The sequence below is a fragment of the Limanda limanda genome, chromosome 13 (assembly GCF_963576545.1).
Source record: "Limanda limanda chromosome 13, fLimLim1.1, whole genome shotgun sequence".
NCBI classification, from domain to species: domain Eukaryota; kingdom Metazoa; phylum Chordata; class Actinopteri; order Pleuronectiformes; family Pleuronectidae; genus Limanda; species Limanda limanda.
Window position 1 is genome coordinate 4,862,733 of NC_083648.1, and position 72,089 is coordinate 4,934,821.

Consider the following 72,089-nt stretch of genomic DNA (forward strand, 5'->3'; position numbering starts at 1 on the left):
GTTGAGGCAATCCTCAAAAAAATGAAATCCTGTACCTGTACTCTGGACCCGATTCCCACTGCTCTGCTCAAGGCACATATCCCCACTCTCAGTCCTTTCATCACCAAGGTTGTTAACCTTTCCCTTCAGTCTGGCTGTGTCCCACCTACTCTCAAGGTTGCTGTCATCCGTCCCCTTCTCAAGAAACCCACCCTGGACCCGGAGGTTCTAGCCAATTACAGGCCTATCTCCAACCTTGCCTTCCTGTCCAAGGTGTTAGAGAAGGTAGTCGCTTCTCAACTTCAGGACCACCTCAAACATAACAGCTTGTTTGAAAAGTTTCAGTCAGGATTTCGTTCAGCCCACAGCACTGAAACGGCTTTGCTCAAGGTTACAAATGACCTGCTGATGACAGCCGATGCAGGATCACCCTCACTCCTCATCCTCCTTGACCTGACAGCTGCATTTGACACAGTGGATCACACTCTCCTCCTAGAGCGCCTCTACAACGCTGTTGGACTATCAGACTCTGCACTCAAGTGGTTTCAGTCCTACCTCTCTGGCAGAACTGAATATGTCTCACTGGGAAGATGCAAGTCCAGACTGCTCCCTGTCTCCTGTGGTGTTCCGCAAGGGTCGGTCCTCGGCCCCATCCTCTTCATTATTTACATGCTCCCCCTCGGTCATGTCATCAGCAAACATAGGATGTCCTTCCACTGTTATGCTGACGACACACAGCTTTACATCAAAACTGCCCCAAACCCCTCTGCAGCCATTTCATGTCTCACCGCCTGTCTTGGGGAGATTAAGACATGGATGAGCAGCAACTTTCTCAAGTTAAACAGTAGCAAAACTGAAGCCCTCCTTGTTGGAACTCCACACCAGGTTCAGTCATCCTCCATAACTCAGCTCACCTTCGACGGTCAGGTCATACCCCTCTCCTCCACAGTCACTAATCTGGGAGTTAGGTTTGATTCTCACCTGACCTTTAATGACCATATAAAAAACCTGTGCAAAACCTCCTTCTACCATCTCAAAAACATCTCCAAACTCCGCCCCACTTTAACCCTGTCAGATGCAGAGAAGCTCGTCCACGCATTCATCTCTTCTAGACTGGACTACTGCAATTCCCTTTTCACTGGGATCACTGGCAAGAACATCCAAAAACTGCAATTCATTCAAAACAGCGCTGCCAGGATCCTGATGAGAGTCCGTAAATATGAGCACATAACACCAATTCTCCACTCACTCCACTGGCTCCCTGTCTCAACCCGGATTGAATACAAAGTCCTACTCCTCACCTATAACTGCACAAATGGACATGCACCTCCCTACCTACAAGAACTCATCACTCCCCAAACCTCCACCCGCACCCTCAGATCTACAAGTAGCTCGCTCCTTCGGGTTCCCAACACCAAGCTCCGCACCATGGGCGACCGGGCCTTTTGCTCAGCAGCGCCCCGCCTATGGAATGGTCTCCCTGACCACCTGAGGGCAACACAGACCCTGGACTCTTTTAAGACTGGCTTAAAACCTTTTTATTCAAGAAGGCGTTTTTAATTTGAGTTGAGTTTTTTAGGACTTTGATTTTAACTATGTACTTGTGGCACTCTGAGATCCTCGGATGAAGAGTGCCTTACAAATAAAATGAATTATTATTATTATAAACGGTAGCTACTGTTACACAAGGTTGAGAGAAATGATCACTTGTAGTTTCTGTGGCAAGTCGCTTCACACATTAAAGGGTTATGTACTCCATTGTAAGCTTCACAGAAATGAACCGCGGTGCTTATTTAAGTGCATTGGAGACGGCTGCAAGCAGACATTTTGTCGCTGTGGAGCGTTTAAGGCCCATTTTTACCGGAGGCATAATGTATCTGTTCCTGCCGGAGCTGCTTCTGTTACCGTCAACGTTACCCCCTACAAATGCGGAATAGCGCTGTGTGAATGCCAGTTTCAAAATAATAAAGATTTAATTGCTCATTTGAAGTTGCATTTTGTGGAGGGACGTGCTGTGACATGTCTAGTGACAGGATGCGCAACTATTTTCAAAGTGAAATCTTCATTTACTGCCCACATGTCATGGAAACACAATTTTTTTTCCGACAGCACCATCAGTAATTTAAATACAGAGTCTCAGTCATCAGTCATGAATCGGATGACCTTTGCCCTCAAGTATATGAGGCAGGTTCAGACATGGGCACAGATATTTGTTATATGGATGTGTCAGAAAATTTCAGTGATCTCTTTCTTAGAAACGTCAGTTTATTCTACTTGAAATTGCAGGGGCAGTTTCTATTACCTGCTTCCACCATACAGAACATTGTTGAGGAGATGCAAAACATCCATGAGTTGGGTCAGGGATATATTTTGAGAACTTACTTCACTGCTAAAAAATGACACATTGTTATCAGATGAAGACAACACTAAAGTTTGTGAGTTCTGTCAGGGGTTCTGGTCTTTTCTCTGCTTGTCATAAAGGGCCAATGAGGACGATATACTCACGTGCCCAGTCTTTAAAAAAGAAATTCAACTTTGTGGAGCCTGAGAAAATGTTTTTAGGAAGAGATGAGAACAGAACAGATAGGTTTGCCTATTTTGTGCCTGTGAGAGAAACTTTGAAATGTTTGCTAGAATCTGATCTGTGCCAGATATGTTTATCAGGAAAGCCCTCAAGTGAGCCTTCCTCAGATGTTCTAGGTGACATCAGTAATATTTGATCGCCTCCAGACTGAAGATACACCAATTGTAGAAGGAGTAAAGTTCAACTCAGTGTTCAATTCTTTAAAATACTTTAACATCTGTCAGCCAGGTTTGCCACCTTGTCTAGGACATGACATTTGTTTTTGTCAGGCTGATCTTTTTTATTAGATCAAACATTTTGATTGAAGACCAACCTTTATAATTCTGAAATGGCAACTACTTAAAAATGTTCCATTACATTGAGGAAAGTTTCCTACATGTACTTTTGGATTTTTTTTTTGCCAAAAGCAAGTTTCAAGAGGTAACGGTTCCTACTGTGTTTTAATAAGTAGGGTTGGTTTGTTTCTTTTAAAGTAATGTAAACTGGTGTATCGCACATTTTATTGGAATGAATAACTCCTAATTATTACTTTAACAATATGGTCTGGGCAACAACAGTGTTTATATTTGTTTTTTACAGGCTGTTCTTTTGTTTTTTTTTCCAAATACTTTTTGTGGAAGACAGGCTTATTAGATGATTCTGAAAAGATTCTAAGATTTTATTATTATAATTTATATATATATATATATATATATTTATATTTTTTTATATTTTGCCAAAAGCAGTTTTTCAGGGTATTCTGTCAATCCAGTCAAGTTAATAATACTGTGAAGAACATCTAAGCCTTTGTTTGAGTGCTTTTGAGACACTTCACAGCAGGTGAAGGGCTACTGAAATTGTACAGTTCCTTGGATCTTCTTTGAGGTAAGTAATCTTAACTACTTAACATATGAAGAGTAAATTCTTTTAATAATTTGTACCCACTGACCTTGTAAAAATTGTCCTCATGTCAAAGATATTAAGAGTTTCACTCCTGCCACCTTTCAGACATTCCTGAGCGGTGGGAGGGAACAACATGCTGGCTTTTGGGACACCAAGGGAATGGTGAGTTTCCGAAATGAAAATTGGGGAGGATGTGCAGCAAACGACCCAAGTTAGTATGTGTTCCTCCATATATTACTATTATATGTCCTTACTTTCTTTCAGGTCGTATTGACTACCAGTGGTTCTACTTCATTTGGACATAAGCAACCTCTGAGCTGTCCCACCAGTCCACGCCTCTGATCAAATACCAGTATTGTCAAGAATAAACAGTGGTAAGTGATTGTACAGTTCAGTGTATGTTCATTTAAAGATTCAGTGTATTCGTTTTTTCACTAGTGTGTTTCATCTTAATTGTAAGATTTTTTTTCTTTACTCTAGAATGTACCCTTTATATCAGACTATTTTATATCGAAATACTCTATATTTACATCGAGAGTGGGTACTCTCTTCAGAGGCAGCCATGTTTTTTACAATAGCCTGGACTGGACAAACTAAACACGCTTTGAGTTTTTGTGAAAAGTGAAGTTTACCACAGGTTCTCTTTCATGTTTGGAAGGAGATGGTGAGGTGAGGGGTATTCCGCTACAACATGCAACTTTACCACTAGATGTCACTACATTTTAAATACTGAACTTTTAACAAAAGAAGACTTTACATTTACCTATTTTTGTAAGCACAGTGTTGCCATTTCATGTTCAACAGGTTAGTTAAACCACCTTGGTTCTGTTGCTTTTACTGCTTGATTTCTCAGTAGATTTGAACATTTATGGCCTTCTTTGTTTACTTTAATGTTTCGTATAAACTTAGCCACTGTTTAAATACTATCCAAATTGTTGTATTATTAGTGTTGATATAACTATTATTGTTTGTTTGTCATCCACAGTGATGATGAAAAGACTTACTAAAATGTTTCCTGAACCTCATACCTTGTCTGTATGTGACTGTCCAACCTGCTGTCAAGTCTGGATCCGATGACAAGGACACCAGTCTTATCGAGCCTAATTAGAGGTAAGCAGTGGTATAGTTTATGGCTGCATGTTAAATATAACTATATTTCCAGTTGTTTACTGTTTTAAATCTGAGTAGTCAAAATTCTGTTTGTGGATGTGAGTCTATAGGTTGTCTATATGTAAGCATCATGCTTAAGCACTGAATCAATCTAACATTGGCTTTGCTTGTTTTCTGTCGGCAGAGAGGATAGTGCCAGTCTACAGTGAACACCTGATGGACAACATGTCAATCATCAAGCAGAACTGGTGACAACACATACTTCAAGTTCCAACATCTTGGACACGTGTCTGTGTGACACTCTATCCCATGTTCAGCCCCCTCTTCAGTCAGGCCTGGACTCAGTGAATCATTACTCCTGATTTAACCAAGGGCAAGTGACAATTTTTTCATAATGTTTATTCAGCCCACCATGGATTGTCGTTCATGTATATGGGCACACATGCTTTTTCAAGATCAGCAAAAACATCAACTCTTCTTTGAGAATTTAATGAACAAGTTATTGAATAAGTTACATCTGTTTTTCAAAGAGAATATGTAAATGCACAGTTTCTGTCCATTGGTTTACAGTGGCGCTGTATTTGTAATGCAATTTGTACGGTGAATAAATGGCAACCACAGCTGCCGGTATTTTACCGTAAAATGTAACATTTGAATAAAATACTATTATTTACCTACAGTTGTACTGTGTTTATCACTGAGACTGTAATTTGGTTCACAGTAGTTTTTACTATTAAAGAAAATGATCGTAAACATGTTTATGGGACAACTGTTGTTTTTAAAGAAAATTACCGTTCAGAGGTTTATATTACTACTATTGTTTTTAAAGTAAATTACCGTAAACAGGTTTATCTTACAATTGTTGTTTTTAAAGAAAATTACCGTAAACAGGATTACAGATTATTGTTTTTTTTCCTGGTAAATTACTGTAAAGCACAACAGTTCTCGACTGTGAAATTTACGGTCCTAAAAAGGCTTACTGTAATGTTGTATACATTTTCAGTGTATTTTTTACGGTGAATAAATGGCAACCACAGCTGCCAGTATTTTACTGTAAAATGTACAGATTTTTTTTAACAGTGTGGATTCGGTGCTTGTGAGAATTTTCTTTCACGTTCTTTAACATGGTGAGATACTTTGTGTCTTCTGAAATATATTCATCCTCATTTAGAGGCAGAATTATTATTATGATCTAAATAAAAAGCTTGTAGTCGTTGCTTTTCTTTCTCAGACCTAATTGCACACAGTGAGCAAAACTAATAAATAATGTTCCTGCTGTGATGTTATTATTAGTAATTGATTTGTAACATATCGGTTCTAGCAACATATATTAATCTGATTAATTAAAATTGTATTGACCGATCTTCACAAAAATCCATACACAAGTGTATCATGACCCATCAAACAAACAGGTCAGAGGTGCAATTGGAAAAACGCAAAAGGAAGCCTGCTATTTTGCATTTAGTGGCCATTTTGGCCATATTCCACATTTTTACTTCATATTAATATTCTCTTTGAACTTTCAGTATTTAATTATATTTATATTACCTTTGACAATCCTTGTTATAATTATAATAATTATAATAATAATTATATTTCTACAGCACCTTTCAAAACCAGATTGCCTCACAACATTTTTTCAATTAAAAATATAGAATATCATGCACATGAGTTGTTAACCTCTTTTTAAACTAATGCACTTTAAACAGAATTTTGTTTCTAGTCCTAATTTCATTTGAATAGGGCCAGATCATACTATACATTATCTCAAGCCACTTAACATAATACATTCTGTACCAGCAAATGCTTTTTACTGGAGCATCACACAGCCAGTTAGTCACTGTGTTTACATAAATGCAGGAAATCAGTTTACTGAGAAACAAAGAAATCCGGTTAAGGCAGAGAATCAGCGATCACCTTAACATTACATGTATCACAATAACCTGCTTACTGTCTAATTAGGGCCCGAGCACCATACAGACAGTGAGACAGTGAGGCCCTATTGAAATTGTAAGGATTATTATTATTATTATTTTCAGGCAAATGAATTTTGATCAATTGCTTTTATGCTTAAAAAAAAACACCTGATCCATCACTCTGATATTCAAAGCTGAAGCCCAGCCTTATGGAAGGACCCCCAAAGCCGTTTGCCCCCACCATTGATGCTTCAGGCAGCACCAAAAAAGAAAAAAGAAGATGCAGTAAATGAAATAAAATAGACTTCTACACTGTCTCAGTCAAACTAAAGGTGTATGAAGGCCCTACCTCTGCAGGTGAGGCCCACATCCTCACTGTGGTCACAGTTGTGAATGCCCCAGCCCTGACTTCCACACTGGCTGAGGTCTGCTTCATGTCCTTTGCAGTGCACCTCGTCCAGCGCTATGAGCCCCAAGCCTGGTCCAAATCCGGAGCTGATCTCCACGGCCACTCCGCAGTCCAGCTGCCTACACACCACGTTAGCGTTCACCACGTCCCATCGGTCATCACACACTGTGCCCCGTACGCCGGAGGAGAGCACCTCCACTCTGCCCTCACACCTGTTGCTTCCATTCGCCAGTTGCACTTTGAAGACACAAGCAGGCAAAATCTGTCAGTGCCTCTCTCTTTCTGATTCATTTTGATCAACAAAACTGCAATTTCTCTCTTCCAGTGAGGTGAGGAGGATCAGGTTGTGTGGTTAAGATCTTTGGCATTTTAACCAGAAAATGACAGACTAGTAAGCTCTAATGTAATGATAGCAAATAGCAAGAAATACATCCCTCTGAAATTAGTCTATTCCTACCAGTTAAAAAAGCCCCAGGCACTGATCTACCTCCTGTTCTCTCTTTCACTGACACACAGCCTGCTACTGATCCTTGCTGTGACCTGGATGCAGACATGTTTGCAACTGATCGCACGTGTCTGGGCAGCGGGAGTTTTTCCTATAGAGCTCGTTCTTACCTTGAAACGGTCTCTTCGCTGAGGTTTGCACGCCATTGGTTGGATCCAGAGGGAGGAGGGGATATGGGAGAGAGAGAGAGAGAGAGAGAGAGAGAGAGAGAGAGAGAGAGAGAGAGAGAGAGAGAGAGAGAGAGAGAGAGAGAGAGAGAGTATGGCCAGATTATTTGTTGAAAGGAGGATCTTGGCCTTCTATAGTTACTCTATATCTGCTTGATCTTTTTTTTCCTGCAACACTAGACACAGAGCGAAGCCACAAAATAATACAATTATTTATTAAAAATAATAAGATCATTTATTAAAAAACTATAAAGTTATCAATTAAGAATAATGAAATTATTAATGAAAAACAGTACAATTATCAATTAAGAATAAAACAATTTTTAATTATAATTTATAAAAGACAGGACACCACCCTGGTATCAGGGACCAACAATCAAATGTAAAGATCAGTCTCATTTAGATCTAGTTCAATTCCAAATCTCAATATTTACTATTAAAGATTATATAATGACCAGGAAGATTGTGGAGTTCTTGACAGTGTAAAGGTTGGCAAAATTAATTTATGCAACATTAATGAAAGAAAATTTGTGAACGAAAAACATTAATTATGAATACAATATAAAGTATAAAAACACAAATAAATAATGCAGGAAGAGAGGCTGGCAGCCTTCCTCCTTGGAGGGCTTGAAGAAAGAGGGGGAGAAGTGACCTTATATTGGCCTGGGACCTCACAGGTCATGGGGTCCAGAGTGACAAATAGGAGTTGACCCTTGTGGCTTTTCACACCTCTGTGTGAAGTTGAGGAATCCTGGGAGACTGAGTTCCCTTTGCTCTGGCTTTCTCCGGAACAAAGAACATGTAGTTTCAGGCTTTGACTACCATGTAGGCCGAAGAGGAGACCTTTGGTTTCACAAAAACACTGTCCCACCAGTATTGACCATTGACTACTTGTCTTCAGTGGAACCTGATGAATGTGGGGAGTGATGTGAACATTTCACTTATAACCAAATTTAGCTCTTTGAATTCATAATCAAGCTTCTGTGAAAAGATACGTTTCTGGAACTAAAGCAAAACGTGTGAAAAGAGGAAGTGACTCAGCAACAGAAGACTTTCCTCAACAGCTATTTTTCAGCCCTCCTCAGATTGACCTGCTACTCCCTCCTCCACGAGACACGAGCGCCCGGATTTTTAGCTTTCCATTACCTCTGTAGAATATGGCTACTGGAGACGAAGATACAATCTTGCAACCATATAGTTTTGAACCAGAGTAAGGCGGGCCGAAGCCTGGCTGCGACAGCCCCAGCGCAGCCCCCCAGTGGGAGCAGTGGGCGCCGCCTCGAACAGCCCAGATTCCCCCGTCGCTTTTGCCGCGTGTTAACTCGCTGCTTACCTCGCATGTGCACTCCCTTGTTGCATTGGCATGTGGCCTTCTTGGTGTGTGAGTATACCACCACGTAGGGATATAAACTGAATGCCAGATTGGCAGACTGCAGAAAACATATCAATGAACATCGGCCAATGCCATCGGAGAAAGTCAAGTTTATTACCGACGCGCCCATGGCAGTAAACGAGGCGAATATCGGCCGCTACCGATGTACGGCCGATACATCGGTGCACTACTACTTATTATATATTTTATAATGAATTCAAGCGTAGAACTTAACCTGAAAAGCCACAGATATATGCAAGGAAGTTTTACTGAGTGTATCGTCAATCAACAAGTCGTAATTTGAATATAGTTATCATTTTAATATTTATAGAATAATGAAATAAAAAATTATTAACAACAACAAAATTCTAAACAAGGTACATTGCTGAAACAGTCACACAGTGCAACAAGAACAGAGCAATACAACTATATTTGAAGAAGAAATTTGATAAAAAATTGAGTGTTTACCTCGGGCTTCATATGATTGAAGCAGAGAAATGACAAAGAGAAGAACGATGGGATGCATTCTGTCAAATGTGTCGCACGAGGAAGTGGATCAGAGTTCAGACCTCAATCAGCCCAGCAGCAGTCAGGGTGCTCGTCTCTCATCCACACGTCTCAGTGAAATCTAACTGCATCAAGGAAATACCTCTGGTTTATTAACATCTGCAGTGAGGAGGTGTGAACTCTGTGGGCGTGGCCTATCGTCAGAGTGTCATCCATCTGAACCACAACATGACAATAGATGAATAACAATGATTGTCTCCTAACAAGAGAACATATGGAGGTCTGTTAGTAAACACATCGATCTTGTGACCTGGTTGCTATGGCTACAGATAACTGAGAAGGCTTCGGACAGGTAGACACGGAGGGAGGAGCCAGAGGTCGTGACCTTTGACCTCCCAGGTGTTCACATCTAAAAGTGCTGTTGATGTGATGGGAGTCCTGTGTGCTGCAGGTCACTGTGAGGTCACAGGAGTCGGAGCTCGAGGAGAGTAAAGGCTCCATTATGCTTCTACGTATCCGTTTCGCGGAGAGGGACGCACGGAGACCAGGGAGTCTTTTTGATTTTTGCTTCTCCGAAGACCGTCCGTTTGAAAACAGTTCACCGCCAAACAGTAGTTGGCGCAAGGGAAGGCAAGCTTGGAGAAGCCTACTTCACGAGTAATTAGAAGAAGTCCACGCTGTTTATTTACCTACTCCCCACTTTCCTCACACACAGTGTAGCTACGATGGCAACTAAATAAAATAAAGTGACACCCAGCAGGTCAAAATGCTGATGTAATCGTTTCTTAGCGCAGCAGTTCCCCGATCTTGTTTCCGAACTGTGTTGCTAATTCCACAGCTTGAAGCTCCATGTAGCTTGAAAGTACACGGAGCTAGCTAGCTTCCCCCCCAGCTTCCACACACAGTCAGCAGGGACTCCCGACACTAACTACTACCCAGTGTTATTGTAGAAATTTGACACAGTATTGTAGAAACAGTGTCATGATAGAAGTGGAATTAAAGTCGTGACAGCGGGTTTTTGCACTGTTACCACCGCAGTTAGCATGGTTGCTAGCGTAGCCCGCTAGCATCGTTTTGAAAGCTCGTTATAACCATATGTGACCGTGCACACATGCCGTCAGTGCTCTAACGAGCCACCGTCAGCCGGACAACTCCGCTGGCTTAACACACACATCACATTAATCGTAGAATCGTATTTGTGTTTGGGTTTGTTGTGACAGGGAAGGAAGCAGGAAGTTTGAGGTCCGGAAATGTGAAATACGGAAATGACGTTGTACGGAAATGACGTTGTACGGGAATGACGTTGTACGGAAATGATGTCGTTCGCGGACCAATCACAGCCAAGGGCTGTCTGTAGGCTATCCGAAATAAACACTGACAGTTAGAAAAATCTGAGGTGCCAAAAAAGCTCGGAGAGGCGCTCGGAGAGGGCGTTCCACGGCGGAGAGGGCGGCCCTATCTGTACGTATCCGAAAAAACGCAGAGGCATGAAGGAGCCTTTAGTCCACTGTCCCATTAACCAGAGACACTGGATCTGAGGGGGAGGGACACAGGCATTAATGGGTTTAGAAGTTGGGCAGCTGCTGTGTGTCCATATTTAAAATCTGAAGAAACCTACCTTGAACTGTGACGCTGTATTTACCCACAAAATAAATGTTTTCCCCAAAAACGGCTGCAGTGTAACGTCCACTGTCGGCTTGTTGCACATTCTTCAAAAGCAAAGAGTGATTTTGCGGAAAAATCTCGACCCTTCCATGATAGGGGTCAATTATTTTTGTTTCATTATCATCAAATAATCTTATAATGTTTGAATAATTCAATTTCCATGTAAATATATTCCTTTTAACTAATTTAACAGGAAACGTGACATTTAGAAGCAGATCCTTCCCCTTCTGCACAAATACAGGAGTCCCAGTGTCGGAGCCTGTAGAAACAACACAGCATAACTTTATTAGAAAGAAAACACTTTGATTTAAACTGTAGTTTTTGTCCAGATTCAGGATTTATTTTGTGAGATAAGGCTGTTTTTTATATTTTCCATGATTTCCAAGTGAATGAAATCAGGCATATTGAGGGGGACTGAGACTTCTGATCACTTTAGTGCAGCTTGACTGAATTTAAGAACTTCTGGACCTCGGCGGAGGTCAATTGACATTCTAGTGTCTACATATCTATTTTATTTGTCTTGTTTTTCTCTTTGAACTTATTTCTACGTTTTTATACAGATTTATCCTTTTTTTTCTTTCACTTCTTTTATTCTACTCTTTTTATTCTTTTATTTGGCTTGTAAATTGTAAATAAAAGTGCCCTGCCTTGCCCGTCAGCAGGATTATTCCAAACCTACTAAACTGATTTCCTTTCAATTCTGACGTTGATTCGGTGCATGCAAGAATTCTCTTTCACATTCTTTAACATGGTGAAATACTTTGTGTCTTCTGAAATATATTCATCCTCATTTAGGGGCAGAATTATTATTATGAGCTAAATATAAAGCTTGTAATCGTTGCTTTTCTTTCTCAGACATAATTCCACACAATGAGCAAAACTACTTGCATTTAATAAATAATATTCCTGCTGTGATGTTATTATTAGTTGTTTTTTTGTAACATATCGGTTCTAGCAACATAGATTCATCTGATTAATTGAAATGTTTTTCAGTAGAGAATGAAAAGAGAGAAGTTTTGGTTCATGACGAGCTCGTACGTGTAGATGTGGTTTGAGTCACAGTATGGACCCTTGACTACGTGCTTTTAGCGGAACCTGATGAATGTGGAGTGATGTGAACGTTAATCACACTTATAACCAAATTTAGCTCTTTGAATTTATAATCAAGCTTCTGTGAAAAGATAACAGTTCCTGGAACTTAAACAAAGCGTGTGAAAGAGGAAGTGACTGTGGATGTTGGTTTTACAAGCTTTTAAAAAGTTTCTCCACGTCTGTTGTCACTTATTATATATTTTATAACGAATTCAAGCGTAGAATTTAACAAACCATAGATTTATGGAACGAGTTTTACTGAGTGAATCTTCAATCAACGAGTCATAATCTAGATATAGTTATCATTTTGATATCTATAGAATAAAGAAATAAAGATGTGTTAACAAAAACAACAAATTCTAAACAAGCTTCATTGCTGAAACAGTCACATAGTGCAACAAGAACAGAACAATAAACTATATTCGAAGAAGAAATGTGATAAAAGTCGGGCTACATATGCTTATAGGAGAGAAATGACAAAGAGAAGAATGATGGGACACATTCTATCAAATGTGTCGTACGAGGAAGTGGATCAGAGTTCAGACCTCACGCCGGGTTCATAACGGAAGCACCCCCCCGCGCCAAGGCTGTCTAGCACCCTGCAGCAATGGTTTCGGCGTTGAGTCTATTTTTTCCCTCTCGCCACGAGCGTATCGCGGCAGGAAACACACTGAAAAATGATTTTAAACGATATTGATGACATATTTTATATTATATAAATGATAAAATATGCATCCCATACTTTGTATTCCCCTTCTGTTGTCCTGGAGTTTTAATTTTACCAATTTTACCAATCACATTATTATATGTCCCCCTCTGAAGAGAATACGTAATTTAACCTCCACATCCGACATTGAACGGAGCAAACAGCGGAGAAGTTCTTGAAGATGGTTAACATTAAATTAATAATTGAACTGGGCTCGAACAGTGGAGGCTCTCAAGGGCTTTTTGGTGTGAGCTGAGACCCCCCCTCCCCCTCTGGTCCCGTTTTCTTTTCTTTTCTGTGGTTTATATTGCCTGTTTTTGTTTTACTGTGTACTGTAAATTGTGGACGGAATCTAACCATTTGATAGATCTAACTAGGTTACACTTCAATGGCACCTTTTTCCTTTTTGTTTCTATGACATATGTATTGCACTTAATTTTTCCTATATATTTATCTTCTGTTATATCGTTCTATTTTATCTTTATGTCTTCATTTATTATTATCCGGCGTGTATGTGTGTATCTGTGTGTGTGAGTACATGGGTATACTTATGTTTGTATACGGTAATTACTTTATTTATGCGCTGTTGAATGATGAGGATTGTTGTTGTTCAAATCCCAATAAAAATTTGATCACAAAAAAAAAAAAATTAATAATTGAAGTGGAGAAGTACAGTGAGTTTTATGATCCTCGGCACATGTTGTATGACGACAACACCAAATAACACAAATGTTGGGACGCTGTTGCAGTAAAAGTTGGAGCAACAAGTCAGTATATGCTTTTATACAACTGGGTCAACGGGTCTCCTAAAAGTGCAGTGCGTTTTCCATTTTTTCAAAATTATACCAGACAAGTGACACATAGCTGGTGGTATATTTGTTAAACATACTCAGAGTGTCATCCACATGAACCACAACATGACAATAGATGAATAACAATGATTGTCTCCTAACAAGAGAACATATGGAGGTCTGTCAGTAAACACATTGATCTTGTTCAAGTTCTGATAATGTGAGGAACTGACTGCTGGTTTGAGGGGAAATGTTAAAGCACCAGTACAGACTGCTTGGTGGATTGTGTGGAACATCTTGGTTTGTTCTTCATGTGTCGCGTCAGGGAAGCTGGGAAATGAGGTGTTGCAACAGCGCCCCCTGGGAGATTTCACCTCCAGGAAAAGTGCAACAGCACAGGTTAGTTGACGTCACGAGGCAAGAGATGGCTTCACTTGTAGAAAAGCATAATTCAACAAAAATTTAAATGAAACAACAACCACCAGAAACAAACCATCACATGAAATGAAACACACCACGGAGACAAAACACCTGCTCCTCCACAGGAGACGAGCGGAAACGGAAGTAGGGAGAGCTGTGCACGGCCGCTTCCTGAAACATTGGGGAAGCACGACGTCGCCTAGCAACCAGCGCGCCATGAAAGCAGCCACAGCGCCACGCAGCGGCAGGGAGGGAGCGCACCTCCGGCTCCACGTGTTACCAGGTTGGAGTGAGCTCAGTGTCTGCACGAGCCTGTCAGCTGCTCCTGGTCAGCAGCGAGAACATGAGGGTCTGGAGGGGGGGGGGGGACTTTTTATGTGTTCAGCCTGGGGTCAAGAATAGGATGGAGGCTTCTTCATCTTATCATACACATGATCCAGATAGAAAGAGAGAAAGAGAGTTAGAGATAGATGGATGGATAGATAGAGATATATAGATAGAGAGCGAGAGATGGATGATAGACAGATGGATAGATATTAACTGTTTTAAAATGTTTTTTTGGCTGTTAAACCTTCCTCATCATCGTATTAGCATTTGTTTTTTAAGGAAGAAGAGATGTATGCTTTGTATATTTCAGGATATTGATTTAACTTAAACATTTATAATTCCCAATATATATTTCTAAACACTTGTGTGAAGTCAGAACTTTATTGTACGAGCACCCATTCTGGACACTCATCAGAAATAATGTAGCAGCCAAATCACTTTAGGTTTTTATAGAATTTTTGACAAATTAACACAATGTACAATAGAATAATATCAAAATCTCTTTATATACAGATAACAAATCTAATTACACAAGACTCGATTGAGATTAACTTAAAGGACCAATTTAATGAACCATTACAAACTTTTGGACTTTTAAAACATTGAATAGTTGCTTAAGCTGCAACACATAAATGAGTTGAACCAGGTCTTTAGAAAGAATAAGAACACATCTGTAAGAAAAATACTATATATAAAATTCATATTAACATTCATCCGGTATCTTTTTTTCAATAAGACATGAAATATATTACAATAACAGTTTTAAAGTGGGCGGAGCTGTTCCAGATGCTCCTGGTTCTGGTTCTGGTCGAAAAAATCCCCAAATCTTCCCAGGGAAAATATCACATGACACAAGGCAACAATAATACTGGACATCGTCCAAAAGGCAGAATGTGGAAGACAATTCCAGATGTTCAGGCTGAGTCCTGTCTCCGACCTCAGTGGATTTAATGGACCCAACTTCAATCAGGCTGTAGATGGAGGACGGAAAAGGAGCTGCAGCATCATCGGTTGAATTCTGATCCTTAAATGGTGTTCACGCTTATGACCTGGAGAGATAAAGTCACATAAAACTTGTTTTGCTACCAAGGGGGGCTCCGAAGTTTCCTTTTATTAATCATAGATTATAAATCACTATTTTCAGTGGTGTGACTGACTGTGGCAACAATTAAAGTAATCTCCCTAAGACAGATGTTAGAAAAGATGACGTAACTTTACCTGAACATTTTCGTAGACTGTTTTTTCCTTGTCCACACTTTCATCTGCAAGAAGGCGACATAGAATATTCATTGGCTTTAAATCACAGATTAATTTAGACTTGTAACTGATTTACATTTACATCACATTACATTTTGGTGTTCGTGTGTTTTGTCATTCCTGTGATGTTGGTGACCCCTAGAGGTTTTACATAAACACAGCAAAGCTTTTCTAAAATCTGTTGATAGACAGATATAATACAAGAAAACCTTCACACACAGACATTCATCATGATATTATCTATATGCTAAATAACGAACACTGGATTCAGATCTGTACTGTAAACTGGGAAAGGATCTCAGATATTGTCAATGACCCTAAAGATTGTGGATCAGTGAATGAAGTGAAGGACACAGTGAAAATGCTGCATTCCCATTAACACAGATTTGCAGAGTTGAATTTTTAGTCTGACGTACGTTTTCCTTTTATTCGATATCCAACAAAAGCTGCTGATATGGCAATTATCACCAAAACCTTAATGACAGTCACAGTGATAAAGGCAATGAAAGGGCCCGGTGGTTCAGGAGCTGTAATAGAAAACGGAAAAACTGATATTAGTTATTTCCCGAACATATTAACTTTAACACATAAAAATATATTATTTAAAGTAAATAACATTCTTGAAATTGAACTGACAACTGAACGGAATAATTATAATTTATAATTTATCTGCTTGTGTTGTCGGTCACTTACCAGGATTAGAGAAACAAAACTACCTAATCATTGTTATGTGCTTGTCCGAGCTGACCTGGTTGCTATGGCTACAGATAACTGAGAAGTTTTTGTACAGGTAGACACGGAAGGAGGTGCCAGAGGTCGTGACCTTTGACCTCTCTCCTCCCTCCTGGCTGCAGGTGTTGGTGTCACATCTAAAAGTGCTGTTGATGTGATGGGAGTCCTGTGTGCTGCAGGTCACTGTGAGGTCACAGGAGTCGGAGCTGGAGGAGAGTAAGTCCACTGTCCCCTTAACCAGAGACACTGGATCTGAGGGGGAGGGACACAGGCATTAATGGGTTTAGAAGTTGGGCAGCTGCTGTGTGTCCATATTTAAAATCTGAAGAAACCTACCTTGAACTGTGACCCTGTATTTACCCACATCATTGATTTCTTCCCCGATAACGACTGCAGTGTAACGTCCACTGTCGTTTTGTTGCACATTCTTCAAAAGCAAAGAGTGATTTTGGAGAAAAATTTCGACTCTTCCATCATAGGGGTCAATTATTTTTGTTTCGTTATCATCAAATAATCTTAATATGATTGAACCATTAAAGAACCATCTAAATTCACCCCGTTTAACTAATTGAACTTACTTTTGAACTTATCGAACTGTCTGCTGGTTTCAGAGGAAATGTTAAAGCACCAGTACAGACTGCTTGGTGGATTGTGTGGAACGTCTTGGTTTGTTTTTAATCATCCACGTTAACATGTTGGAGTGAGCACAGCGTCTGACTACATGAGCCTGTCAGCTGCTCCTGGTCAGCAGCGAGAACATGAGGATCAGGAAATAATGTGTCGACATCAGGGGCCGAGGGAAGAGGATTGAGATGGGGGGAGCGCAGCTGTGGGAGAGGAAGTTATAGATTTGTTCAGCCTGGGGTTCAAAATAGGATATAGGTAATAGGCATCTTCATATTTCCATACACATAATCCAGAGAGAAAGAGAGATGGATAGATATAAACTGTGTTAAAATGTTTTTTTTTGGCTGTTAAACATTCCTCATCATCATATTTGTATTTTTTTAAAGGATTATATATGTATTTTTGTAAATGTTAGGATATTGATTTAACTAAAACATTTATAATTCCCAATATATATTTTTAAAACACTTGGGTGAAGTAAGAACTTTATTGTACGTGCACAAATACTGGACACTCATCACAAATAATGTAGCAGCCAAAATCACTTTAGGTTTTTATTGCGTTTATCTTGGAAAGTTGGTCGAGTTCACACAATGTACATGTAACGGCCCCCCGCTTCTCCATACAAACTTCTGAGTCTCTTGATTGATGTACACGGCTCTTTATTTTTGTATCTGGCCTGCCGTAGTAGCACCGTAAAACTGTAATGACAGTTTACAAGTAACAAAGATTTTAATCATTAAAACCAAACACTAACGTTTAAAATACAACGAACAAACAAATCGCCACGTGAGACACATCCGACTCGTTAACGTGACATAGCGACTCCCTTCCGCACCACCCGCAGCAAAGTAAATTGGACCAGATTCCTTACCTCGTTCCGCTTGGCGAGGGGTGTTAAGCTATTGTAGTTTGGATGGTTCTGAGGTCCGAGAAGTGCCGCAAGGCTGGCGTCCGGTTTGGTTTCCGCTCCTGATCTGCGCCGGGCTGTACGGCCGGTATTTTATTGCACTGGGGCGGAACGGAACGAGGGATCTGGTGTGTCGATTAAAACCGTCCGCTCCTTTGCTGCAGGTATTAATGCGAGGGGAGTCGCTACGTGTAAAGACAATAAAATAAAACTGAAAATACCCCAAGGCCTAGCTGCACATAACGACAAAATAAACCGAACCCAAAATAGCAGAATAAACAGTATGCATAAACTGGCTGGTTGTGCTGACAGTTACAGTACAATAAAATAAAAAATAAATTCTCTTTGTATAAAAATTTAAAATCTATTTACACAACACTCTATTGAGATTAACTTAAAGGATCAAATTAAAAAACCATTACAAACTGTGTTCTTTTTAAACATTGTAAAGCTGCTTAAGCTGCAACACATAAATTAGTTGAACCAGGTCTTTAGAAAGAATAAGAACACATCTGTATGAGAAATACTATATTTACAATTCATATTTACATTCATCAAGTATCTTTTTCAGTAAGACGTTAAATATATAACAATAACAGTTTTAAAGTGGGCAGAGCTGTTCCAGATGCTCCTGGTTCGGGTTAAAAAAAAAAAAAAAAAACTTCCCAGGGAAAATATCACATGACACAAGGCAACAATAATACTGGACATTGTCCAAAAGGCAGAATGTGGAAGATAATTTAATATGTTCAGGCAGAGTTGTGTCTCCAACCTAAGTGGATTTCATGGACCCAACTTCGATCAAGCTGTAGATGGAGGACGGAGAAGAAGCTGCAGCATCATCGGTTGGATTCTGATCCTTAAGTGGTGTTCACGCTTATGACCTGAAGAGATAAAGTCAAATAAAACTTGTTTTGCTACCGGGGGGGGGGCTTGGAAGTTTCCTTTTATTAATCATAGATTATATATCATTATTCTCAGTGGTGTGATCGTACTGTGTCAACAAGTAAAGTAATCTCCCTAAGACAGACGTTAGAAAAGATGACGTAACTTTACCTGAACATTTTCGTACACAGTTTTTTCCGTGTCCACACTTTCATCTGCAAGAAGGTGACAAAGAATGTTCATCGGCTTTAAATCACAGATTAATTTAGACTGTTTTCTACTGAATTACATTTACATCACATTACATATTGGTGTTCATGTGTTTTGTCATTCCTTTGATGTTGGTGACCCCTAGAGGTTTAACATAGACACAGCATTGCTTTTCTGAAATTCTGTTGATTGACAGATATAATACAATGAAACATACACAAATAGAAATTCATCATGATATTATCTATATGCTAAATAACGAACAGTGGATTCCGATCAGTGCTGTAAACTAGGAAAGGATCTCAGATATTCTCAATGACCATAAAGGTGGTGGATCAGTGAATAAAGTGAAGGACACAGTGAAAATGCTGAATTCCCATTCACACAGTTTTGCAGAGTTGAATTTTTACTCTAACGTACGTTTTCCTTTTAGTTGATATCCAACAAAAGCTGCTGATATGGCAATTATCACCAAAACCTTAATGACAGTGAAAATGACAAAGGCGATGAAAGCGCCCGGTGGTTCAGGGGCTGTAATGGAAAAAAGAAAAATGGATTTTAACACATACAAATATTTCTTAAAAAATGTAATGCATGCTCTAAACTCAATTGACAACTCTGGATTATTACCATCAAATATAACTTATAATTAAAATATAATATGCACAGTACTTTTCTTACCAAAGTTAAAAGTGTTAAAAAGGAATTTAACAAATATTAAAACAGAGATAAAAGTAGTTTTTTCTTTTAAACAAAGTAAAGTTGAGAAGTTGTCGTAGATATAATCAAAGCAGCAGCATGTTTAACCAATTGAAGGAGAAAGTCTTTATCTAGTCTTTAAATGTTGGGAAACATTTAATATTTCAAAATGAGCTTAAGTTGGAACACAACCTTCTATAAAACAAAGTTATCAGCTGATTGTGTTGTCGGTCACTTACCAGGAATTAAGAAACAAAAGTCTCTTATAATTGTTATGTGCTCGTCCGAGCTGACCTGGTTGCTATGGCTACAGATAACTGAGAAGGCTTCGGACAGGTAGACACGGAGGGAGGCGCCAGAGGTCGTGACCTTTGACCTCTCTCCTCCCTCCTGGCTGCAGGTGTTGGTGTCACATCTAAAAGTGCTGTTGATGTGATGGGAGTCCTGTGTGCTGCAGGTCACTGTGAGGTTACAGGAGTCGGAGCTGGAGGAGAGTAAGTTCACTGTCCCATTAACCAGAGACACTGGATCTGAAGGGGGGGGGGACACAGGCATTAATGGGTTTAGAAGTTGGGCAGCTGCTGTGTGTCCATATATAAAATCTGAAGAAACCTACCTTGAACTGTGACGCTGTATTTACCCAAATAATTGATCTGTTTCCCAGAAACGGCTGCAGTATAACGTCCACTGTCGGCTTGTTGCACATTCTTCAAAAGCAAAGAGTGATTTTGGAGAAAGATCTCGACCCTTCCATCATAGCCGTCAATTATTTCTGTTTCATTATCATCAAATAATCTAAATATGATTGAATCTTTAAAGAGCCATCTAAATTCACTCCGTTTAACTAATTTAACAGGAGCCGTGATGTGTAGAAGCAGATCCTTCCCCTTCTGCACAAATACAGGAGTCCCATTGTCAGAGCCTGTAGAAACAACACAGCATCACTTTATTAGAAAGAAAAGTCTTTGATTTAAACTGTAGTTTTTGTCCATTTTTACTTCTACTCATTAAACAGAGACTCATGATATAAAACCACCTCGGCCCAGCAGGTTGTGTTTGCCCCTGTCTGTTGGTTGGTTGGTTAAATGATCAGCAGGTTTACTTAGAAACTGGATTTCCACAAGACTTGGTGGAAGGATGGGACATGGACCAAGAAAGTTACATTTCAGGAAGATTCAGGATTTATTTTGTGAGACGGGGCTGTTTTTTATATTTTCCTTGATTTCCCAGAGAATGAAATCAGGCGTATTGAGGGGGAGTGAGACTTCTGATCACTTTAGTGCAGCTTGACTGAATTTAAGAACTTCTGGACCTCGGCGGAGGTAAATTGACATTCTAGTGTCTACAAATCTATTTTGTCTTTATTGTTCTTCTCTTTCAACTTAATTCTACGTCTTCATACAGATTTATCCTTTTTATTTCTTTACCTCTTTTATTCTACTCTTTTCATTCTTTTATTTGGCTTGTAAATTGTAAATAAAAGTGCCCTGCCTTGCCCGTCAGCAGGATTATTTAAATGCCACCAAACTCCTTTAAATTTTGACGCGGATTCTGTGAATGCAAGAATTTTCTTCCACGTTCATTAACATGGCGAGATATGTGTCTTGAAATAGACAGTATTGACCCTCGACTACTTGTCTTCAGTGCAACCTGATGAATTTGGTTAGTAATGTGAACGTTACACTTATAACCAAATTTTGAATTAATAAACAAGCTTCTGAGAAAAGATAACAGTTCCTGGAACTTAAATAAAACATGTTAAAGAGGAAGAGATTCAGCAACGTTAGACTTTCTTCAACAGGTCATTTTTCAGACAGACAGACAGACACTGACATGTAACAGGAAGCATCACTCTAGGTTCTCTTCCTGTAACCGAGCCCTGTTTTAATATTTAGCTTTGTCTCTAAAAGGTCAAGTTTCCTCATCAGTTTGTTATGTTTTCTGAGTCGCTGCCACAGGACTTTACATTAATATTCAGTTTTGTTGGTTTTACAAGCTTTTTAAAAAGTTCCTCCACTTCTTTTATCACTCATTATATATTTTATAATAGATTTATGATAATTCAAGCATAGAACTCCACTTGAAACACCACAGTTTTGGAAGGAAGTTTTACTGAGTGAATTGTCAATCAACGGCCGTAATCTAATATAGTTATCATTTTAATATCTATAGAATAATGAAATAAACATGTATTAACAACAACAACACATTCTAAACAAGCTACATTGCTGAAACAGTCACACAGTGCAACAAGAACAGAACAATAAAACTACATTTGAAGAGAAAAGGTGATAAAAATGGAGTGTTTACCTCGGGCTTCATATGCGTGAAGCAGAGAAATGACAAAGAGAAGAACGATGGGATGCATTCTGTCAAATGTGTCGTACGAGGAAGTGGATCAGAGTTCAGACCTCAATCAGCCCAGCAGCAGTCAGGGTGCTCGTCTCTCATCCACACGTCTCAGTGAAATCTAACTGCCTCACGGAAATACCTCTGGTTTATGAACATCTGCAGTGAGGAGGTGAGAACTCTGTGGGCGTGGCCTAATACTCAGAGTGTCATCCACATGAACCACAACATGACAATAGATGAATAACAATGATTGTCTCCTAACAAGAGAACATATCGAGGTCTGTCAGTAAACACATTGATCTTGTTCAAGTTCTGATAATATGAGGAACTGACTGCTGGTTTCAGTGGAAATGTTAAAGCACCAGTACAGACTGCTTGGTGGATTGTGTGGAACATCTTGGTTTGTTCTTCATGTGTCGAGTGAGGGAAGCGGGGAAATGAGGTGTTGCAACAGCGCCCCCTGGGGGATTTCACCTCCAGGAAAGGTGCAACAGCAACAGCACAGGTTCGATGACGTCACGAGGCAAGAGACGGCTTCACTTGTAGAAATGACACAACTTTTATTTAACTTAATAAATATTTCAACAAAAAGCAAACTGAAACAACAATCACCAGAAACAAACCATCACATGAAATTAAACACTGAGACAAGAGACGAGCAGCGGGCTGGGACAGACCACCGGGACAAAACACCAGGGGTCTCATTTATAATCGTTGCATACGCACATAACAGGGCCTGAAACGTGCATACGCCAATTCTCATGCAAACGTTGGGAATTATAAAAACAAACTTGACGGAAAAATGTGCGTATTTCCACTCAAACTCTGACCCATGCATAGGCTACGAACGTTTTGGAGACAGGAAAGTGGCGATGCAGACGTGAGGTGGTGAACTGAATCAGATTATTGATCCAATTCATCATTTACATTAAAACCAACAGCTTAGTTTCGCTCGCACGACACATCTTTTCCGCGAGCCTTTTAATTAAAAAATACATAGAACTTACAACAAATTATGTTCAGATTCGATTTTAACAGCGGAGTTACAGAGCCGAGTCATCAATAGTTTTTAATAGTATATTATAACACTGTGCGTGTATCTTCAAATCACTGCAGTGAACGTTCTTAATGTGAATAAGAACACATCTGTAAGAGAAATATTATATTTACAACAGCATTTATCCAAAATGTCAAACACTCATTTTGTATCTTTTTAAAAAGGTATGAAATATATTACAATAACAGTTTAAAAGTGCGCAGAGCTATTCCAGATGCTCTTGGTTCTGGATTAAAAAACTTCCCAGGGAAAATATAACATGACTCACAGCAACAATTATACTGGAAATTGTGCAAAAGGCAGAATATGGAAGACAATTTCAGATTTTCTTCAGGCCAGGGCCAACTTCTCCATCTGAGCTTACAGGCTCTCAGGCTGAGTCGTGTCTCCGGCCTCAGTGAATGTAATGGACCCAACTTCGATCAAGCTGGACGGAGAAGGAGCTGCAGCATCATCGGTTGGATTCTGATCCGGAAGTGGGGTCACTCTTTTGAACTTGAGAGATGAAGTCAAATAAAACTTAGTACACAGTACAACGTACTGTGGCAACAAGTAAAGTAATCTCACTAAGACAGATGTTAAAAAAGATTTAGATAACTTCACCTGAACATTTTGGTACATCGTGTCCACACTTTCATCTGCAAGAAGGTGACAAAGAATGTTCATTGGCTTTAAATCACAAATTAATTTTGACTGTTTTCTACTGAATTACATTTACATCACTGCACCCACTGATTTTTGTGTTCGTGTGTTTTGTCATGTTGTGATGTTGGTGACCCCTAGAGGTTTTATATAAACACAGCATTGCTTTTCAAAATTTCTGATGATCGACAGATACATTAAAATAAAACCTACACACACTGACATACATCTTGATATTATCTATATGCTAAATAACTAACAATGGATTCACATCCGTACTGTAAACTGGGAAAGGATCTCAGATATTGTCATGACGCTAAAAGTTGTGGATCAGTGAATAAAGTGAAGGACACAGTGAAAATGCTGAATTCACATTTTTACTGTGACGTACGTTTTCCTTTTATTCGATGTCGAACAAAAGCTGCTGCTATGGCAATTATCACCAAAACCACAATGACAGTGACAAAGGCGATAATGATAGAGCTCGATGGTTCAGGGCCTGTAATGGAAACAGAAAAACTGATATCAGTTATTTTCAGAACTTATTCACTTTAACACATACAAATATTTCTTAAAAAGTAAATAACATTCTTTAATTTCAACTGACAACTCGGAATAATTCCCATAAAGTTATAATTTATGATTTAAATAATATGTACAGAACTTTTCTTACCAAAGTTAAAAGTGTTACAAAGGAATTTAACAATAATTAAAACAGAGATAAAAGGATTTTTTTCTTTTAAATAGAGTAAAGTTGAGAATTTGTCGTAGATATAATCAAAGCAGCAGCATTTTAAACCAATTAAAGGAGAAAGTCTTTATCTAGTCTTTAAATGTTGGGAAATATTTAATATTTAAAAATGAACTTAAGTTTGAACACAGCCTTCTATAAAACAAAGTAAAACAGCTGCTTGCAGGCCGCTCTACAAAAACCCAAACGAGACTCTGAAACGCCCACTGAGGTCGAATCCCCGCCCACTAAGGTCGGAACCCTGACATTCTCATTGGCTGAGAGCCCACTGAGACCCATGACCACTTCCTGAAGAGGCTGGACCTCTCAGGTACTACAAAACAGCTGAGACCCCTCAGATCTTGTCTCTTTTCCACCCTACTCAAGTTGCAAACAGACCTTCCGAGGCCGACCACGCGACTCAGTAACTAAGGAGGCGATTAGACGTTTGTTTAATATCATTTTATTTGAAGTCGTTTCATTTCTTCTTTTATCTCAGTCGACGTTTTATTTTGATAGGACTTTTTGCTGTTTTAACTTGAAAGACCGAAACAGGAAGTGCACACGCTGGAGGGACACTTCCACAGACTTTTTCTTTTTCCAACGATCTACAAACGGCTTCCACAAAGCCGTTCCCTGCAGAAGCGCGACGTTCATCCCGCTGAGGAGTAAGAGACAATCCACTTCGTTCCTGTAAAACAGCACGGTCTCCGCTGTTACAGAAGAAAGACGAAGTTTCATTCCGTCAAGGAGCACGAGGAATTCGCTCCCTTTTCCGGTCCAACGGCCGAGCTCCGGAGCTCCGCTCGAGAGAGAGACCACGTGATTCACTGGCCCCCGGCACATTCGCGCCGAGGCGCAGGCACACCGCGAGGGTTGTACAGTAAGAGACTTGATTGTCTGGGCAGATACGTAGCGTATTGTTTAATATTTGAGTGTATTTGTTTGCGGGACCTCCGTGTCTCATTGTTTAGCCACGACGATCCGGCTACTTCTGGTTCATTTCCGGGTTCCGTGTGTTTACAGTGCTTAAGCGCCGCGAGGGAAGCCTCAGGCCGCGCTGTTTACGTCCGTGTTAGTCTGCAGTGATTAAATCACTGTTAACCTATCTCCGGCGTGTTTTAAGAGCTTCTTTGAACTCTCCTTGCATGTTTTCTCTCTCTCTTCTCCTGAACCTGTTACACCCGTTCCGATCTGTATTTAGAATACAGTTCATGTAACATAGTTAAATCTATATTTAAAGGGCCTGAACGCATCTGGCCGCCATTTTGAAGCCGAAACTAAGCTAGAACAAAGAACCCTTTTGTTCTGCCTCCTCCTTGTGTCTCACACGTGGTCCGGCGGCCATTGGAGATTATTCATCTCTAGACCCGCCCTCCATTCTGGCTCTAAATTCATAACGGCTCCGCCATCTTGTTTTGTAGTCACAACCATTTTGAGAGTTTTTAGGCCTTGATTCCACGAATCATGATCGGCCGCCATCTTAGATGTGACGTCACCACGTGACTGCGTCATCGCCACGCCCCCTTCTTTTTCTCTCTCTCTCGCTCTCTCACACACACACCCACACACACACAGACACAGAGACACATTGATAGACACAGACAGATACACACACGCACAGAGACACATAGATGCATACATGTGTGTTCTAATTGTGATAAGCTGCTGCCGTTGTTATCTTTGAAATATGGGAGTTTGTTAAAATGATGAATCATTAAATAGCATTAACTATATTTCACACATACACACACATAGATACACACATACACATAGAGAGACACATTGACACACACACACACAGACAGACATAGGTAGACCGCAGGTTTTACATGTATTTTCTGAATTGTGATAAGTGCTGCTGCTGTGTTTATCTTTGAAATATCGGAGCTTGTTAAAATGATGAATCATTGAATAACATTATAACTTTATTTCCCCTTTTTAATAAATGCTTTTGTAATTAAAGTATCTGTAGTCTGTGATTATTTGTGCATATGTATGTGATTGCAGCTGGATTATGATAGCCTGTGCTCGAACTCAAAGCCTTCATTATTTATTAAATAATCATTAATATTAAAATATTGAGATTATTGATTTGACATTTATCATTATGAGACTGATAATTATAGTTTGACTCGTTGGTCCCTGTAACCAGGTTGGTGCCCCTCTATGATAAGTTATGGCCTTATCATTTTTTTTAATTATTTTTAATAAATAATCTTTTATTATTTTAATAATCATATTTCATGATTATTAATAATTAGCCAACGTCAAGTCTACTCCTATTGCACAACAGCTGTAAATAAACAACTTCACTACTGCAGTGACGGTGTCAGTGGTCAAAGATTAAAGGAATCTTTATGTCTTGCAAAGGTGACGTCTCTCTCTCTCTCAGAATTGGGACATTTGCTCAAACCGTGTAAACATTTAGCTACGGCGAAGGTTCATCCTTCAGCCAAAGGAGATTATGTTGTCATAACTCCACTGTGCATTGTCCTATCATCACCAAACTTCTGTCTCATGATCAGACTCCAAGCCTGAAAAGGTCTATATGTCAATATTTCCTCAGGGTCATAGCGCTGCATACTGGCAACAGGAAATAAGCTTTGTTTTACAACTATCATTCAATTTACATTAAATGTTCCCAATGTTCAATCTCCACGGCCACCCCGCAGTCCAGCTAAAGTCCACTTAAAGGTGTATGAAGGCCTTACCTGTGCAGGTGACGCCCACATCCTCATCGTGTTGACAGTTGTGAATGCCCCAGCCCGGACTTCCACACTGGCTGAGGTCTGCTTCATGTCCTTTGCAGTCAACCTCGTCCAGCGCTATGAGCCCCAAGCCTGGTCCAAATCTGGAGCTGTCGCCTATCTCCACGGCCACTCCGCAGTCCAGCTGCCTACAGACCACGTTAGCGTCCACCATGTCCCATCCGTCGTCACACACTGTGCCCCACACGCCGAAGGAGAGCACCTCCACTCTGCCCTCACACCTGTTGCGTCCATTCGCTAGTTGCACTTTGAAGACACGAGCAGGCAAAATCTGTCAGGGCCTCTCTCTTTCTGATTAATTTTTCTCAACAAAACTGCAATTTCTGTCTTTCAGTGAGGTGAGGAGGTTCAGGTTGTGTGGTTAAGATCTTCGGCAAATGAAACAGAAAATGACAGACTATTAAGCTCTAATGTAATGATAGCAAATAGCAAGAAATACATCCCTCTGAAATGAGTCTATTCTTACAAGTTAAAAAAGCCCCAGGCACTGATCTACCTCCTGTACTCTCTTTCACTGACACACAGCCTGCTACTGATCCTTGCCGTGACCTGGATGCAGACATGTTTGCGACTGATCGCACGTGTCTGGGCAGATTGAGTTTTTCCTATAGAGCTTGTTCTTACCTTGAAATGGTGTCTCTGCTGAGGTGTGCACGCCATTGGTTGAATCCAGAGGGAGGAGTGGATATGGGAGAGAGAGAGAGAGTATGGCCAAATTATTTGTTGAAAGGAGGATCTTGGCCTCCTATATATTCTCTATGTCTACTATATCTATTTTCCTGCAACACAAGACACAGAGCGAAGCCACAACAGGAGGCCTGTTCAGACTGTTCACTTCACCAGTTACAACAGAATATGCTAACTTGTTCCTTTTAAATTTAGGCCATGTTAGCAGCAAGGAAAGGGAGGGAACATGAACAACTACTGTACTGTATTTGAAGCACATATCTCAAAAACTGTACATCTTTTCAATTTCACACATGGAGTGTGTATTGTTATTATTACTTTTTTTTATTACATTTCATTTAGCTGACGCTTTTATCCAAAGCGACTTACAATAAGTGCATTGAACCCCGAGGGTACAAACCAAGAACAACAAGGATCAAGAAAGTAAAATTTCTTCAAAAATAAAGCAAGACTATAAAATGCTATAAGTAAGTGCCATTTAAGTGCTACTAAATTGTAAGTTTCAAAAATTGTTAGCAATTTTTTTTTTTTTATTCAAGGTATAGTCGGAAGAGGTATGTTTTTAGTTTGCGGCGAAAGATGTGTAAACTTTCTGATACCGGTTGCGATGGGGAGCTCATTCCACCATTTAGGAGCCAGGACAGCAAACAGTCGTGATTTTGATGAGTGTTTAGCTCGGAGTGAAGGAGCAACGAGCCGATTGGCCGAAGCAGAGCGGAGTGAACGGGCTGGGGTGTAACGTTTGACCATGTCTTGGATGTAGACAGGACCATATCCGTTCACAGCATGGTACGCAAGTACTAATGTTTTGAAGCGGATGCAGGCGGCCATATTGTTGATGGTCCAAGGAAGTGCAGTGTTTAATTCAGAGTGCCTTAAGTCTATGGACCGAGTTAAAATGTCTTCTTCTATGTCCTCGGATAAACTGGATGGCAATTTGTCTTCAAAGTTGAAGCACAACGTTGCTTGACACATCTCTGATATAGCCGGCATGCAATATATAAAAACATAACACCAGTTAATTGAATCATTCAAACGTATATATTACACACACGCGTGAACAGTAATAAAGCTAATTCTGTTTCATATATCAAAAACATTGACTTAAAGTCTTCATTGCAGATAAACCAGGTAGGATAAACACAAAGTTTTGTAACTTCACTCTGCACCATTGACTGTTTATAAAAATCTGTGCACAAAAACAATCAAAAGTGACAGTATATAGTAGAAATGTTTGATGGTTAGGGTTAGACTCAGGGTTAGGACTCACTAATGACAAGGAATAATTCTGAAGTAGGTCCAGGGCATCAACAAAGGACAAGCGAACAGGCAGGTTCAGAGCGAACACTGCTCTATAGAGCTACTAAACTTGGTGATTCCTAACTTCTCCTCTACACCTCCATCATCTGGTCATACATTTTTATGACCAATTACACACAGAAATATCAAAACATTTGCCTCCACCATTGATGCTTCAGGCAGCACTAAAAAACAAGAAAAGAAGATAAAGTAAATGAAATTAAATGGACTTTTGTCTCAGCCAAACTAAAGGTGTATGAAGGCCCTACCTCTGCAGGTGAGGCCCACATCCTCACTGTGGTTACAGTTGTGAATGCCCCAGCCCTGACTTCCACACTGGTTGAGGTCTGCTTCATGTCCTCTGCAGTCCACGTCGTCCAGCGCTATGAGCCCCAAGCCTGGTCCAAATCTGGAGCTGTGGCTGATCTCCACGGCCATCCCGCAGTCCAGCTGCCTACACACCACGTTAGAGTTCACCATGTCCCAGTCGTCGTCACACACTGTGCCCCACACGCCGGAGGAGAGCACCTCCACTCTGCCCTCACACCTGTTGCTTCCATTCGCCAGTTGCACTTTGAAGACACGAGCAGGCAAAATCTGTCAGGGCCTCTCTCTTTCTGATTAATTTTGCTCAACAAAACTGCAATTTCTGTCTTTCAGTGAGGAGAGGAGGTTCAGGTTGTGTGGTTAAGATCTTCGGCATTTGAAACAGAAAATGACAGACTAGTAAGCTCTAATGTAATGATAGCAAATAGCAAGAATTACATCCCTCTGAAATGACTCTATTCCTACCAGTTAAAAAAGCCCCAGGCACTGATCTACCTCCTGTTCTCTCTTTCACTGACACACAGCCTGCTACTGATCCTTGCCGTGACCTGGATGCAGACATGTCTGCGACTGATCGCACGTGTCTGGGCAGATTGAGTTTTTCCTTTAGAGCTCGTTCTTACCTTGAAACGGTGTCTCTGCTGAAGTGTGCACGCCATTGGTTGAATCAAGAGGGAGGAGGGGATATGGGAGAGAGGGAGAGAAAGATTATGGCCAAATTATTTGTTCAAAGGAGGATCTTGGCCTTCTATAGTTACTCTATATCTGCTTGATCTATTTTCCTGCAACACTAGACACAGAGCGAAGCCACAACAGGAGGACTGTTCAGACTGTTCACTTCACCAGTTACAACAGAATATGCTAACTTGTTCCTTTTAATTTTAGCCAATGCTAGCAGCAAGGAAAGGGAGGGAACATGAACAACTAATTATAAATCCACAAACATCTGTCTGTATTTAAAGCACATATCTCAAAAACTGTACATCTTTTCAATTTCACACTTGGAGTGTGTATTGTTGATGGTCCAAGGAAGTGCAGTGTTTAATTCAGAGTGCCTTAAGTCTATGGACCGAGTTAACATGTCTTCTTCTATGTCCTCGGATAAACTGGATGGCAATTTGTCATCAAAGTAGAAGCACAACGTTGCTTGACACATCTTCTGATTAATCCGGCATGCAATATATGAAAACATAACACCAGTTAATTGAATCATTCAAACGTATATATTACCCACACATGTGAACAGTAATGAAGCTAATTCTGTTTCATATATCAAAAACATTGACTTAAAGTCTTCATTGCAGATAAACCAGGTAGGATAAACACAAAGTTTTATAACTACACTCTGCACCATTGACTGTTTATAAAAATCTGTGCACAAAAACAATAAAAAGTGACAGTATATAGTAGAAATGTTTGATGGTTAGGGTTAGACTCAGGGTTAGGACTCACTAATGACAAGGAATAATTCTGAAGTAGGTCCAGGGCATCAACAAAGGACAAGCGAACAGGCAGGTTCAGAGTGAACACTGCTCTATAGAGCTACTAAACTTGGTGATTCCTGACTTCTGCTCTATACCTCCATCATCTGGTCATACATTTTTATGACCAATTACACACAGAAATATCAAAACATTTGCCCCCACCATTGATGCTTCAGGCAGCACCAAAAAAGAAAAAAGAAGATGAAGTAGATGAAATGAAATAGACTTCTACACTGTCTCAACCAAACTAAAGGTGTATGAAGGCCCTACCTCTGCAGATGAGGCTCACATCCTCATCGTGGTGACAGTTGTGAATGCCCCAGCCCAGACTCCTGCACTGGCTGAGGTCTGCTTCATGTCCTCTGCAGTCCACGTCGTCCAGCGCTATGAGCCCCAAGCCTGGTCCAAATCTGGAGCTGTTGCTGATCTCCACGGCCATCCCGCAGTCCAGCTGCCTACACACCACGTTAGCGTTCACCATGTCCCAGTCGTCGTCACACACTGTGCCCCACACGCCGGAGGAGAGCACCTCCACTCTGCCCTCACACCTGTTGCTTCCATTCACCAATTGCACTTTGAAGACACGAGCAGGCAAAATCTGTCAGGGCCTCTCTCTTTCTGATTCATTTTGCTCAACAAAACTGCAATTTCTGTCTTTCAGTGAGGTGAGGAGGTTCAGGTTGTGTGGTTAAGATCTTCGGCATTTGAAACCGAAAATGACAGACTAGTAAGTTCTAATGTAATGATAGCAAATAGCAAGAAATACATCCCTCTGAAATCAGTCTATTCCTACCAGTTAAAAAAGCCTCAGGCACTGATCTACCTCCTGTTCTCTCTTTCACTGACACACAGCCTGCTACTGATCCTTGCCGTGACCTGGATGCAGACATGTCTGCGACTGATCGCACGTGTCTGGGCAGATTGAGTTTTTCCTTTAGAGCTCGTTCTTACCTTGAAACGGTGTCTCTGCTGAAGTGTGCACGCCATTGGTTGAATCAAGAGGGAGGAGGGGATATGGGAGAGAGGGAGAGAGAGGGAGATTATGACCAAATTATTTGTTGAAAGGAGGATCTTGGCCTTCTATAGTTACTCTATATCTACTTGATCTATTTTCCTGCAACACTAGACACAGAGCGAAGCCACAACAGGAAGCCTGTTCAGACTGTTCACTTCACCAGTTACAACAGAATATCTAACTTGTTCCTTTTAATTTTAGCCAATGTTAGCAGCAAGGAAAGGGAAGGAACATGAACTACTACTTATAGATCCACAAACATCTGTCTGTATTTGAAGCACACTTGGAGTGTGTATTGTTGATGGTCCAAGGAAGTAATGATAATATTAATAATACATTTTATTCATAAGGGGCCTTTCAAGATACTCAAGGTCGCCGTACAACAGTCAACAATACAGTTAAATCAAATTTTTGAAATGCACAAAGCAGAGCAGCAGCAGAACAACAATTTCAGCAGACAGGAACATTAAAATTTATACGCCTGCCGAAACAGGTGGGTTTCGATGTTAGATTTAAAAAGAGCGATTGAATTTGGGTCAATGTTCCTGATGTTAGGGGGGAGGGAGTTCCAGAGGTGAGGGGCAGAGCGGCCGAAGGCTCTAGATCCCATGGTGGACAGATGGGCTCGGGGGACGGTCAGGCTGATGGAGGAGGCAGACCTGAGAGACCGGGTAGGGACATTGATATGGAGGAGGTCAGAGAGGTATGGAGGAGCGAGGTTGTGGATGGCCTAAAATGTTTGGCGGAGGATTTTATAGTCAATGCGGTGTTTAATAGGAAGCCAGTGGAGTTGATGTAGAACGGGGGTGATGTGACTGATGGATGGTGTTCTAGTGACGATCCGGGCAGCAGCATTTTGTACCAGTTGAAGTTTATGGAGGAGTTTGTGTGGGAGACCAAAGAGAAGGGAATTGCAGTAATCCAGGCGGGGAGTGACAAGGGAGTGAACCAGGTATACGGGGGTGTTGGGAGTGAGTGAGGGGCGGAGGCGGTTGATATTGCGGATGTGGAAGTAGGCGGACCGGATGGTGTTGTTGATGTGGGTATGGAATGATAGGGTGCTGTCGAGGACGACACTCAGGCTCTTAACCTGAGGAGAGGAGGAAACCGAGGAGTTGTCTATGGTGAGGGTGAAACTGGGCTGTTTGGTGAGGGTGTGCTTAGAGCCAATCAGGACTGCCTCAGTTTTTTCACTGTTCAGTTTGAGGAAATTGGAGGAAAACCAGGATTTGATTTCCTGTAAACGGGCACAGAGGGAGGAGGGTGGGAAGGTGGAAGTGGGTTTGGAGGAAACGTAGAGTTGGGTGTCGTCCGCGTAACAGTGGAAATGAATGTTGAATTTACGGAGGATCAGTCCAAGTGGGAGGAGGTAGATGATGAATAGGATAGGCCCAAGGACAGAGCCCTGGGGAACACCAGAGGAGAGGGGGGATGGGTGGGATGTGAATGATTTTAACTGGACTAACTGGGTACGGCCATGTAGATATGAGCGGAACCAGTCTAGGGGTGTGTCAGTTATGCCAATTGAGGCTAGTCTGTCAAGGAGGGTGGAGTGGAATATGGTGTCAAAAGCCGCACTCAGGTCGAGAAGGATGAGGATGGATAATAGTCCAGAGTCAGCTGCCATCAGGAGGTCATTTGTGATTTTGAGGAGGGCTGTTTCTGTGCTGTGGCGGGGGCGAAAACCGGATTGGAACTGTTTGCAGAGGTTATTGTTGGAGAGATGAGCATGGACCTGTGATGCCACTTCCTTTTCCAGGATTTTTGAGAGAAATGGCAGTTTGGAGATGGGACGAAGGTTATTGAAGTTGTTGGGGTCTGAACCAGGTTTTTTCAGCGTCGGTGTCACTGCAGCAGATTTAAGAGACGATGGGACAGAACCAGAGGTCATGGAAGAGTGGAAAATGGCAGTTATCAGGGGCAGCAGAGAAGGAAGGCAGGCTATAACCAGGGAGGATGGCAGGGGGTCGCGTTGGCAGGTGGATGATTTGGATTTCCGGATGGCATCCGATAACTCTGCGGCAGAGGGGAGTTGGAAGCATGAAAGTGGTACAGGGAGGGGGGAATGGAGAACTAGAGGGGGTTGGACAGTTAGACATGTGAGGGGTCAGTTGCTGGTGGATAGTAGCTATTTGCGCAGTGTGTTGTTGACCACTGAGAACAGGGCCCTAGTGTTCCCAGCACCAGCAGTGATTTTATCTGTGAAGGGTTGGGATTTGGCTGAGGAGAGGGCGTCTTTGTATTTGATGATGTGGGCATGATACATCTGATTGTGGATAGGGAGTCCAGATCTTCTGGAAAGCCGCTCCAGCTGACGTCCCTTGGCTTTCAGCTGACGTAGGTGAGAGGAGAACCAAGGGGCAGGGTGGGTGAATGAGACAGTCCGAGTTTTGAGGGGAGCAAGTGAGTTCAGCAGAGTTTGGAGACCATTATTGTAGAGAGAAACCAGATGATCCGGGGTGCATGGGTAACTGATGGTGGGAAAATTGTCAATGCCTGTTCTGAAATTGGCTAAATTAATGTTTTTTATGTTACGGAAGGACATAACATGTGACTGTTTGGTTTTGGATAGTGTTAAAGTCAATTTAAACGAAACAAGCATGTGATCAGAGATGGGGAGATCGACAGCAGAACAGTTAAAAGGAGTGACACCTGAGCAACAGACCAAGTCCAAAATATGACCTTTAGAGTGGGTAGGGAAATCAATATATTGTTGGAGGCCAAAACTGTCCAGGCAAGAAAGTGAACTCCTTATTGAAAGCATTATTAATGTTGTCCATGTGAATATTGAGATTACCAGAACAATTATATTGGATGAGAGTGAGCAGATGTGGGTAAGAAATGTGGTGAATTCATCAATGAAATCCTTATTAGGTTTAGGTGGACGGTAAATGTTGACTAAGACAGTTGGAGTGGGTCCATTCATTTTGTAGAGTGACAGATTCAAATGACTGGAACACTGGCACAGTGACAGACGAAACTTCCAGGGTCTTGTGGTGAATTATCGCGAGACCACCTTCTCTGCCGGTGAGACGGGTTGAGAAGTGTAACAAACCCAGGTGGAGTAGACTCATTCAGCTGAGAAAAGTCATTGGGTTGCTGCCCTGTCTCCGTAAGACAAAGAAAATCATAATTGCGGTCGAGGAGGAAGTCCTGTAACAGTTGTCCCTTGTGGGTGAGGGAGCGGATGTTAAATAATCCATGATTGATGTCACTGTGTTTGTTGGAGAAGCCAGCGTTGGCCGACCTGGCTAGGCTAGCTAACGCGTTGTGGTCCACTGTTGGGCAAGGCCCAGTGATCTGACTTAGAACAAAGAGTCGTAAAACCTTAGGCCAGGCTCGGGTAACCCCTCAGATAAAAATTCCAGCATGGAGATCTCATCTCCATGTGAGAGAAAATCACTTCCTGGGTCCACCACTGTAAGCCGCTCCCTGAGACTTGACTTCTGACCTTTCAATTGGCCGAAGGCCACACTGACCCCTGACCCCCCCTCCAAGGAGGCCGGCCTCCTCTCAGGGGTACAAGACTGCTGACCTCCCAGAAATCTCTCTCTTTTCCTCCGATGCTGATGTGACAACGAGACCCCCCCCCCCGGGGTCTCACCAGTTAACCCAGCAACTTAAGGAGGGAACTACTTTCTCTTTGTCCTCTTTTCCTCCGATGCTGACGTCGCCACTAGACCCCCCCCGGGGGTCTTCATAGTCGACCCAGTAAGCTAATGGAGGCGATAAGACGTTTTGTTTTATTCATTTCAATTCATTTCATTCATTTATTCTTTTATCTTAGTCGACGGTTTTATTTTGAAAAGGACTTTTCCTGTTTTAACTTTGAAAGACCAAACAGGAAAGTGCTCGCTGGACGATCTCAGACTGTTTCCTTTTCCACACGGACTTTACTTTTATTCTTTCTCCACACGATCTACAACGGCTACAAGCAGCCGCACGTTCCTGTGAGTGACCACGAGCTCCGCTGCTGCAGAAGAAGACGAAACCTCATCTCGCCACGGAGCACGACGGATCGGCTCCGGCCCAGCTGCGGTGCTCACGAGAGCCCGCCTGAGAGACTTCAAGCTATTCACTGAACCTCCGGGAGATTCGCGCCGATGCGCATGGAACCCACGAAATCACGGTCACAGTAAGAGGCTTATGTTGTCTGGGCAGATGTTAGTTTTAATACGTAGCGTATTGATTTAATACTTGAGTGTATTTTGTTGAGGGAACCTCCGTGTTCCATTGTTTTAGCCGGCCACTACTCCGAGCCGCTACTTCCGGTTTCCGGTTTGATCGCAATGTTTTGTGTTGCAGTAAATAGGGCCGCGAGAAGCGCCTCCGCCCGCACTGTTAACGTCTGTGTGAGTCTGCAGTGATTTCACCGATCAGAACCTCGGCCCACAACGCTCGCTTGAGGGCTGAGGGGTGAATCCCTGTTAACTCATCTCAGGCGTATTTTTAAGAGCTTCTTTGAACTCTCCTTACATGTTTTCTCTCTCTCTCTCTCTCTCTCCTTCTAAACCGACCTATACACACTTCCGATCTGTATTTATAATACAGGTCATGTCACATAGTTAAATCTATGCTTAGAGAGGCTGAACACATCTGGAAACCATTCGGCCCCCAAAGCCAAGCAGAGATAAGAATTCTCTTTGTCTAAAATTTCCTTTGTGTAATTCATGTGACGACCACCAGTGTGCGCTCCGGCCACATGGTGTCATTAACATATTCTCCATTTTGGATAACGTTAAGTTAAACCACCATCTTGAGTCTATTATTGCCACGCCTTCTCTCCCTCTCTCCTCCTATTCTGGCTCTAAATTCATAACGGCTCCGCCATCTTGTTTTGTAGTCAATCCGCCATTTTGAGAGTTTTTAGGCCTTGATTCCACGAATCATGATCGGCCTCCATCTTAGATGTGATGTCACTACGTGACCGCGTCATCGCCACGCCCCTTCTTTTTCTCTCTCTCACACACACACACACACACACACACACACACACACACACACACATGGATAGACACAGACAGATACACACACACAGAGACACATAGATGGACCAGAGGTTACATGCGTGTTCTAAATTGTGATAAGCTGCTGTTGTTATCTTTGAAATATGGGAGTTTGTTAAAATGATAAATCATTAAATAACACTAACTTTATTTCACATACACACACATAGACACACACACACACAGAGAGACACTTTGACACAGACACACACACACAGAGACAGACATACATAGGTAGACCGCAGGTTTTACATGTATTTTCTGAATTGTGATAAGTGCTGCTGCTGTGTTTATCTTTGAAATATCGGAGCTTGTTAAAATGATAAATCATTGAATAACATTATAACTTTATTTCCCCTTTTTAATAAATACTTTTGTAATTAAAGTATCTGTAGTCTGTGATTATTTGTGCATAAGTGTGTGATTGCAGCTGGATTATGATTGCCTGTGCTCGAACTTAGAAGCCTTCACTGTTTATTAAGTAATCGTTAATATTAAAATATTGACATTATTAATTTGACATTTATCATTATGAGACTGATAATTATAGCTTGACATCGTTGGTCCCTGGAAACCAGGGTGGTGCCCCCCTTTCTCAATTATTAATATAGATAGTATTATTCTTAAGTTGATAATTTTATTGTTTTTGACAAATTATTTTCATTATTCTTGGTTGATAACCTTATCATTGTTAATTGATAGCTTGTATTTTCTAATTGATAATTCCTATTTTCTCATTAGTGGTTTTATTGTTATTTGATTACTGATCATCTTCAATTAATAATTTAATTATTTTTGATAGATAATTTTTATTATTTTAATAATCATATTTCATGATTATTAATAATTAGCCAACGTCAAGTCTACTCCTATTGCACAACACCACCTTCCTGGGGGCATTTCTCGGAGGTCGGCAGCGGGGTGAGGACCAGAAGGAGCCGATAGCAGTGGAATCATCGATGTGGTAGCTTCTTCCGGATCCACGGTGGGAGTACCTCCGACAGGGAAGGCGAGCGATGTCCGGGAAGTGGTGCAGCACCGGCGGGGGAGCAGACCGGAGGAATTGAAACTGGAGGAGCTCCGCATCCATGTATTGGATCAGGGTTGACGCTGGTCCCATTAGAAAGGACAGGACAGTCCAGAAGAGCACAAAGCCCACAGCGAGTCTGTAGATCCACACGACGAATGGGCAGATGCCTTGTTCACCGAACAGCAGGAGCAGTGGGCAGGTTAGAAGAAGCCAACACGCTACAGGTACGTTTGAACAGACTAAAACAGGATACTGATAAAACCGATCATATTGACAGTAAGATCAGGATAGAATCAACAGTACCACGTTCGCCGAGAGTAGATGGTGTGCTGCAAACTGTGCAGATAATCATAAAATCATTAAAAACAACCGGAGAGCAGCGGCAGCTAATCGCGCCAGCGTTCACTCACAGGACGCCATCTTGTTATGTATGTTTAATTCAGAGTGCCTTACGTCTATGGACCGAGTTAACATGTCTTCTTCTATGTCCTCTGATAAACTGGATCGCCATTTGTCATCAAAGTAGAAGCACAACCTTGCTTGACACATCTCTGATATAGCCGTCATGCAATATATGAAAACATAACACCAGTTAATTTAATCATTCAAACGTATATATTACCCACATATGTGAACAGTAATAAAGCTAATTCTGTTTCATATATCAAAAACATTGATTTAAAGTCTTCATTGCAGATAAACCAGGTAGGATAAACACAAAGTTTTATAACTTCACTCTGCACCATTGACTGTTTATAAAAATCTGTGCACAAAAACAATAAAAAGTGACAGTATATAGTAGAAATGTTTGATGGTTAGGGTTAGACTCAGGGTTAGGACTCACTAATGACAAGGAATAATTCTGAAGTAGGTCCAGGGCATCAACAAAGGACAAGCGAACAGGCAGGTTCAGAGCGTACACTTCACTATAGAGCTACTAAACTTGGTGATTCCTAACTTGTCCTATATACCTCCATCATCTGGTCATACATTTTTATGACCAATTACACACAGAAATATCAAAACATTTGCCCCCACCATTGATGCTTCAAAAGAAGATGAAGTAAAAGAAATTAAATAGACTTCTACACTGTCTCAGCCAAACTAAAGGTGTATGAAGGCCCTACCTGTGCAGGTGAGGCCCACATCCTCATCGTGTTGACAGTTGTGAATGCCCCAGCCCGGACTTCCACACTGGCTGAGGTCTGCTTCATGTCCTCTGCAGTCCACGTCGTCCAGCGCTATGAGCCCCAAGCCTGGTCCAAATCTGGAGCTGTTGCTGATCTCCACGGCCATCCCGCAGTCCAGCTGCCTACACACCACGTAAGCGTTCACCATGTCCCAGTCGTCGTCACACACTGTGCCCCACACGCCGAAGGAGAGCACCTCCACTCTGCCCTCACACCTGTTGCTTCCATTTGCCAGTTGCACTTTGAAGACACAAGCAGGCAAAATCTGTCAGGGCCTCTCTCTTTCTGATTCATTTTGCTCAACAAAACTGCAATTTCTGTCTTTCAGTGAGGTGAGAAGGTTCAGGTTGTGTGGTTAAGATCTTTGGCATTTGAAACAGAAAATGACAGACTAGTAAGCTCTAATGTAATGATAGCAAATAGCAAGAAATACATCCCTCTGAAATGAGTCTATTCCTACCAGTTAAAAAAGCCCCAGGCACTGATCTACCTCCTGTACTCTCTTTCACTGACACACAGCCTGCTGCTGATCCTTGCCGTGACCTGGATGCAGACATGTTTGCAACTGATCGCACGTGTCTGGGCAGCGAGAGTATTTCCTAGAGATGAGCCGGATACTCTGCTGAAACGAGTATCCGGTACGGATAAAGCACTTTTGCCGATCACGAGTATTATACGAGTAATCGGAGTCATTATCTGTGCTCAGACTGAATGAAAATCCTCACACAGCGTCACACCGCTCCTCCCGTCACACACGGCTCTGCTCACTCACTCACAGAACAGCTCTCTGTCTCTCAGTCACTCAGGTTCACTGCGCATCGGGACTGTTCCATAGGCTCAGTCAAGGAAGCAGAAATGATTCGTTCATTTCCCGACCGGGTCTTCGGGTACGAGTCTTTGGAAATTTTTTCACGAGACCTGCATTGGCTCACTAGAGGAGCGCTGGAGATGCGAGGGACGTTCACTGTCTCCCGGAGAAATGAACACTCTGTGTTTTTAGTATAGAAAGACGTGAATTATATTTGTTCACAAGTCATAATGACTGGTTTTGTTATTTTCACTTTACATTTACACTTACTTTACAGTAAAGTAAACCTCTATTAAATACAGTACAACATGACAGTTTGTATGGTTTGAAATTGTCATTTATTATCACACTGGCATTTAATTATCACGGCAAACAATTACACTGCACTAAACTTTAAGTGTAAATGTAAAGTGAAAATAACAAAACCAGTCTGTATGACTTGTGAACGAATATAATTCACGTCTTTCTATACTAAAAACACAGAGTGTTCATTTCTCCGGGAGACATGAACGTCCCTCGCATCTCACTCACACAAACACACACACACACACACCTGGTGTGGATATAAATGTAAAAAAAATTAAAAAAAAAAAATTTAGAGTTAAAAAAGAAAGTGATGTTGAACCAGCCCACTTCCGGGTTAAATCACACCCATTTCCGGGTTAGGCCCCGCCCACGCCGAGTACGGATACGGATAATTCATATGGTTAACAGATACAGATAATGCTGTACTCGCTCATCCCTAGTATTTCCTATAGAGCTTGTTCTTACCTTATTACCAATGTTTAATGGTTAGGGTTAGGCTTAGGGTGGTTTGAGTCACAGTATTGTTGTGCAATAATAGGTAGACTTGATGTTGGCTAATTATTAATAATCATAAAATATGATTATTAAAATAATAGAATAATTTATTAATAATAATACAATTATTAATTAAAAAGTGATAAAGTTATTGTTGGGGGGAGACTCCTGAGTGATCATCAGACAAAGGGGGCAATAAAACTGCGGCCTGTTGGCCAAGCTAAAACCAGTTCTACCAGTTTCTACTCTGAATCCACACATTCTTCAGCCGACCTGGAGCCTCGCCTCGGTGGGGGAGCATCTCGGGTGTCCTTCAGGGACCCCCACCGTGACTCTGAATCGCCACTGAGGTCGAATCCCCGCCCACTGAGAGCCAACTGGAGCCCATGACCACTTCCTGAGGAGGCAGGAACTCCCCAGGTAGAACAAAACCGCTGTGCTCCCAGAGAACTCTGCCATTTTCCTGATGCTGAAGTTGCAACTAGACCTCCCGAGGTCTTACCAAATAACCCAGTAAACTATAGGGGGCGATTATCAATTAAGAATAATGAAATTATGAATGAAAAAAAGTACTATTATCAATTAAGAATAAAAAAAATTTTTAATTATAATTTATAAACGACAGGACACCACCCTGGTATCAGGGACCAACAATCAAATGTAAAGATCAGTCTCATTTAGATCTAGTTCACTTCCAAATCTCAATGTTTACTATTAAAGATTATATAATAAACAGTGAAGGTTATGGAGTTTTTGACAGTGTAAAGGTTTGCAAAATTCATATATGCAACATTAATGAAAGAACATTTGTGAAAGAAAAACATTAATTATGAATATAAAAAAGTATGAAAACACAAATAACTAACGGCAAACTATCTAAACAAAGATGTGTATGCGAGTGTGTATGTCTATGTTTATCGGAGTGCTCCCAAAGTGGCAGCTGGCCAAAAGGGTAACACCTTCCTGTGTGCTTCTAAAATGGTCACCAACCTAAAGAGACGACTCAATGTCCTGTAGGTAAGAACTAAGATTCAATAAGCAACTGAACTGCACAGCTCTACAGAACCGCGGAAGCAGAGACCACACCGCTGTTGGGGGAGACTCCTGAGTGCTGACCGTCACACAATGGGTTGTAAATACTTGAGGCCTACAAGGCCAAGCTGAAACCAGTTAAACCAGTTTTCACTCTTAATTCACACCTTCCTTAGACAGCCTGGAGCCTCTCCTAGTGGGGGAAGCATTTCCTGGGCTCCCTCCCACTGTGTTTCTAACCGCTCCCTGAGATTTGAACACTGACATCTCATTGGCTGAGAGCCAACTGAAGCCCATGACCACTTCCTGAGAAGGCAGGAACTCCTCAGGTGGAACAAAACTGTTTAGCCCACAGAAAACGCTGCCATTTTTCTGTACTGAAGTTGCAACTAGACCTCCCAAGGCCTGACCAGATAACCCAGTAACTAAAGGAGGCGATTACTCCTTTTGTTTCAGCTTTTTTTACTCCAGCACTGACGTTGCAACCAGACCTCTCCAGGTCTGACCAGATGTTCCAGTCGCTAAAGGAGGCGACTACCACTTTTGTTTTAGCCATTACTCTGCTTAAAGATTTCGTTCATTCCGCTGAGGAGCAAGAAGAATCCGCACCAGCAGCGAGCTCCGGGCCCTCACGAGAATCACCGTAACCTCGCTTGAGAGACCACGTGATTCACTGAACTCCCGGCACATTCGCACCGACGCGCACGCACACCGCGAGGGTTGTACAGTAAGAGGCTATTTTGTCTGGGCAGATACTAGTTTTAATACTTAGCGTATTTGTCTTTATTTGAGTGTATTTGTTTGTAAGACCTCCGTGTCTTCATCGTTTAGCCGCAACGAGTCGGTACTTCCGGTTTCTGGTTTGGCGGCCGTGTGTGTGTTACAGTGTTTAAGCGCCGCGACGAAGCGTCTCCGGCCGCACTGTTAACGTCCGTTTAAGTTTGCAGAGATTGTACCGATCAAAACATCAGCCCACAACGTCCGCTTGGGGTCTGAGTGGTAAAAATCACTGTTAACTTATCTCCGACGTGTTTTTAAGAGCTTCTCTGTTCTTTCCTTGCATTTTCTCTCTCTCTCTCTCTCTCTCTCTCTCTCTCTCTCTCTCTCTCTTCTCCTGAACCTGCTTACACACACGTTCCGATCTGTATTTATACAGTTCAAGTCACATAGTTAAATCTATATTTAGAGGGCCTGAACGCATCTTGCCGCCATTTTGCCGCCAATGCTAAGCTAGGACAAAGAATCCTTTGTTCTACCTCATCCTTTGTGTCTCACACGTGGTCCGGCGGCCATAGAAGATTATTCATCTCTAGACCCACCCTCCATTCTGGCTCTAAATTCCAAAGCGGCTCCGCCATTTTGTTTGTAGTCACCACCATTTTGAGAGTAGACACACACACAGACAGGGATACATAAACTATAGATTTTACATGTGTGTTCTGAATTGTGATAAGTGCTGCTGATGCTGTTATCTTTGAAATATTGGAGTTTGTTAAAATGATGAATCATTAAATAACATTAACTTTATTTCCCCTTTTTAATAAATGCTTTTGTAATTAAAGTATCTGTAGTCTGTGATTATTTGCGCATATGTGTGTGAATACAGCTGGATTATGATAGCCTGTGCTCGAACTTAAAACCCTTCATTGTTTATTATATAATCATTAATATTAACTATTGAGATTATTTATTTAAAATGTATCAAATGAGACTGATTTTTATAGATTGACCTGTTGGTCCCTGGAAACAGGGTGGTGCCCCTCTAAAATAAGTAATAATTACAGATTGTATCATTCTTCATTGATAATTTTATGGTTTTCATTAATTATTTCACTATTCTTAATGGATAACCTTATAATTTTAATTTTATTATTTATAGAATAATGAAATAAATAATTATTTACAACAAAAACTAAATTCTAAACAAGGTACATTGCTGAAACAGTCACACAGTGCAACAAGAACAGAGCAATAAAACTATATTTGAAGTAGAAATGTGATAAAAAATTGAGTGTTTACCTCGGGCTTCATATGTGTGAAGCAGAGAAATGACAAATAGAAGAACGATGGGATGCATTCTGTCAAATGTGTCGTACGAGGAAGTGGATCAGAGTTCAGACCTCAATCAGCCCAGCAGCAGTCAGGGTGCTCATCTCTCATCCACACGTCTCAGTGAAATCAAACTGCCTCACGGAAATACCTCTGGTTTATGAACATCTGCAGTGAGGGAGTGTAAACTCTGTGGGCGTGGCCTAATACTCAGAGTGTCATCCACATGAACCACAACATGACAATAGATGAATAACAATGATTGTCTCCTAACAAGAGAACATATCGAGGTCTGTCAGTAAACACATTGATCTTGTTCAAGTTCTGATAATGTGAGGAACTGACTGCTGGTTTCAGTGGAAATGTTAACGACCAGTACAGACTGCTTGGTGGATTGTGTGGAACATCTTGGTTTGTTTTTAATCATCCATGTTAACATGTTGGAGTGAGCACAGTGTCTGCATGAGCCTGTCGCCTGCTCCTGGTCAGCAGCGAGAACATGAGCATCTGGAAATAATGTGTTGACATCAGGGGCCGAGGGAGGAGGATATGAGTTGGGGGGGCGGCAGTGGGAGGGGAAGTTTTTGATTTTTCAGTGTAGGGTTAAGAATAGGATATAGGCATCTTAATATACAGTCAGCCCGATTATTCAAAACCTGCTAAACTGCTGTGCAGTGTTAATTTTGGCAGCTATTTTTGATTTAGTCTTAGTCTTTAGGCGAAAATGCATATTAGTTTAGTCACATTTAGTCATTTTTATCCTTCTTAGTTTTAGTCTATTTTTCGTCGACGAAAACTAATTACATTTTAGTCTAGTTTTAGTCACATTTAATAGCCAAATTAAACTCCTTATCTTCACTTCTCAGGCCCAGGGATCCCCTGTGTTGTGTCTACAACAGCATACTAGTCTAGCTTTCAGTACTTAAGGCCGACGCAAGCTTCTGCAACGGCGTCTGCGGCTTTTCACGCAGTTGTGACGCAGGACTCGCTGTCATTCATGGTTTTCCAAGCGTTGCGTGTGTTGCAAAGCAATTCCCCACAAGAACACTAGGCGGAGTAATGTTTTTTGTCGAAGTCGGCTCTTCTTAGTGTGTGGCACGAAAAAGAGCTGTTTATTTGGATTGCCGCGGCGGCTCATCAGAGCCTTTTTCCTGCGGACAAATCCGACAGTCAGTGATGGTTATACTAGTGGTCATAGTTTCGGATCTCTTCTGCCATGTGCTCTTCTATTTGGTCCATATTTGTTCTTCTAAATATTCCGTGGTTTCCGCCGGTTCCGGGCATGAACCAGAAATGCGACTCCTGAAATTATGTAGTTAGCAGACCAATCACAGCTTTGCCGGCTACATGAAGCTTGCGGAGCTTTGCCGTCTAGTTAGAAAAATTGGGCGACGCACGTAAGCACGTAAGCACGTAAGAAGGGATACGTAAGCACGTAAGGGGCCCGGAAGGGCTCTTACGCTTGCGGGCCCCTGAAAAGGCAGAAGCATGCGCCGGCCTTTAGGTTGTCCATTAGATGTCCCTCCTATAGGTCTATAGCAGGGGTTGGCAACCTTTACTATCAAAAGAGCCATTTTGCCCCCTCTTCCCCCAAATAAAATTTGTCTGGAGCCGCAAAACATATTTGATAACAAAGCTAATAAAGTTTTATATAAAGTTATACTATACTAAACTGTAGATTATTGCATTTATGAAATTATAGAACAACAATAAAGAAAACTGTTGACATTTTATTGCTATTTTTACCTGTTACAACAAAGGGAAACACCAAATGCTTATGAAGAGGAGAAGAAAATACACAGGCAAGTGTAGGTCTACTTGGAAAAAAATTAAACTCAGAACTGTAGGGCTATTTGAGTCATCCCCATATATGTGGGAAATGTATGAAATAAGAAGTACCCTATTTTGAAATAAATAAAAACATATATGTGCAGCCTATATATTTTAGTTGGCGAAATGTGAAAACAAAAAGTGAAAGCTGATCAGACTGGAGGAGGACACAGAAACTGAAGCTCGGAATAAACCAAATGCAGCTTCTGCGCAGCTGAGACCAGAGAAACTCTGTGTTTTCACTGTTTCCAAAGTTAAGAAGCAGCCGGTGAGTCAGTGACCGGCCTGCTTTACGTGAACGAGCTCTTATCTCACTGTGTCTCTGAGCGAGTGCGCGGCGGCAGGGGGCGGAGCAGCGGGACCGGAACGCTATCTGGGAGCACACACACAGACACACAAGCACTCACAGACACACACACTCGCTGCTCCAGGAACTTCATGACGGCCTGATACGATTATGTTTTTAAAAATTGTTGTGACTTAGATTTAGTCATAGTTTTTATTTTCAAAGCTCCGTTTTTGTTACGTCTTTGTCTCGTCTTAGTCATGTGAAAAAGGTCGTTAACGAATATTTTTTCGTCATAGTTTTCGTCAACGAAATTAACACTGCTGCTGTGATGTTATTATTAGATATTAATTTGTAATATATCGGTTCTAGCAACATAGATTTGTCTGATTAATTAAAATGTGATTCATTAGAGCAGAGGTCTTCTACAGGGGATCCGCGACCCCTAGGGGGTCCGCGGAGGTACTGTAGGGGGGTCGCGAAATCTTTGGTTGATTAGACAATTATTATTTATTTTTTTATATATATTTTTTTTTTCACGAATTAAATGTCTTTCAATACACATTAACATGCATCCAACATATTGTGAGGCTGATTTGACCCTCTGCCTGACAACCTCCATCCATCCAAGATTAGATAAGTTGTGTGCTATCCATCAGGGTCCGACATCTCACTAATGTGGGAGTATGTGTGCCATCCACAGATAGCTTGAGGATTCACTGTGTCTTCTAGATGTATGTTAAAAATAAAAACATGAATCTGTGAATTACTTCAATAGCTCAGTGTTGTATGCAAGATGTACAGTTGGTACGGAAAGTATTCAGACCCCTTTAAATATTTCACTCTTTGTTTAATTGCAGCAATTTGCAAAAATCCAAAAAGTTTTATTTCTCATTAATGTACACTCAGCACCCCATCTTGACAGAAAAAAAACAGAAAAGTAGACATTTTTGCAAATTTATTAAAAAAGAAAAACTGAAATATCACATGGTCATAAGTAAATGGCTGCAATGAAACAGAGTGAAACATTTAAAGGGGTCTGAATACTTTCCGTACCCAATGTATGTTTATAAATGGCAGTGGCATGGCCACCCTGTACCTTGCACATGTTTAAATTAAAAACATGAATATATGAACCTGTGTAATATTTGAATAGCTTAGTATTGAATGCACAATATCAGGGTAGTTATGTTTATACATGGCACTAGGCCCAGTTTAATATAAAACACAATTTTATACAATATATATAGTAGGGGGTCCCTGCTCCATCTCTCCACCTGTTTGGGGGTCCTTAGCCTGAAAAACGTTGAAGACCCCTGCATTAGAGAATGAAAAAAGAGAAGTTTAGTTTCCTGACAAGCTCGAATTTATAATCAAGCTTCCGTGAAAAGATAAAAGTTACTGGAACTTAAATAAAACTTGTGAAAGAGGAAGTGATTCTGCAACTGTAGTCGAAAATGAACTAAGCAAGGTTGAAAAAGTATTTTGTATTTGGACAGTAAGTATTTGAAGCCTTCTCAAGAGACTTTTATGACTTGTATTTACATGCAACAAATGTTGATGACTTTAGCTGTTTTATGGTCTGAACTGTTTATGACATTAGAACTGCCAGAGCCTTTTGCGACTTAATTACCCACCAGAGGAAGGAGTGTATGTCTTCTTATCACCTTAGGAAACAAATGTGAATCAGCTGTTGTGTTTAGATTCCTCTCCTTCCCCCACCTATGGAACCAGTCTGGTTTGGAACAAAGAGACAGCCCTGACCTTGACTGTTCTCCATCTTCACTCTGAGATCCTTAGGTCTCTCGTTGTGTTGATCCTTTCTGCAGAAAGCCCCTTATTATATACACGTAGATAACTTTGTTGTTTCCAGCCTCTTGTATCTCCAGATTTCCATCACAGCAATGTTAGACTTTCTTCAGCAGGTCATTTTTCATACGAAAAATGTCCAGTGGACGTGAAGAAATAGAGAGACAGACAGACAGACAGACAGACACTGACATTTAACAGGAAGCATCACTCTAGGTTCTCTCCCTGTCACCGAGCTCTGTTTTAATATCAAGCTTTGTCCATAAAAGGTAAAGTTTCCTAATCAATTTGTTCTCTGTTCTCTGAGTTGCTGCCACAGGACATTACATTAATATTCAGTTTTGTTGGTTTTACAACCTTTTAAAAAGTTTTTCCACGTCTGTTATCACTCATTATATATTTTAAATTCAAATTCAAGCGTAGAACTTAACTTGAAAAACCACAGATATATGGAAGGAAGTTTTACTGATTGAATCGTCAATCAATGAATCATAATTTGAATATAGTTATCATTTTAATATTTATAGAATAATGAAATAAACAATTAACGACAACAACATCAACAACAAAATTCTAAACAAAGTACATTGCTGAAACAGTCACACAGTGCAACAAGAACAGAGCAATAAACTATATCTGAAGAAGAAATGTGATAAAAATTGAGTGTCTACCTCGGGCTTCATATACTTGAAGCAGAGAAATGACAAAGAGAAGAACGATGGGATTTATTCTGTCAAATGTGCCAAAACGAGGAATTCTGTCCTACATCTCACTGCCTCGCAGAAATGAGGTATTGCAACAGCGCCCCCTGGGGGATTTCACCTCCAGGAAAGGTGCAACAGCACAAGTTCTTGACGTCACCAGGCAAGAGACGGCTTCACTTGTAGAAAAGACACAACTTTCATCTATCTTAATAAATGCATAATTCAACAAGAAGCTAAATGAAACAACAATCACCAGAAACAAACCATCACATGAAACACTGAGACAAGAAACGAGCAACGGGCTGGGACAGACCACGGGGACAAAACACCTGCTCCTCCACAGGAGACGAGCGGAAACGGAAGTAGGGAGAGCTGTGCACGGCCGCTTCCTGAAACATGGGGGAAGCACGACGTCGCCTAGCAACCAGCGCGCCATGTGTTTACAGGTTGGAGTGAACACAGTGTCTGCATGAGCCTGTCAGCTGCTCCTGGTCAGCAGCGAGAACATGAGGATCTGGAAATAATGTGTCGCCATCAGTGGCCGAGGGAAGAGGAGTTGAGTTGGGGGGGTGGCAGTGGGAGGGGAGTTATTTATTTGATCAGCGTGGGGTTAAAAATAGAATAAAGGTAATAGGCATCTTCATATTTCCTTACAAAATAATCTAGATAGATGGATAGATATTGACTGTGTTAAAATGTTTTTTTGGTTGTTAAACATTCCTCGTCATAATATTAGTATATTTTTTAATGAAGCATATATGTTTGTTTTGTAAATTTCAGGATATTGATTTGACTAAAACATTTATAATTCCCAATATGTATTTTTAAAGCACTTGGGTGAAGTAAGAACTTTATTGTACGTGCATCAATACTGGACACTCATAAAAAATAAAATATAGCAGCCAAAATCATTTTAAATTTTAATTGAGTTTTTCAGGGAAATTTGGTCAAATTAACACAATGTACAATCAAATAAAAAATGAAATATTTGTATAAAAATAAAAAATCTAATTACACAAAACTCTATTGAGATTATCTTAAAGGAACAAATGAATGAACCATTACAAGCTTTTGGACTTTTAAAACATTGAAAAGTTGCTTACGCTGCAACACATAAATGAGTTGAACCAGGTCTTTAGAAAGAATAAGAACACATCTATAAGAAAAAAATTATATTTAAAATTCATATTAACATTCATCAGGTATCTTTTTTTCAATAAGACATGAAATATATTACAATAACAGTTTTAAAGTGGGCGGAGCTGTTCTAAATGCTCCTGGTTCTGGTTCTGGTCGAAAAAATCCCCAAATCTTCCCAGGGAAAATATCACATGACTCGCAAGAAACAATAATACTGGACATCGTCCAAAAGGCAGAATGTGGAAGATAATTCCAGATGTTCAGGCAGAGCCGTGTCTCCGTCCTCAGTGGATTTAATGGACCCAACTTCGATCAAGCTGTAGATGGAGAAGGAGCTGCAGCATCATCGGTTGAATTCTGATCCTTAAGTGGTGTTCACGCTTATGACCTGGAGAGATAAAGTCAAATAAAACTTCTTTTGCTACCAAGGGGGGGCTCCGTAGTTTCCTTTTATTTATCATAGATTGTATGTCACTATTTTCAGTGGTGTGACTGACTGTGGCAACAAGTAAAGTAATCTCACTAGGTCAGATGTTAGAAAAGATGACGTAACTTTACCTGAACATTTTCGTACACTGTTTTTTCCGTGTCCAAACTTGCATCTGCAAGAAGGTGACATAGAATATTCATTGGCTTTAAATCACAGATTAATTTAGACTTGTAATTGAATTACATTTACATCACATCACATTTTGGTGTTGTGTGTTTTGTCATTCCTGTGATGTTGGTGACCCCTAGAGGTTTTACATAAACACAGCATTGCTTTCCTGAAATTCTGTTGATAGACAGATATAATACAATAAAACTACACACACAGACATTCATCATGATATTATCTATATGCTAAATACTGATTCGGATCAGTACTGTAAACTAGGATAGGATCTCAGATATTGTCAATGACCATAAAGTTGGTGGATCAGTGAATAAAGTGAAGGACACAGTGAAAATCCAGAATTCCATTTACAGTATTTGCAGTTGAATTTTTACTCTGACGTACGTTTTCCTTTTCTTCGATATCCAACAAAAGCTGCTGGTATGGCAATTATCACCAAAACCTTAACGACAGTGATAATGACAAAGGCGATGAAAGCGCCCGGTGGTTCAGGGCCTGTAAAGGAAAACAAAAAAACTGGTATTAGTTATTTTCAGAACTTATTCACTTTAACACATAAAAATATTTTTTTTAAAGTAAATCACCTCCTTCAAATTCCACTGACAACTCTGCATTATTACCATGAAATATAATTCATGATTTAAATAATATGTAAGGAACTTTTCTTAACAAAGTTAAAAGTGTTACAAAGGAATTTAACAATATAAGGGTATTTTTTTATAATTATAAAAATTATAATAATTTTTCTACAGCACCTTTCAAAGCCGAATTGCCTCACAACATTTTTTATTAAAAAAATAGAATTCTATGCAGGTGAGTTTTAACCTCTTTTTAAACTGATGCACTTTTAAAAATAATTTTATTTCTAATACCAATTTTATTTGTATAGGGCCAGATCATAATATACATTATCGCAAGGCACTTAACATAATACATTCTGTACCAGCAGATTCTGTTTACTGTAGCATCACACAGCCAGTTAGTCACTGTGTTTACATGCAAGTAGGAAATCAGTTTAATGAGAAACAAAGAAACCCGGTTAAGGCAGAGAATCAGCGATCACCTTAACATTACATGTATCACTATAACCTGCTAACTATCTAATTAGGGCCAGAGCACCGAACAGACAGTGAGACAGTGAGGCCCTATTGAAATTGTAAGGATTATTATTTTATTTTTTTTCAGGCAATTGAATTGGCTTTTTGAGGGCTTTAATTGTTTATGTATATTGATCATTTGCTTTTATGCTTTAAAAAAAAGACTAATCCATCATTCTGATATTCAAAGCGGCAGCCCAGTCTTATTTAGACTAGGGTGGTTTGGAAGGACCCCCAAAGCTGTTTGCCCCCACCTTTGCTGCTTCAGGCATGACCAAAAAGGAAAAAGGAGATGCAGTAAATGAAATGAAATAGACTTCTACATAGGGTTGCAAAATTCCAGTAATATTCAAAGTTGAAAACTTGCCATGGGAATTAACGGGAATTAACAGGAATATACAGGAATTAATGGGAATAAACTGGAAATGTTGTGGGTAATTTATACTAACTGTATTTACCTTGTCATATACAGACATACATATAAACATTTTGTTTTGTCATAGGCTGATTTGAGCCCTGAGGAAACTTTGGGCACTTGACTATATGCTTCTGCATCTTTGTGTCATTCTTAACATAGGTCTTTGCACAGTATTTGCAAATGTACACAGCCTGTCCTTCTACATTGGATGGGGTGAAATGTCTCCAAACATGAGATAGTGCACGTGGCATTGTTCTGTAGAATAAGATGAGAAAAAAGTTTGTTAAAAAAACACTAATGCAATGCCAGAGATATAAATAGTTAGCCAAACAATTGGAATCGTCTGTAAACATATTTTACAATTGATGGATAAATTAATGGAAATAGGCTAGATCAGGGGTCGGCAACCTTTTTCACAATAAGTTCCATTGTGAAATTTTCATGTTAATTAGTGTGCCATATCAACATTATTTTTAACATTAAGTTCTATTATTGAACATTCACAACGGACATGTCATTTTTGTCTATCCATATTGGCTATATATATAGAACAACACTTAAAAGAATCTGTTTATCATTATGACAATAGGTTTGTCATTAACCCCACCAACCACACTCATATTAAGAATTTCCCCACCCCATGACAGATTGCACTGACACCATTTCAAAACACTGCTTTCAGTAACTCATGAACAAGTATTGCATTGGAATTGTCCAAAGTGAACAAAAGCAGATCAAACAAATGTTTCGGAGCGGTCAGCGGTTGAGCAGTGAGCAATGCGATAGCTTGCTCCGGTCCCTTGGTTTTTGGCAGTGGCAAATATTTTCAGACAGTTGGCCTGCTTCTCATACCTAGACACTGCACGCCTGATGTATTCTCCCTTGTCTGGTATTTGAAAGTTTTTCGTGCTTGGTCTCAAAGTGGCGCTTAACGCTGGACGTTCGGCAAACCACATTTTCTAAACATAAAGTGCACACAGCACGGTCCTTACTAAAAAACGAGTCCATAGTCTCCTTCCCATCGTTATTACACCTGAGCGGATGCACTTCGCAGAGATTCATGCGGGAAACTGCGAGCAGCACGGGCCGGGAGGCTTCTTCTTCTTATTATTTAATGGCGATTGGCATCCAGCCTATGGTGCAATACTGTCACCTAGCGGCTAACAGATGTTAATACAGGCTGCATGACGGCAAAACCTTTGAACATTTCTTTAATAGGAAATCGACTGCGTGCCAATGATTATGGCGCCGCGTGCCAAGGTTGCCGACCCCTGGGCTAGATGAACAATCCTCAATCAGCATGCTCATATATATTCCCCAGTAATATCATCGAAACTTACTGACTAGTCCTGCACACTACAGCAGGCCTCAGTAGCCCTGCTGTAGTGTGCAGGATGCTGGGAGTTATCTGTGCATGTGATGGAATAATGCACAGTGGTTGAAACTCAATGTGCAGCGTGTGCTGCATTCCATCTATCTTTAAAATAGAGTTTTGAATGATGTTTTATTGCTCTGTGTTTAATTTGCGTATTTATTTATTTTTCAAAATTCCCGAGCGTAACTTCCCATGGAAGGTTTCTGTTAAGTTTCCGGAAATTTACCGGAAACTTTTTGCCCCTTTGCAACCATACTTCTACATTGTCTCAGCCAAACTAAAGGTGTATGAAGGCCCTACCTGTGCAGGTGAGGCCCACATCCTCATCGTTGTCACAGTCATGACTGCCCCAGCCCGGACTTCCACACTGACTGAGGTCTGCTTCATGTCCTCTGCAGTCCACGTCGTCCAGCGCTATGAGCCCCAAGCCTGGTCCAAATCTGGAGCTGTTGCTGATCTCCACGGCCATGCCGCAGTTCAGCTGCCTACACACCACGTTAGCGTTCACCATGTCCCAGTCGTCGTCACACACTGTGCCCCACACACCGGAGAAGAGCACCTCCACTCTGCCCTCACACCTGTTGCTTCCATTCGCCAGTTGCACTTTGAAGACACGAGCAGGCAAAATCTGTCAGAGCCTCTCTCTTTCTGATTCATTTTGATAAACAAAACTGCAATTTCTGTCTTTCAGTGAGGTGAGGAGGTTCAGGTTGTGTGGTTAAGATCTTCGGCATTATAGAGCTCGTTCTTACCTTGAAACGGTCTCTTCGCTGAGTTGTGCACGCCATTGGTTGAATCCAGAGGGAGGAGGGGATATGGGAGAGAGAGATTATGGTCAAATTATTTGTTGAAAGGAGGATCTTGGCCTTCTATAGTTACTCTATATCTGCTTGATCTATTTTCCTGCAACACCAGACACAGAGCGAAGCCACAACAGGAGGCCTGTTCAGACTGTTCACTTCACCAGTTACAACAGAATATCTAACTTGTTCCTTCTAATTTTAGCCAATGTTAGCAGCAAGGAAAGGGAGTTAACATGAACTACTACTTATAAATCCACAAACATCTGTCTGTATTTGAAGCACATATCTCAAAAACTGTACATCTTTTCAATTTAACACTTTGAGTGTGTATTGTTGATGGTCCAAGGAATTGCAGTGTTTAATTCAGAGTGCCTTAAGTCTATGGACCGAGTTAACATGTCTTCTTCTATGTCCTCGGATAAACTGGATGGCCATTTGTCATCAAAGTAGAAGCACAACCTTGCTTGACACATCTTCTGATAAATCCGGCATGCAATATATGAAAACATAACAGCAGTTAATTTAATCATTCAAACGTATATATTACCCACACATGTGAACAGTAATGAAGCTAATTCTGATTCATATATCAAAAACATTGACTTAAAGTCTTCAATGCAGAAAAACCAGGTAGGATAAACACAAAGTTTTATAACTACACTCTGCACCATTGACTGTTTATAAAAATCTGTGCACAAAAACAATAAAAAGTGACAGTATATAGTAGAAATGTTTGATGGTTAGGGTTAGACTCAGGGTTAGGACTCACTAATGACGAGGAATAATTCTGAAGTAGGTCCAGGGCATCAACAAAGGACAAGCGAACAGGCAGGTTCAGAGTGAACACTTCACTATAGAGCTACTAAACTTGGTGATTCCTAACTTCTCCTCTATACCTCCATCATCTGGTCATACATTTTTATGACCAATTACACACAGAAATATCAAAACATTTGCCCCCACCATTGCTGCTTCAGGCAGCACTAAAAACAAGAAAAGAAGATGAAGTAGATGAAATGAAATAGACTTCTACACTGTCTCAGCCAAACTAAAGGTGTATGAAGGCCTTACCTGTGCAGGTGACGCCCACATCCTCATCGTGTTGACAGTTGTGAATGCCCCAGCCCGGACTTCCACACTGGCTGAGGTCTGCTTCATGTCCTCTGCAGTCCACGAAGTCCAGCGCTATGAGCCCCAAGCCTGGTCCAAATCTGGAGCTGTTGCTGATCTCCACGGCCACTCCGCAGTTCAGCTGCCTACACACCACGTAAGCGTCCACCACGTCCCAGTCGTCGTCACACACTGTGCCCCACACGCCGGAGGAGAGCACCTCCACTCTGCCCTCACACCTGTTGCGTCCATTCACCAGTTGCACTTTGAAGACACGAGCAGGCAAAATCTGTCAGGGCCTCTCTCTTTCTAATTCATTTTGATCAACAAAACTGCAATTTCTGTCTTTCAGTGAGGTGAGGAGGTTCAGGTTGTGTGGTTAAGATCTTCGGCATTTGAAACAGAAAATGACAGACTAGTAAGCTCTAATGTAATGATAGCAAATAGCAAGAAATACATCCCTCTTAAATTAGTTTATTTCTACCAGTTAAAAAAGCCCCAGGCACTGATCTACCTCCTTTTCTCTCTTTCACTGACACACAGCCTGCTACTGATCCTTGCTGTGACCTGGATGCAGACATGTTTGCAACTGATCGCACGTGTCTGGGCAGATTGAGTTTTTCCTATAGAGCTCGTTCTTACCTTGAAACGGTGTCTCTGCTGAGGTGTGCACGCCATTGGTTGAATCCAGTGGGAGGAGGGGATATGGGAGAGAGGGAGAGAGAGAGTATGGCCAGATTATTTGTTGAAAGGAGGATCTTGGCCTTCTATAGTTACTCTATATCTGCTTGATCTATTTTCCTCTAACACTAGACACAGAGCGAAGCCACAACAGGAGGCCTGTTCAGAATGTTCACTTCACCAGTTACAACAGAATATCTAACTTGTTCCTTTTAATTTTAGCCAATGTTAGCAGCAAGGAAAGGGGGGGGAACATGAACAACTACTTATAAATCCACAAACATCTGTCTGTATTTGAAGCACCTATCTCAAAAACTGTACATCTTTTCAATTTCACACTTGGAGTGTGTATTGTTGATGCTCCAAGGAAGTGCAGTGTTTAATTCAGAGTGCCTTAAGTCTATGGACAGAGTTAACATGTCTTCTTCTATGTCCTCGGATAAACTGGATGGTAATTTGTCTTCAAAGTAGAAGCACAACGTTGCTTGACACATCTTCAGATAAATCCGGCATGCAATATATGAAAACAAAACACCAGTTAATTTAATCATTCAAACGTATATATTACCCACACATGTGTGTCACGGATATAGTGAGGACCCAAAAGCAGCACAGGCAGACGAGATCTCAGTCGGTAATGAACTTTATTATTCACGGCAGTCTTTAACAGTTCTTACAGTGGCAGGGTGGAAAAGTCTTTGCTCACAGTGATCCTCTGCGAGATCTGAGAAGGAGTGAGCCTGGTGTTGCAGACTAAAGGCAAAGTCAACAGCAGGAGGATTACCTAGATGGCAGACAGGTCCAGTGGTGAGCTGTGTAGCCACAGAGCCGAGCAGGTGCGTTTCCAGGAGGGGATAGGCGATACTCGTGGTTCGAAGACAGAAGGCTGAGGTAATATCCAGGGCAGAGACAAGGCAGGCAGGTCGGCAACAGGTGATCAGTCCGGGGAAAGAAACGCTGGAGGTCAGGCATATCACAAGACAATCTGGCACTGAAGCAGAGACAGGAGCAGGCTTAAATGCAGCCAGGGCTGTCACAGGTGTGGAGAGTTGGCCTGATGAGGAGGCGTGGCTAACAGGTAGACTGGAGCAGAGAGAGGTGAGTGGAAAAATACCAGCAGACAGGAGATGAGCAGACTGTGACAGAACCCCCCCCTCGAGGGACGGCTCTCGACGTCCCAAGACGAATGGACCAAACCGGGTGGGAGGCGGGGCCTGGAGGAGGGTTAATACTCGTCCGAGAGTCCAGCGTCCATCTCCACGTTCATGGTCTCGGGGAGAATGTCGTCGTCCTCCTCAGAGTAGGGGGGACCCGCCAAGTCCTTGGCGTCGTCGCTGTCGTTCGGGGACTCCGATGGAGGATGTGGTCTGGGAGGTGGCCTGGTTCTGGACATCTGGGTGAGGTTTGCGATGGAAATCCCTGATGAGGGTGTGGTCCAAGATGTTCCTCCCAGGGACCCAGGACCTTTCTTCAGGGCCGTAACCCTCCCAATCCACCAAGTACTGGAATCCCCTTCCACGCCGGCGAGACTGCAGGAGGCGACGGACAGTGTAGGAGGGGCCTCCATCAATGAGGCGAGGAGGCGGTGGAGGAGGCGCGGCAGGCACCAGGGTGCTCTCTCGGACCGGTTTAAGCTTGGAGACGTGAAACGTGGGATGAACCCGCATGGATCTAGGAAGTTTGATCCTCACTGCCACCGGGTTGACGATCTCCTGGATCTCGAACGGGCCGATGAAGCGAGGAGCCAGTTTCTTGGATTCCCCCCGGAGGGGAAGATCATGGGTGGAGAGCCAAACATTTTGACCCGGCTGGTAGTCAGGGGCGTTGGACCGGTGGCGATTGGAGGCCCCTGTGTAGCGGTCAGCGGCCCGGAGTAGAGCCGCCCTGGCTCGGGTCCAAGTCCTGCGACAACGGCGGATGAAGTCCCGGACAGAGGGGCAGGATGCTTCTTTCTCAAGTGCAGGAAAAAGCGGTGGCTGGAACCCGTAGGTGCACTCAAAGGGGGAGAGACCGGTGGCGGAGCTGGTCAAGGTGTTGTGGGCGTATTCTACCCATAGAAGCTGTTCGGACCAAGAAGTAGAGTCTTGAGACGTCATGCAGCGTAGTGCCGTTTCCATCTCCTGATTCTTGCGTTCGGTCTGGCCGTTGGACTGGGGGTGGTACCCCGAGGACAGGCTGACGGTGGCTCCCAGGAGCGAGCAGAACTCCCTCCAGAATACTGAGGCGAACTGGGGACCCCGATCAGAGACCACGTCCACTGGGATGCCATGGAGACAGATGACGTGGAGGTGGAGTAGTTTAGCCGTCTCTTTGGCATATGGAAGTTTGGGCAGGGGCACGAAATGTGCCATCTTGCTGAACCGATCTACCACCGTCAGGATAGTAGTGTTGCCGCTGGATGGCGGTAGACCGGTTACAAAGTCCAAAGAAATGTGCGACCAGGGACGATGAGGCACAGGCAGAGGATGTAGAAGACCGGCAGGGGCATGATGAGCCGGCTTGTGCTGGTTGCAGGTGGGACAGGCATTGACGAAACCCCGAATGTCCTCATCCAGTGACGTCCACCAGAACCGGCGCTGCACAACATCCTTGGTCCTTTGGATCCCTGGATGACAGGTAAATTGAGTGCTGTGGGCCCATTGTAGAACCTCGGACTGGAGGTCAGGCGGGACGAACAGACGGTTGGGAGGGCAAGCACTGGGTCCGGGCTGGTCTCGGGCAGCGACCCTGACCTTCTCCTCTATCTCCCAGGTGAGTGTGGCCACCAGACGGGAAGAAGGCAGGATAGTGTCTGGGTCGGTCCTGCCCCCCTCCTCTTCCGAGAACTGTTGGGACAGGGCGTCGGGCTTGACGTTGCGGGACCCCGGTCGATAGGAGAGGGAAAAGTTGAAGCGGGTCAAACGTCGGGAATAGAAGGCACAGGGGTGCAACTTCTGGTCGGAGGCCGCTCTCTGGGACAAGACGGCCCCCACTCCCAAGTCGGAAGCGTCCACCTCGACCACAAACTGCCGTTCAGGGTCCGGCATTTGGAGGATGGGTGCTGAGGTGAATCGTGTCTTCAGGGCCTGAAAAGAGTCATTGGCGGCCGTGGACCAGAGAAAAGGCACCTTGGAGGAGGTAAGAGCTGTGAGGGGTGCCGCCACCGAACTGTAGCCCCTGATGAGCCTCCGGTAGAAGTTGGCAAAGCCCAGGAAACGTTGAAGCTGCTTGCGGGAATCAGGGGCGGGCCTAGTGGTGACGGCAGAAACCTTGGCCGAGTCCATCTCCACAGTCCCTCTCCCTACGACGTACCCCAGGAAGGAGACAGACGAGGCGTGAAACTCACACTGCTCGGCCTTGACGAACAGGGAGTTTTCCAGGAGACGTTGGAGGACCTTCTGGACGTGATGTACATGTTCCTCTCTGGAGCGGGAGAAGATCAGAATATCATCCAGATACACGAAGACGAACCTGTTGAGCATGTCCCTGAGCACGTCATTAACCAGAGCCTGGAAGACAGCAGGAGCGTTTGTGAGGCCAAAGGGCATCACCAGGTACTCGTAGTGACCGGTGGGGGTATTGAACGCCGTCTTCCACTCGTCCCCCTCGCGGATTCGGACCAGGTGATAGGCGTTGCGAAGGTCAAGCTTGGTGAATATGGTGGCCCCCTCTAGGAGCTCGAAAGCTGAAGAGATGAGAGGCAGTGGGTACCGGTTCTTGATGGTAATGTCATTTATTCCACGATAATCAATGCAGGGGCGGAGTGTCTTGTCTTTTTTCTCCACGAAGAAGAAACCGGCTCCAGCCGGATACGAGGAAGGGCGGATGATGCCCGCTGCCAGACCGTCATTGATATATGTCTCCATCGCCCCCCTCTCAGGAACGGACAGGGAATACAGGCGTCCTCTGGGCAGCGTGGCACCGGGCTGGAGGTTGATGGCGCAGTCATAGGGCCGATGTGGGGAAAGGGAGGTTGCCTTGGCCTTACTGAAGACCTCCCTGAAGTCCAGATACTCAGCCGGGACCCCCAGCACATCGGTTGAAGAACTGGTCCCGGCAGAAGGTCTTGCTTGAGGCAGACCTGGTGACACGATGAACTCCACCCCAGGATCGCCCCTGTGGTCCAATCAAGGTGTGGATTGTGACGTCGGAGCCATGGGAACCCCAGAAGGAGAGGATGACGAGGAGAGTGCAGGATGTGAAACTGGATTGTTTCATGGTGGTTCCCGAAAATTAACATCCGTATAGGCGCTGTCAGGTGGGTCACAGTTCCCAGAAGTCGGCCATCCAGAGCGTTGGTGGAAACTGGAGCTGGCAGGGGAATCTGACCGACACCCAGCTGCAGAGCTAGGTTAGAATCCATAATGTTGGCATCAGAGCCAGAGTCAATGACAGTGGCGAGGGTCTGGGATCCCTCAGGCAGTAGCAGGCGGACTTGGCACAGGGATCGTGGGCTGGAGGAGGAGCTAGATGTATGACTCACCAGGAACTCCTTCCTTCCTGGTGAGCCCAACCTTTTAGCGGGCACCTGGAAATAAAGTGTCCCGCTTGGCCACAATACAGGCAGAGGCTCCCCTCGCGGCGTCTCCTCCTCTCTTCTGGAGTTAGACTGGCCCGACCCACCTGCATGGGTTCAGGCTCCCCTGAAAACCGGCAGCCAGAACGCATCGATACCTCGGAAGCTGCTGGTGAAGGGGCGGGCTGGCGTCGTCCATCGAGCCCCTGATGTTTCTCCCGCTGTCTCGCTTGAATGCGACGGTCGATGCGGGAAGCCAGCTCTATGATGCCGTTGACAGTAGTGGGAAGGTCGTACGAAATCAGTTCGTCTTTAATGTAGTCAGCGAGCCCCATCAGGAATGCGTCGCACTGGGCAGCCTGGTTCCACTCACTGGAGCTAGCCTGGGTGCGGAAGTGGTTGGAGTAATCGGCCACTGAATGAGACCCTTGCTTCAGACCCAGAAGCGTCCGGACCTCGGGAAGCCTCTCCGAACACTTTGCGGAGCTCAGCGGCGAAGGCTTGGAAAGTGGAGCACGCTGGAGTGCGACGCTCCCACTCGGCTGTTCCCCACAGCCGAGCGCGCCCCGTCAGATGATTCACGGTGAACGCCACCCTGGAGTATTCAGAAGCGAAGGTGTGGGGCTGGAGGGCAAACAGGATGGAACAGTTCGTGAGGAACGGGCGGCAGCCCTCCGCGTCCCCGGCGTAGCGTTCAGGGACCCCCACACGAGGCTCCGAGGCGGAAGCAGAGGCAGAGGCAGCCGGGACTGGTGGAGGCTGGACTGGTTCTGGAGGCAGAGGGACAGCTTGAGCAAAAGCTGCGGCGAGTTGTTGGACCTGCGAGGCTAGCGAGGTAAACGCCTGCTCCTGCTTAGTCACCGCCAGTCGAACATCTGCTAAGTTAGAAAGCAGCAGCGCCTCGTGGTGCTGGAGCATCGCCTCTACCTGCTCCAGGCGATCCATCGGCGTGTGTGCTGGGTCCATGTCTGGCCAGATTGTACTGTCACGGATATGGTGAGGACCCAAAAGCAGCACAGGCAGACGAGATCTCAGTCGGTAATGAACTTTATTATTCACTGCAGTCTTTAACAGTTCTTACAGTGGCAGGGTGGAAAAGTCTTTGCTCACAGTGATCCTCTGCGAGATCTGGGAAGGAGTGAGCCTGGTGTTGCAGACTAAAGGCAAAGTCAACAGCAGGAGGATTACCTAGATGGCAGACAGGTCCAGTGGTGAGCTGTGTAGCCACAGAGCCGAGCAGGTGCATTTCCAGGAGGGGTTAGGCGAAACTCGTGGTCGAAGACAGAAGGCTGAGGTAATATCCAGGGCAGAGACGAGGCAGGCAGGTCGGCAACAGGTGATCAGTCCGGGGAAAGAAACGCTGGAGGTCAGGCATAACGGAAGACAATCTGGCACTGAAGCAGAGACAGGAGCAGGCTTAAATGCAGCCAGGGCTGTCACAGGTGTGGAGAGTTGGCCTGATGAGGAGGCGTGGCTAACAGGTAGCGTGGAGCAGAGAGAGGTGAGTGGAAAAACACCAGCAGACAGGAGATTAGCAGACTGTGACAATGTGAACAGTAATAAAGCTAATTCTGTTTCATATATCAAAAACATTGACTTAAAGTCTTCATTTTAGATAAACCAGGTAGGATAAACACAAAGTTTTATAACTTCACTCTGCACCATTGACTGTTTATAAAAATCTGTGCACAAAAACAATAAAAAGTGACAGTATATAGTAGAAATATTTGATGGTTAGGGTTAGACTCAGGGTTAGGACTCACTAATGACGAGGAATAATTCTGAAGTAGGTCCAGGGCATCAACAAAGGACAAGCGAACAGGCAGGTTCAGAGCGTACACTTCACTATAGAGCTACTAAACTTGGTGATTCCTAACTTCTCCTCTATACCTCCATCATCTGGTCATACATTTGTATGACCAATTACACACAGAAATATCAAAACATTTGCCCCCACCATTGATGCTTCAGGCAGCACCAAAAACAAGAAAAGAAGATGAAGTAAATGAAATGAAATAGACTTCTACACTGTCTCAGCCAAACTAAAGGTGTATGAAGGCCCTACCTGTGCAGGTGAGGCCCACATCCTCATCGTGGTCACAGTCGTGAATGCCCCAGCCCGGACTTCTGCACTGGCTGAGGTCTGCTTCATGTCCTCTGCAGTCCAAGTCGTCCAGCGCTATGAGCCCCAAGCCTGGTCCAAATCTGGAGCTGTTGCTGATCTCCACGGCCACTCCGCAGTCCAGCTGCCTACACACCACGTTAGCGTGCTCCATGTCCCAGTCGTCATCACACACTGTGCCCCACACGCCGGAGGAGAGCACCTCCACTCTGCCCTCACACCTGTTGCTTCCATTCGCCAGTTGCACTTTGAGGAAACGAGCAGGCAAAATCTGTCAGGGCCTCTCTCTTTCTGATTCATTTTGATCAACAAAACTGCAATTTCTGTCTTTCAGTGAGGTGAGGAGGTTCAGGTTGTGTGGTTAAGATCTTCGGCATTTGAAACAGAAAATGACAGACTAGTAAGCTCTAATGTACTGATAGCAAATAGCAATAAATACATCCCTCTGAAATGAGTCTATTCCTACCAGTTAAAAAAGCCAGAGGCACTGATCTACCTCCTGTTTTCTCTTTCACTGACACACACCCTGCTACTGATCCTTGCTGTGACCTGGATGCAGACATGTTTGCGACTGATCGCACGTGTCTGGGCAGCGTGAGGTTTTCCTATAGAGCTCGTTCTTACCTTGAAACGGTGTCTCTGCAGAGGTGTGCACGCCATTGGTTGAATAAAAAGGGAGGAGGGGATATGGGAGAGAAGAAGAGAGAGAGGTTATGGCCAAATTATTTGTTGAAAGGAGGATCTTGGCCTTCTATAGTTACTCTATATCTGCTTGACCTATTTTCCTGCAACACTAGACACAGAGCGAAGCCACAACAGGAAGCCTGTTCAGACTGTTCACTTCACCAGTTACAACAGAATATCTAACTTGTTCCTTTTAATTTTAGCCAATGTTAGCAGCAAGGAAAGGGAGGGAACATGAACTACTACTTATAAATCCACAAACATCTATCTGTATTTGAAGCACATATCTCAAAAACTGTACATCTTTTCAATTTAACACTTGGAGTGTGTATTGTTGATGGTCCAAGGAAGTGCAGTGTTTAATTCAGAGTGCCTTAAGTCTATGGACCGAGTTAACATGTCTTCTTCTATGTCTTCTGATTAACTGGATGGCCATTTGTCATCAAAGTAGAAGAACAACGTTTTTTGACACATCTCTGATAAATCCGGCATGCAATATATGAAAACATAACACCAGTTAATTTAATCATTCAAACGTATATATTACCCACACATGTGAACAGTAATAAAGCTAATTCTGTTTCATATATCAAAAACATTGACTTAAAGTCTTCATTGCGGATAAACCAGGTAGGATAAACACAAAGTTTTATAACTTCACTCTGCACCATTGACTGTTTATAAAAATCTGTGCACAAAAACATTAAAAAGTGACAGTATAAAGAAATATTTGATGGTTAGGGTTAGACTCAGGGTTAGGACTCACTAATGACAAGGAATAATTCTGAAGTAGGTCCAGGGCATCAACAAAGGACAAGCAAACAGGCAGGTTCAGAGTGAACACTGCTCTATAGAGCTACTAAACTTGGTGATTCCTAACTTCTCCTCTATACCTCCATCATCTGGTCATACATTTTAATGACCAATTACAGAAAGAATTATTATGACAATCCCAATCCAAAGGGAATGAGATGCTTTCATTCAAACCATATATGAATCAATTACATGTTTGAGATTTGATTGTTTCATTTCATTTTTTTTCCTTTGAACTTAATTCTACTTTTTCATACAGATTTTTTCTTATTATTTTTTCACCTCTTTTATTCTTCTCTTTTTATTCTTTTATTTTGCTCGTAAATTGTAATTGAAAGTGCCCTGCCTTGCCCGTCAACAGGATAATTCAAAAGCCACTAAACTGATTTCCTTTGAATTCTGACGCAAATTCGGTAAATGCAAGAATTTTCTTTCACGTTCTTTAACATGGCGAGATACTATGTGTCTTGAAATATAATCATCCTCATATGGGGACAGAATTATAATAATGAGCTAAATAAAAAGCTTGTAATCTTTGCTTTTCTTTCTCAGACCTAATTAGACACAGTGAGCAAAACTTTTGGCGTTTAATAAATAATGTTCCTGCTGTGATGTTATTATTAGTTATTGATTTGTAACATATCGGTTGTAGCAATATAGATTTGTCTGATTAATTAAAAATGTCATTCAGTAGAGAATGAAAAGAGAGAAGTTAAGTTTCCTGACGAGCTCGTACGTGTAGATGTGGTTTGAGTCACAGTATGGACCCTTGACTACTTGTCTTCAGTGGAACCTCATGAATTTGGTTAGTGAACTTTAACCACACTTATAACCAAAGTTAGCAGTTTGAATTCATAATCAAGCTTCTGTGAAAAGATAACAGTTTCTGGAGCTTAAATAAAACTTGTGAAAGAGAAAGTGATTCTGCAACGGTAGACTTTCTTCAACAGCTCATTTTTCACACAGAAAATGTACAGTGGACGTGCAGAAATAGAGACGGAAAGACAGACAACCACTGACATTTAACAGGAAGCATCACTCTAGGTTCTCTTCCTGCTTTGTCGATAAAAGGTCAAGTTTCCTAATCAGTTTGTTCTGTTCTCTGAGTCGCTGCCACAGGACATTACATTAATATTCAGTTTTGTTGGTTTTACAAGCTTTTAAACGTTTTTCCATGTCTGTTATCACTCATTATATATTTTGTAATCAGATTCAAGAGTAGAACTTAACAAACCACAGATATTTGGAAGAAAGTTTTACTGAGTGAATCGTCAATCAACAAGTCATCTTTTTAATATAGTTATCATTTTAATATTCATAGAATAATGAAATAAGCAAATTATTAACAAAGAAAACAAAATTCTAAACAAGCTAAATTGCTGAAACAGTCACAAAGTACAACAAGAACAGATCAATAAAACTATATTTGAAGAAGAAAAGGATAAAAAATGTAGTGTTTACCTCGGGCTTCATATGCGTGAAGCAGAGAAATGACAAAGAGAAGAACGATGGGATGCATTCTGTCAAATGTGTCGTAGGAGGAAGTGGATCAGAGTTCAGACCTCAATCAGCCCAGCAGCAGTCAGGGTGCTCGTCTCTCATCCACACGTCTCAGTGAAATCAAACCTCCTCAGTGATATCTCTGGTTTATGAATATGTTTAGACAGGGGCGTTTCTAGGATTGAAAGAAAAGGGGGGCTTAGCCCCTATATGCTGAATGTTTGCGGGCTCAGAAAGAGTGTGATCTCTGCTGAAAAATCTTCTCATATTCATCTGGTCAATGAATTGGATGATATACCGGTACAATAGCGTTATGAGGGACACTATGACATTTATTTTTCACTAGCATTAACTGATTATAAACTCAACATTCTATAGGCACTGATATTATTGTTTTAAAATACTAGAGATAGATATTAATGCAAAGAATAGAGAGCTGTCGATAGTTATTTCTTACTTTTCAAATTTGCTCGTTCACACTCTTGCTCACTGGAGACATTTTCTAACAAAATAGCTAGCTAGCTAGCTTAGTGTTAACATAGCTCATTACAATATTCCCTTTCATTTGCCTCAAGTAAACCTAAATTTAAGCAGGTAACAATCGTTAACAATTACAGATAGCCACATTCTGTTACTACCTGGGGGGAGAAAACATACAAACCAGAAAAGCACTCACATATGTTAGAGTTATAAATAACTTGTCCATGTGTAAAACAATAGTTTAATTAAAAAATTTAAAAAAAATTAAATAAAAAAAAAAATCCGAATAATTATTTGGGGGGGCTGAAGAACATTTTAGGGGGGCTTCAGCCCCCCTAAAACAGGCCTAACGACGCCCCTGTGTTTAGACAAATCTGCAGTGAGGAGGTGTGAACTATGTGGGCGTGGCCTAATACTGTCCACATGAACCACAACATGACAATATATCGAGGTCTGTCAGTAAACACATTGATCTTGTTCAAGTTCTGATAATGTGAGGAACTGACTGCTGGTTTCAGTGGAAATGTTAAAGCACCAGTACAGACCTCTTTGGTGGATTGTGTGGAACATCTTGGTTTGTTCTTCATGTGTCGTGTGAGGGAAGCAGGGAAAGGAGGTGTTGCAACAGCGCCCCCTGGGGGATTTCACCTCCAGGAAAGGTGCAACAGCACAGGTTCGTTGACGTCACAAGGCAAGAGACGGCTTCACTTGTAGAAAAGACACAACTTTTATTAAACTTAATAAATGCATATTTCAACAAAAAGCAAAATGAAACAACAATCACCAGAAACAAATCATCACATGAAATGAAACACTGAGACAAGAGACGAGCAGTGGGCTGGGACAGACCACGGAGACAAAAGTGGGAGGGGAGGTTTTTGATTTGTTCAGTCTGGGGTTAAGAATAGGATATATGCATTTTCATATTTCCATAAAAGAGAGAGAGAGAGATGGAGGGACAGAAAGATATAAACAGTGTTAAAATGTTTTTTAGGCTGTTAAACATTCCTCGTCATCATAATAGTATTTTTTAAAGGAAGCATATATGTATGTTTGTGAATTTCAGGATGTTGATTTGACTAAAACATGTATCATTCCCAATATTTGTTTTTAAACACTTGGTTGAAGTCAGAACTTTATTGTACGTGCACCAAAACTGGACACTCATCCAAAATAATATAGCAGCCAAAATCACTTTAGTTTTTTAATTGAGTTTTTCATGGTAGGTCGGTAAAATTCACACAATGTACAATAAAATTAAAAATAAAATCTTTGTATAAAAATAAAAAATCGAATCAAACAAAGCCGGATTGAGATTAATTTAAAGGAGCAATTTAAAGAACCTTTACAAACTTTTTAATTTAAAAAATATCTTCATACAGTCATTTACCACTGTTGTGCAATAGGAGTAGACTTGACGTTGGCTAATTATTAATAATCATGAAATATGATTATTAAAATAATAAAAATTATCTATCAAAAATAATTAAATTATTAATTGAAGATGATCAGTAATCAAATAACAATAAAACCACTAATGAGAAAATAGGAATTATCAATTAGAAAGTACAAGCTATCAATTAACAATGATAAGGTTATCAACCAAGAATAATGAAAATAATTAGTCAAAAACAATAAAATTATCAATTTAAGAATAATACTATCTATATTAATAATTGAGAAAGGGGGGCACCACCCTGGTTTCCAGGGACCAACATATCAAGCTATAATTATCAGTCTCATAATGATAAATGTCAAATTAATAATGTCAATATTTTCATATTAACGATTACTTAATAAACAGTGAAGGCTTCTAAGTTCGAGCACAGGCAATCATAATCCAGCTGTATTCACACACTTATGCACAAATAATCACAGACTACAGATACTTTAATTACAAAAGTATTTATTAAAAAGGGGAAATAAAGTTATAATGTTATTCAATGATTTATCATTTTAACAAGCTCCAATATTTCAAAGATAAACACAGCAGCAGCACTTATCACAATTCAGAAAATACATGTAAAACCTGCGGTCTACCTATGTATGTCTGTCTCTGTGTGTGTGTGTCTGTGTCAAAGTGTCTCTCTGTGTATGTGTGTCTATGTGTGTGTATGTGAAATAAAGTTAGTGTTATTTAATGATTTATCATTTTAACAAACTCCCATATTTCAAAGATAACAACAGCAGCTTATCACAATTTAGAACACGCATGTAACCTCTGGTCCATCTATGTGTCTCTGTGTGTGTGTATCTGTCTGTGTCTATCAAAGTGTCTCTGTGTGTGTGTGTGTGTGTGTGTGTGTGTGTGTGTGTGTGTGTGAGAGAGAGCGAGAGAGAGAGAGAAAAGGAAGGGGGCGTGGCGATGACGCAGTCACATCTAAGATGGCGGCCGATCATGATTCGTGGAATCAAGGCCTAAAAACTCTCAAAATGGCGGATTGACTACAAAACAAGATGGCGGAGCCGTTATGAATTTACACCCAGGATGGGAGGAGAGAGAGAGAGGAGGCGTGGCAATAATAGACTCAAAATGGTGGGCTAACTTGCGTTATTCAAGATGGAGTCTATGTTAATGACCATGTGGCCGGAGCTCACACTGGTGGTCGTCACATGAATTACACAAAGGGATTTTCAGACAAAGAGAATTCTTTATCTCTGCTTTGGCCCTGGGCCGCATGGTTTCCAGATGTGTTCAGCCTCTCTGAATATAGATTTAACTATGTTACATGAACTGTATTCTAAATACAGATCGGAAGTGTGTATAGGTCGGGCTAGAAGGAGAGCAAAGGGAACTCAGTCTCCCAGGATTCACTGAACCTCCCGGAGGTTCAGTGAATCGCTTGAAGTCTCTCAGGCGGGCTCTCGTGAGCACCGCAGCTGGGCCGGAGCCGATCCGTCGTGCTCCATGGCGTGATGAGGTTTCGTCTTCTTCTGCAGCAGCGGAGCTCGTGCTCACTCACAGGAACGTGCGGCTGCTTGTAGCCGTTGTAGATCGTGTTGGGAAAAGAATAAAAGTAAAGTCCGTGTCTCACTCGTCTCGCGAGTGAGATTCCTGTCTGGTCTTTTCAGGTTAAAACAGGAAAATGTCCTTTCAAAATAAAACGTCAACTAAGATAAAAGAATAAATGAATGAAATGAATTGAAATGAATAAAACAAACGTCTTATCGCCTCCATTAGCTTACTGGGTCGACTAGGAAGACCCCCGGGGGGGGGGGTCTAGTGGCGACGTCAGCATCGGAGGAAAAGAGAGAGGTTTCTGGGAGCTCAGCCTTTTTAAGTCAAGTTCCAGGTGACTCCCCCCTGGGAGGAGGGGTCAGGGGTCAGTGTGGCCCCCGGCCAATTAACTATCAGAATTTGGCCCCAAGGGGCGGTTTACAGTGGGGGACCCAGGAAGTGATCTGTTGCCACATGGAGATAAGAGCTCCATGCTGGATTTTCATCTGAGGGGTCTCCCTAGGCAAGTCTCAAGTTTTACGACTCTTTGTTCTAAGTCAGATCACTGGGAACTCAGTCCCAACACCACATTGAAAAGCTGCTTAAGGTGCAACACAAATTAGTTGAACCAGGTCTGTAGAAAGAATAAGAATACATCTGTACAATAAATACTATATTTATAACTCATAAACATTCATAAGCTATTTTTTTCAATAGATTTGAAATATATTACAACATGATTCACAGTAACAATAATACTGGAAATTGTGCAAAATGAGATCCACATGAACAGTAGAACAGTAAAACTGCCTTTAAATTCTCTGCCTGCCTGTCTGCCTGTATCTCTCTCCCGCTCTCTCTCTTCATTAAACATGACAAACGTCAGTAAACAGCTGGAAAGGCTTTGAAATCACGGATTTCAGTTTTTTGTTGGTTTACTTTTTAGGAAAAGTCAGACCAGTTGCGACGTAATGTTTTCAGCGGCGCTAATGTTGTGGTTCATTTATCACCAAACAAAGTCGGGGGATTGCACACACAGCGTCATTACCTGTTTGTCTGATGCTGCGGATCAGAGGAGAAGTAGCTGCAGCCGTTTGGCCCTCAGCGCTGCATGAGGAGGAAGGGGAGGAGGAGGAGGGAGGGGCCAGCGGGGGCTTGTGACCGCCGCGTAGCATGTCGGGGCGAAATTCTCACAAGAACTTAAATAAATGCCCCGTCAGATATCAAAACACATTGGGGGGGAATTGATGACAGAGAGAGTCATTTTTATTCTTAAATATTGATGAATGAAGAAAAAATTGGGCTCCAGCAGAAGGGGCACTTTTCTCATCCAGGGCAAAAGGGGAGGTGCTTGAGCACCACTAGGGGTCTATCTGTGCACGTGCTGTCAGTAAACACATTGATCTTGTTCAAGTTTTGATAACGTGAGGAACTGACTGCTGGTTTCAGGGGAAATGTTAAAGCACCAGTACAGACTGCTTGGTGGATTGTGTGGAACATCTTGGTTTGTTTCTCATGTGTCGCGTGAGGGAAGCGGGGAAATTAGGTGTTGCAAAAGCGTCACCTCCAGGAAATAACTCCCCCATTTTGCTATCAACAGCACAGGCTCGTTACGCCGGGTTTACACCAGACGCTGAAGCGACGCGTTAAGGCCGGCGCATGCTTCTGCGTTTTCACGGGCCCGGAAGCGCAAGAGCCCTTCCGGGCCCCTTACGTGCTTACGTATCCCTTCTTACGTGCTTATGTGCTTTTCCCAATTTTTCTAACTAGACGGCAAAGCTCCGCATGCGTCACTTAGCCGGCAAGGCTGTGATTGGTCTGCTAACTACATAATTTCCGGAGTCGCATTTCCGGTTCATGCCCGATAATACCGGCGGAAACCACGGAAGATTTAGAAGAACGAATATGGACCAAATAGAAGAGCACTTGGCAGAAGAGATTTCGAAACTATGACCACTAGTATAACACGTCACTGACCGGCGGATTTGTCCGCTGGAAAAAGGCTATGATGAGCCGCCGTGGCGATGTAAATAAACGGCTCTTCTTCGTGCCACACACGAAGAAGAGCCGACTTCAACAAAAATAATTACTCCCCCTAGTGGTCTGGCGGGGAATTGCTTGGCAACACGCGCAACGCTTGTAAAACCATGAATGACAACAAGTCCTGCATCACAACTGCGTGAAAAGCCGCAGTCGCCGTTGCAGAAGCATGCGCCGGCCTTAATCGCTAATCCCTAGCGCGCCGGCGCTTGGCTGGTCACACCGGACACGCTTAACTCAGGGGCGGTCATCCTGCGATTCCTCTCCGTAATCACACATACAGCTGATATTTGTCATTAACTGCAACGGCGTCCCAGCATTTGTCCTTTTTAATGTTGTCTTTATACAACATGTGCCGAGGATGATACAGCTCACTGTGCTACTTCTCCACTTCAATTATTAATTTAATGCCATCCATCTTCAATAACTTGTCCGCTGTTTGCTCCGTTCAATGTCGGGTGTCGAGGGTAAATTACGTAATCTCCACTCAAGCCTGTGGGGAGAGTACGTAGACCCCCCCCCCCTCTCTTTTTATCTTTATGACTGCTTGTGTGGCTGTAGTGGGGGGGCAGAGGGGGACATTTAATAATGTGATTGGTAAAATTGGTCAAATTAAAACTCCAGGACAACAGAAGGGGAATACAAAGTATGGGATGCATATTTTATCATTTATATCATATCAAATATGTCATCAACATCGTTTAAAATAATTTTTCACTGTGTTTCCCCGGAGCGATACGCTCGCCTCAAGCGCAAAAAATAGACTTGACGCCGAAACGATCGCTGCACGCCGCGAGGCAGCTTTGGCGCAGCGCTGCACTTCAGCCTCTGTTGGGGCCGGCACAAAGGATTAACATGGGAGTGGATGGGAGTCAGCTGTTATTTAGGGCTTGGCGCTGCGCTTCAGCGTCGCTTCAGCATCTGGTGTAAACCCGGCGTACTCTACGGAGTGTCGTGGAAATTTATCATGATATTTGAAATAATGAGTTTCTCAGGCCGGAGTTATATTTGAGTTTGAATTATTAGCTCTGCAGAGGGTTACACAGTCAGCAACAAGACTTCAGAGTGCAACACGAGTAGTGTAAAAGGACGTTTTTTATACAAACAAGACAGAAA

The 72,089-nt window shown here is 42.1% G+C and overlaps 2 protein-coding genes and 3 long non-coding RNA genes across 5 annotated transcripts; all 5 read right to left on the reverse strand.

Moving 5' to 3' along the window:
• Nucleotides 1–18,799: 18,799 nt before the first annotated feature.
• Nucleotides 18,800–19,578, reverse strand: LOC133017486 (uncharacterized). The gene is made up of 3 exons (XR_009682772.1): nt 19,474–19,578; nt 19,015–19,058; nt 18,800–18,842 (listed from the first exon to the last, which is right to left on the reverse strand). It is a non-coding gene; the product is annotated as an uncharacterized LOC133017486 (long non-coding RNA).
• Nucleotides 19,579–23,502: 3,924 nt separating this feature from the next.
• Nucleotides 23,503–24,276, reverse strand: LOC133017482 (uncharacterized). The gene is made up of 3 exons (XR_009682768.1): nt 24,195–24,276; nt 23,765–23,799; nt 23,503–23,656 (listed from the first exon to the last, which is right to left on the reverse strand). It is a non-coding gene; the product is annotated as an uncharacterized LOC133017482 (long non-coding RNA).
• A 910-nt stretch (nt 24,277–25,186) lies between these two features.
• On the reverse strand, nt 25,187–49,059 carry LOC133018213 (scavenger receptor cysteine-rich domain-containing group B protein-like). Its single transcript, XM_061084531.1, has 7 exons — nt 48,975–49,059; nt 39,280–39,582; nt 32,053–32,070; nt 31,372–31,674; nt 29,560–29,862; nt 27,248–27,550; nt 25,187–25,194 (listed from the first exon to the last, which is right to left on the reverse strand). Exons 1-7 carry the CDS (start codon nt 49,057–49,059, stop codon nt 25,187–25,189), a joined length of 1,323 nt encoding a protein of 440 aa, XP_060940514.1.
• A 1,072-nt stretch (nt 49,060–50,131) lies between these two features.
• LOC133017484 (uncharacterized) lies at nt 50,132–50,904 on the reverse strand. The gene is made up of 3 exons (XR_009682770.1): nt 50,802–50,904; nt 50,360–50,403; nt 50,132–50,189 (listed from the first exon to the last, which is right to left on the reverse strand). It is a non-coding gene; the product is annotated as an uncharacterized LOC133017484 (long non-coding RNA).
• A 2,680-nt stretch (nt 50,905–53,584) lies between these two features.
• LOC133018214 (scavenger receptor cysteine-rich domain-containing group B protein-like) lies at nt 53,585–57,699 on the reverse strand. Its single transcript, XM_061084532.1, has 3 exons — nt 57,663–57,699; nt 55,182–55,490; nt 53,585–53,910 (listed from the first exon to the last, which is right to left on the reverse strand). Exons 1-3 carry the CDS (start codon nt 57,697–57,699, stop codon nt 53,585–53,587), a joined length of 672 nt encoding a protein of 223 aa, XP_060940515.1.
• Nucleotides 57,700–72,089: the final 14,390 nt, after the last annotated feature.

Excerpts from the sequence above, each read along its gene's own strand:
- LOC133018213 (XM_061084531.1), bottom strand. The coding sequence starts at position 49,059 with ATGTTTCAGGAAGCGGCCGTGCACAGCTCTCCCTACTTCCGTTTCCGC. Across the intron at positions 39,583-48,974 it reads GCAGGTGTTTTGTCCCCGTG|TGCAACTGGCAAATGGAAGC; the intron begins GTCTGTCCCAGC and ends GTGTCTTCAAAG. Across the intron at positions 27,551-29,559 it reads TGTGGGCCTCACCTGCAGAG|TGCAACTAGCGAATGGACGC; the intron begins GTAGGGCCTTCA and ends GTGTCTTCAAAG.
- LOC133018214 (XM_061084532.1), bottom strand. The coding sequence starts at position 57,699 with ATGTTTGGCTCTCCACCCATGATCTTCCCCTCCGGGG. Across the intron at positions 55,491-57,662 it reads CATGATCTTCCCCTCCGGGG|TCAAAGTGCAACTGGTGAAT; the intron begins GGAATCCAAGAA and ends CTGCTCGTGTCT. Across the intron at positions 53,911-55,181 it reads TGTGGGCGTCACCTGCACAG|TGCAACTGGCGAATGGAAGC; the intron begins GTAAGGCCTTCA and ends GTGTCTTCAAAG.